The sequence below is a fragment of the Haemaphysalis longicornis genome, unplaced genomic scaffold (genome assembly GCF_048455015.1).
Source record: "Haemaphysalis longicornis isolate Haplotype H1 unplaced genomic scaffold, Haemaphysalis longicornis Haplotype H1 scaffold_1, whole genome shotgun sequence".
Lineage (NCBI taxonomy): Eukaryota > Metazoa > Arthropoda > Arachnida > Ixodida > Ixodidae > Haemaphysalis > Haemaphysalis longicornis.
Window position 1 is genome coordinate 421,061,396 of NW_027526203.1, and position 56,586 is coordinate 421,117,981.

The 56,586-nt window shown below is 49.3% G+C and overlaps 1 non-coding gene and 4 pseudogenes across 1 annotated transcript; 4 read left to right on the forward strand and 1 right to left on the reverse strand.

The window, feature by feature from the left end:
* Positions 1–18,627: 18,627 nt before the first annotated feature.
* Positions 18,628–29,721, forward strand: LOC144161709 (ras-like GTP-binding protein Rho1 pseudogene; annotated as a pseudogene).
* Positions 20,827–20,905, reverse strand: Trnat-cgu (transfer RNA threonine (anticodon CGU)). The gene has a single exon. It is a non-coding gene; the product is annotated as a tRNA-Thr (tRNA).
* A 5,140-nt stretch (positions 29,722–34,861) lies between the features above and the next one.
* On the forward strand, positions 34,862–37,830 carry LOC144161719 (ras-like GTP-binding protein Rho1 pseudogene; annotated as a pseudogene).
* A 5,248-nt stretch (positions 37,831–43,078) lies between these two features.
* LOC144161728 (ras-like GTP-binding protein Rho1 pseudogene) lies at positions 43,079–46,041 on the forward strand (annotated as a pseudogene).
* Positions 46,042–47,208: 1,167 nt separating this feature from the next.
* Positions 47,209–50,734, forward strand: LOC144161737 (ras-like GTP-binding protein RHO pseudogene; annotated as a pseudogene).
* The last annotated feature ends 5,852 nt before the right edge of the window (positions 50,735–56,586 follow it).

Sequence of the window (56,586 nt, forward strand, 5' to 3'; positions counted from 1 at the left end):
GGTCGCACGTCGTCTCGACGGTTCCCAGGAATCTCCTGGGCGCCAATACCTCTTGGCCCAATACGTGCATGATCACGGGCTGCTCACTTCTCCTGAACTCGAACACCTCAGGTTCTGCTGGAAAAAAAGTCTCTCAAAGTCGCTAGTGCGAAGTTTCGCTGACCGCTTTTCGCTGTGCAACTTGTGAAACTTTTGCCAAGAAATTGAATCTGAAGAACATTTCTTCCTTTTTTTTTTTTTTTTTGCCGCCGATATTCTAGTCATCGAAGAAGCTTGCTGGAGGCTCCCCTGCGGCGCCTTAGACTGCCATTGACTCTTCCAGTGCTTTTAAGTGCGAATGCACTTCTTAAGCGAGCCTGAATCGTCCGCCGCCGTAGTCCGCATAGCAACAGCTGCGGGTGCGCGCGCTCCTCGTCTTCCTTGGCAATGGGGGGAGATGGGCGCGCGCTGCCTGGCCGCTGACATGGCACATACCCACGTGGGGGATTGGCCAGGAATCTCCTCGTCTTCCTTGGCAACGGGGGGAGATGGGCGCGCGCTGCCTGGCCGCTGACATGGCACATACCCACGTGGGGGATTGGCCAAGAATCGGGCGTGAGAAGGGCTAATGCACCCGCTTAAAGGAGTACTGACACGAAATTTCAAAGCTGAGATCCGCTCTAGCAATCACGTACAACGACAACACAAATAGGTGTCTGTGAATAAATGCATCTTTCTTTCTTTGTAGTTGTGTGTGTGTGTGTGTTCTCTCTTTCGCGAACATTACCGAACCGCGCAAATTCAACTCGTGCATTCGCACTTTCACATTCTTCCCCTCGGGGAAATGCGGGGAATTTTTTAAGTGCGAATGCACTTTATAAGCGACCCTGAATTCCGGCGACCGCCGTCCGTCCACATAGCAACAGCTGCGGGTGCGCGCGCTCCTCGTCTTCCTTGGCAACGGGGGGAGATGGGCGCGCGCTGCCTGGCCGCTGACATGGCACATACCCACGTGGGGGATTGGCCAAGAATCGGGCGTGAGAAGGGCTAATGCACCTGCTTAAAGGAGTACTGACACGAAATTTCAAAGCTGAGATCCGCTCTAGCAATCAAGTACAACGACAACACAAATAGGTGACTGTGAATAAATGCATCTTTCTTTCTTTGTAGTTGTGTGTGTGTGTGTGATCTCTCTTTCGCGAACATTACCGAACCGCGCAAATTCAACTCGTGCATTCGCACTTTCACATTCTTCCCCTCGGGGAAATGCGGGGAAATTTTTATATTTCGGGGGCCCGAAGCTATAGGACACTGCCATGGGGATGTTTGCCACGTCATCCATTCATTCAATTCGGAGACGGTTCGTCTGCCGTGCAAAACTATTCCGACCAGATTGATCGATTGATTGATTGATTGATTGATTGATTGATTGATTGATTGATTGATTGATTGATTGATTGTACAGTTTAACGCGCCGACGCAACACAGGCGATGAGGCGTGCCGTAGTGGAGGGCTCCGGATTAATTTTGACCAACTGGGCATCTTTAACATGCGCCGAAATCTCGAACACACGGGCGTTTTTGCTTTTCGCCTCCATCAGAAAAGCGACCGCCACGGCCAGCAATCGAACCCGCGATCAGGCTGACTTTGATTTTGCTTTCTCGTTCCTCTTTCTTTCTTTTCCCCCTATCTCTCTTGAATCTACATACTAAATCCCTTTCTTCTGTCTACTATTTTGCATTAGCTGATTCATTTTTATGAGGAAAAAAAAACTCTTCTTGGCCAATCCCAGTAAATAAATATGCGCCATTTTTCTGCCCCCTCCTCCCCTCCGCCACGCGGTGGTTTGGAACGCAACGCAGCTGCGCTGGCACCACTGCCGGCCAGGCCACTCTTCTAAGGTGCCAGCGGCAACACCCTTTCCTGCGATTACCCAGTCGAGCCAACCGCCCGACGTAGAAACACGGCGCCGAGCGCTGGGGCCTCACCGGTCCCGCTTGCACCCCCCCCCCCCTTTCCCTCGGTACATCACAGGAGGGCGGCCTGGACGACAAGGTAAGTATAAGCCTCTTGGTCTCGGCGTGTCCTTCCAGCCTGACTGCCGCACTCCGTTCTTTCTCCGTTGCTGCTGACCTCAGCTGCCCTCTTTCCCACCATTCGTCCTAGTTTCTCTGTAAACCGTTTATTCCACATATTCTTCCGCCCTCCCGCTAAGCGTTCTTTGGGTACCATGAGTACGAACAATGTCAGCCATGTGATTTCCCCCTTTCCCCTCTCCTCGCTCCATAGAAGCCTCTCCGCATGAAGTCCCACCTAAATGTGAATACTGGGTTTTAATTAGGCTTTGCAATTATTCAACTTCCGGAATAACCCTCTCGCATCGAGGATGGAACTGCCGCGCATCCGGCCGCAGTTGAAGTGGTCGCATTTCTTTCGAGCCTGATGCTCTGGAGAATTTAGCGTTTTTCGTTGATGCTCATAGAGTTTCTAATAGAGTCACTTTCAACCTCACTGGCTGCGACATTGTGCCTGTAGTACTACCGACAGCGGAGAAACTGGATAGGTGGGGAGTAGTGTAAGGGGAGGGAGGAGGGGGAGGTAAGCAGGGCCCTTCCCCGAGTCAATGCTTGTTAAAGACCACCTCTGCTAAGCCTCGACTGTTTATTTTCTTGTTTGGTTTCACGCAACCTGCCTGGTTGGACAGTGAATAGTACTGCATTTCGGGGTCGCTTTGCTTTAATTATCTTGTTTATTATCCATAGGTCGGCAAAACAGAAAGAACTCACTCAAACTCAATCACAATTTTTTTCATTCGTGCGGTACTCAATCAAACTCATACTCAAAAAGTTCATCTGTTCACAAAATCACTCGTACTCACTCATCAAATACTCATTTGTAATCGTACTCACTTGTACTCAAACTCATTTGTCCTCACGAGTATTCGTACTCAATCTGTACTCATGAGTACTGAATCTGTACTCATGAGTACTCAATCTGTACTCATGAGTACTACTCATTCTGCACTCATGAGTACTACTCATTCTGCACTCATGAGTACTCAATCTGTACTCATGAGTACTCAATTTGTATTACTCACGAATAATCAACTTATCTGCACTGTTAGCTAGGTCGTAGCTCGAATGAAAAACTAAGTAGAAAAAATAATTTGTTTAATTGATTAGAAAAACACAGGTTACATATAAATCAGGACAGAGGAAGAAAACGTCTGACGCGGTGCACTGTCGTTGGGCGACTTACTGCGCGAAGGCAAGTACATGTGAGAAAGCGAAACGGAACGTAAGCACTCGCGTTGCGTCTGGCGTCTCCTCTTGTTCTAAGGCCGGGTCGGGCTCAGGGGAGCTCGGGGCTTAACGGTGCAGCCGTGGCCGTAAACTGCGTTTTTCTGCGTGTCTTCGGGTGGCAGCTTTTGTCGTCCGTTTTCTTGTTTGCACTACTGTTTGCACTACTGTATTCAGGAGTGCATATACTCAAGAGTGCAAGCACTCGCAAAAACAGTATTCATGAGTATTGTACTCATGAGTGCTGTGTACTCATGAGTACTGTATACTCATGAGTACTGTGTACTCATGAGTACTCATACTCATAGGCGTGCGCACAGGGGGGGCAGGGGGGGCGGCCGCCCCCCCTAATCATCTGAAGGGGGCGCCAAATTTGCCCCATGCCTTGCCGATGTAACACATGAAAGTAAAATTTCTGCTCAGAAATATTTTGTGTGTGTTGCAATTCCATCACATTGAAATAAAAATTTTATAACCATCCCTCTTTGCACTGCGTTCGCACCGCAAGGCCTTCAGTGAGAAGAGGTCGGGAGTTGCTCTGGGGGGGGGGGGGGGGGGGCGCAGCGGTAAGACTTTGCCCCCCCAAATTGAGAACTCTGCGCACGCCTATGCTCATACTCATGAATACTGTACTCATGAGTACTCATACTCATGAGTACTGTACTCATGAGTACTGTCCTCACGAGTACTGTCCTCACGAGTAGTGGACTTACCCCTGTACTAACTCGTCATCGTACTCACTGTTTTTTTCTGGGTGTGTGATCACTCATCATCGTACTCACTCATGAGTTTGAGTACAAATGAGTACAAATGAGTGTACTCACGAGTGAGTACGCCGACCTATTTTATTATCTGAACGGAGCCTATGATTCTGTCCTTGTAATGTCTGCGACTACATCTTTATTCTGAAAAGTTTTACTCCACTGTGTAGGGAGTTTCATTCAGATGTTTTTGAGGGACATCAGTGTCTCCCTCCGGCTAAAGACAAAAGCTATAGGCCAACATTGAGTCTATTTGTTGGCGATGTGTTCTTTATAGTACGCTTTGTTTTTCCAAATTAGCGAGAGACGTGCAGTTTTTTTTTTCGTTCCTGTGACGCGGTGCGAATAAACCGAGTGGTACAGGTGCAAGATATGGGCGAACCGTTCGGCGGTGGGCAAGCAGTTGCAGCACAAGTGAAGTGGGAGGGCATAATTGTTACCTAGTACTGCGGACTGGTTTTTGTTTGCGCAACAATGTAAAATGTAAAAAGGACCGAAAAAAATTACGTGGCAATGATAGACATCGCAGGAGGATGCTTGTGACGACATTCAGTATCTTTTAGTAAACAATCTGTATCTTCTCATTCTCACTCAACGGGGTTCCTAGGTCGGTAGTTTCACCCTGGTAACAGTTGCTGCTTTCACCGCAGCATGGGCGTAGTTGTGGTGGAGCACTCTTGTAAGGCGACCTCAATGCGTACGCTAATAGCAGGGTTGGGATGAACAGCCGAAGCTGCGAAATATAAGCGCACCCACGCACCTCACGGTTAACTATGGAGTCGAAGGGGGAACAGATCAAGATATTTGTCGTCACAGCCGCAGGCCGTTCCACCCGTCACCTTGGCGAGAATAATAACAAGGAGCGCGCTTGATTGATTGATTGATTGATTGTAGGGTTTAGCGCGCCGACGCAACGCAGGCGATGAGGCGCGCCGTAGGGGACGGCTTCGGATTAATTTTGACCACCTGGGAATCTTTAACGTGCGCCGAAATCTCGTATGCACGGGCGTTTATGCTTTTCGCCTCCATCAAGAAAGCTGCCGCCGCGACCGGGAATCGAACCCGCGTCCTCGTGCTCAGCAGCGCAACGCCTTCGCCACTGAGCCACCGCGGCGGGTTGAGCGCGCTTCACTTGGGAGAGTACATTGAATTATCCGTCTTGAGGTGCATGTGTCTTGTATGTTTGTATGAGCCTACAATGTGTTACCGGTCAATACATGTTCCAGTTATGCGAAAGAGGAATAATGTCTCAATTTTGTTATGTCCTCTTTGCTTGCAGGACGAAGACCTCGGTGCGTATCGTCGCCGAGAACGTGCCAGCCTGGTGGAGCAGCTTTCCCTCCACTCGGAGAGGCTGGACATCCCGGCAGCCGAGAGGAAGGACCAGAGCCGCTGGCACCCTGGCCTGCACGTTGCCATGATTGCAGCGGTATGCATTGCCTCCGGCTTTTTCTTGAGTTGAAACGATGTTACCTTGAGCGTAAGGCAACCGCTCTACATTTGAGGTGTGCGTAACGTCATTCGGTAAAAATGGGTTTGAGCTTTAGGTTTTACCACCACTTTATAGACCATTTCGTTCGCTTTGAAAAAAAAAACACACATACTTCAGTACTGGTGATTTCTGGATGTGCACAGTCACTTGCAGTCGAATCCAACAAAAAGTTGCGTTCTCGACGCGGCTTTGTGCTTTGATGAATTTGCAGGCTTAGTGGCACACGATGCGTTTGGTTTAGCCAAAAGTTTGGCTTAGAGGAGGAGGTAAGGAGGCACAAAAGAAAAAGGAATAAAGGTGGGTGGCGTCCTCGGTTCAGGAAGCCGCGCACTTCCGCAGCCCGGGTGGCCCGGTTGATCAGGCGTTGCTGGTCGTCCGGGTGCAAGCGGGTCCGTGAGCATTCTTACCGCTTAGGAAATTGGAAGGGGGTGGAGTCGGGATGTAGTGGGCAGAACCATACAAGACGGGCTGAAGGTGGCGGGGAGATTGCAGGAGTGGCAAAGTTAGTGGGGAGATGCGCGGTGGTATGGTGGAGTTGAAATACGTGCCGATTTTGCACCACGTTCGGGCCTCTGCCGTAGTGTAGTTAGCGACGGGTGGGGAGGCGGGTAAGGAAAGCGAATGTGGCAGTAGTGATTAAGGAGGTGAGTATACCTGAGCAGTATTGTGTGAGGGGTGGTGAGCGCGGATGCCAAGTCGTCTGTCCCCGGGCGGAAAGCCCGGAATTGGAGTTCAGTGGCAGCGGCATGTGCTGCCTCACGCCGTGAGAGGGAGGCGTATATATATATATATTTTTGTTCGGGGTGTTTCTTGCTGTCACTAGAGTTGACAGTACAGCAGCTAACGGACAGGAGAGGGATTGTGAAAAAAAAAAACAATTCGATAACAATGTTAAAAAGCTTTATATTCTGGCCCCAGTCGCTTTTCCAGGCTTGAGTGCACTCCGGTTAGGGGAAACCCAGAATGAGACAGACAACCGATTTTTGTGGAGTGTATGTCCTCCAGCTCACATGAAAGCCAGCGCTTTATATACTACGGTGATAGCAAGGAATTTCTAAACAAACTTTCGGAAATAATTTTAATTTTGCCCTAAAATTTCTGAAGTCGAAAGGTGGCAACATGTAGTGTCTAATCGCAACACTATTTGAAGTGCCCAAGCAATTCCGTCGATTTACACGCGTGATTCAAAAACCGCATGGAGGAATAGGAAAGGTTTAACGTTATTGTTGTATTAGCCGGGGGCAAGTTTTCAAGCACCTCTTCAGTTTCGCGTGCAGTTAAAAGTGTGTTGCACCACGGCTCGCTTTCATGGTGGCCAGCATTCCTACTGGCGGGACACGTATGGCGGGCATATCTTAAAAAAATTGCGACCTGAAAATCTGTTAGTGCGACTTTCTCAAGACGGATAGACGGCGCATAGACGGCGAGGAGCTCGAGTGGAAGACCAGGGTGAGCTACCTGGGGCTCACCCTGGACCACAGGGTGGACTTCCGCCAGGCCGCCAAGGAGCTACGTGCCAGGGCACAGCTGGCCACCTCGGCCGTGCGGAAGATGGTCGCCCGGGACAAAGGCTGCTCCCAGCAGACAGCCCTGCGGCTGTACAGCGCCTCGGCCGTGGGGCTACTGATGTACGCGCTGCCGCTGGTCATGCGGAGACCCAACTGGCGGCAGCTGGAGGGCGACCATCGAAAGGGCGTCCGCGCCTGCCTGGGCCTGCCCCGAAACTCGCAGTGCGACAGGACTGGCTGCGACAGGACAGGACGCTGGCTGAGGCAGGGGTGTGGACGCTGGAGATGACGGCCGAGCAGAGGGCCCTGGGCCACATTGACCGGCTGCGCCGAGCCGAGGGGGGCGGCCCCCTGCTGCAGCGGCTGCGCACCCACCGGCACTCGCGCATGGGGCGCATGCTGGCCCGGTACGAGCAGGTGGTGGGCACCACAGACTTGGGGCCCTCCAGCCGCCCTCCGGACCTGGCGGCCGAGCTGCACCTGGAGATTCCGGGCCGGCGCAGCAAGCGGCGAACGCCCCACTGCGGGTTGCTGCAGCTGACCCGGGCCGTCGTCTGGAAAGAACTGGAGGGCCACACCCTGGCGTACTCGGATGGCTCTGTGCGGCGGCGGCAGGGCTCCGCTACAGCGGCCGCCGTGCTGGGGGAGGCCACCCGGCAGGCCCGGCTGCACTACGCCGCATCCTCGGCCACGGCAGAGCTTGTGGGGGTCCAGCTGGGCCTGGACCTGCTGCTGGAGCTGGAGCCCGCACCCGAGCGCTGCGCCCTGCTGGGCGACTCCCGGGTGGCTCTGCTGCGCATCCGGGAGGGCGACCCGCACTCCCCTCTGGTTCGAGGAGTGCGCGAGAAGGCGGAGCGGCTGGCAGGCAGGGGTGCCCGGCTGCGGCTGCAGTGGGTGCCCGGCCACATCGGGCTCGAGGGCAACGAGCGGGCGGACGAGCTGGCCGCTGAGGCCCACGAGCTGACGCCCGCGGCCACGGATGCCCAGGCAGCGGCGGACGACTCCCGCCTGCTTATACAGCGGCACGTACGGGCACAGCACCCGGACCCACGGCTGGCTGCTGGAGAGGCCCCACCACCTGTGAGGGCTGCACGGCTGCCCCGACAGCAGCGTTCGGCAATCCTGCGCCTCCGCGTGGGGGCGGTGTGGACGGCGGAACGAAAGCACCGCCTGGGGCTGGCAGACAGCCCTGCCTGCCGGCACTGCCGCGCACCTGTCCAGTCCCTGCCGCACCTGCTCTTCGAGTGCCCCGAGTATGCGGCAGGGAGGCCGGAACTGCTGGCCGCCCTGGGAGGAAGGACTCTGCCGCTAGACGAGCTACTATGGCCGCCGGGCAGCACCAGGGAGAGGGACAGCGTTCACGAGGCGCTGGGCGGCTACCTGGATGCCTCAGGGCTCCGCCTGGCACTTGACTCTCTGGCACAGTGACTGTGTGAACTTTTACGAGACTGTGCGAACTTTTTTTTTTTTTCTCTCTCTCTTTTTTTTTTTTGCTCCAGACTTTGTGTGGGTGTGGGAGTGAGTGTTAACTTGTAAATATGCCCCTCTCTCTCTTGTGTTCTGTAAACATGTCACCTCTATCATCTGTCTCTCCTCTCTATGAATCTGTCATCCTCTGCCCCAATCCCCACACCAGCAGGCGTTCCGGTGTCCACCCCTAGGTGTGACAATTTACGCCTGCTGGTGGTCTTTCCTTTCCTTTTTCTTGACAATAAATTCATTCATTCATTCATTCTCAAGATCCGTTTAAACCCTGCCTCCTTCGTTGTTTCTTGAACACTGCCGCAGGCATTCTATGCGGTTGTCGCAATTGTTTTAACACGCGTTGTTGTGTTACTTACTGAGCAACGTTAGTGTAGGCTCTTCAAATATTTTTGGAATTGAACTACAGTAAAAATCTAGTACGGGAGAGAAGCCATTCACTGATGGGCACTGAAGGATCTGGAAAAATGACGCCTTGATCAAAGCTACATGGCAGAAATCGGGAAAGTTCATATATGTGCGTAAAACCATGAATAAACGCGTTGACGTGGTCAAGAATGTGCGGCTGGCACTATATATGCATTGAGACTCTTTCCTGTGTGTGGTTGCGGAAGCTTCGTTTCCGGTTCGATGCTCTGAGTCTGGATAGGACTTACCGAAAAACCATTTCACTCAAGATGACGTTGATTAAAACCTCACCATTAGCTTCGTCGAATAAGAGTGCAGTCCTTAAACGAGCATTGCAGAAAAACTGCTGGTCGGTTTTGTCGGGGCACCGCCATCTCGAGAGAGAGAGAGTTGCTTTATTAGAAGAGAAACGAAAGTCGACTCAGCCGATAACTGCCTCTCGGGTTGAGGGCACCTCAATCAAGAATGAGTCTAGGAGGGGGATAGACAGGAAAGAGGGTGGACAGAAAAAAAATAGAAAGGGAGAATAAGATAACAGTTCACAAGCCGCGCAGCATGGACAGTACAGGCGGCATCATAGCCGGTCCGAGAGTGCCGTGTCCTTTAAAAAGTCCAGCAGGGCTCGGAACGCTTTTTCGCGATTTGATTTGTAAGAATCCGGGAACAACAGGTTTGATGAGGTGCATGAAGGCAGTTCCAGTTTCGCATACGACGCTCTCAGCGCTGATCGAGCCTGCGAATGATGTGGACACTCGCACAGTGCATGCGCGAGTGTCTCTATTGCAGGACAGTGTGGGCAGGCGGGTGAACTGGCGATGCCAAGCCTATGACTTCTTTCCGCGCAGCGGTGAGAGCCGATTCGCAGACGAAGAAGGAGAGCACGGTCAGCTCGGGTCAGTTCCCTCGAAGGAAGCGCGTGCGGTGGCTTGCCGGATGCAACTCGGGAGTCAGGATGCATGGCTTGGAGGTCCCTTCGGATAGAGTACCGCGCGACGTCCAGGGGCCTGATTGCCTCACTCATCGAAGTGGATGGATGATGCGCTTCTTTTGCCAGGCGATCAGCCTCCTCATTTCTCTTGATGCCTACGTGAGCAGGTAGCCATTGCAGATGAATGCTAAGGCCTCTGGTGCTGAGGCTGTGCATTTTGCTGGCAAGATTTTGTACAGCGAGACAGCTGAGGTGGGCCCTGTCGAGCCTCAGGAGAGCAGCCTTCGAATCTGAGAGGATGGCTACTTTCCGGTTGGTGAGGTTCTGCTCGCACTCATTAATGATGTCCGCAGCCAAGTGAAGGCCCGCGATTTCTGCCGTTGTGGAGCTGCTGGCCACTAGCAGGCGGCATTGCCTGGCTGAGCGAAGGCAGGCGCGATGGATGCTGCAGCCGCCGCCCCCTTGTCTGGAAGCACGGACCCATCGGGGAATATCAGCAGGTGCCCCTCAAGGTTCTCCAAGCAGGCCGCTGCTTCGTGCCTTAATTCACAAAGTGGAGTTATCCTTTTTGAGGTCACGTGCGGTAAAGTTGCACTTATGGTGATCTCACTCGTCACGTGGGGTGGAGGAGGTATGATGTGATCCGTCGGGGGCTGGCCGATCACCGTTTCGAAGGTACGGACAATCATACCCATTCGAGAGTGAGGTCGTTTTCGTAGCCGTGCGAGTAGGGCGCCTCCGTCTGGAGTTCCATGGAGCCGCTCGACGGGATTGAGAGCTCGCTGTAGGGCGCGGAGTGCGAGGGGCCAGGCACCGCCTTCAGCAAGAGTGCCCGCGCATTGCGACGATCGGGGCAAGCCTAGAGCGGTCCGAAGTGCATTTCTGTGCTCGATCTCGAGTTTCCTCCACCGCGTTGGCTTGACGGTGATAGCGTAGAGGGCATAGCGCAGAGGACTGCGGAGCACACCATAGCATCGTAAATTCGTAGTGCCCAAGTGTGTGAGCACCCACGACCCTTGCCAAGAGTTGACGAATGGCTTTTAGGACACGACTGGACTGGCCGAGTGGCTGTTTGATTGCCGGGCCCCACGTCAGGCGATGGTCAATAGTATGTCCCAGATATCTGACCTGGGTCATCCACTATTCGTACACTATCCGTACCACTATCCGTATAAAACCGAGGGGGCCTCCTTTTCACCTCCATGGGAAGAACAGTGGCCAGATTGGGAGGAGGGCAGTCAAGTTAAAAGGGTTTATGGCTACCTGCTTGCAAGGACGCAAATGCACGGAAAGCCTACTGCTTGATGCTCATATTTTGAGGAACAATGACTCGATATGTATTCGATATGACCTAATGTATTCGATAGGAAAGCGGGCACAAGGGTTAGGATCATCGGAGGCGACACCTTGTTACACAAGTTGTTAAGCCACCGTGGGAGTTTGTGGACACTCATACGAACGCCAGTCGGTGGGAAGACAGCTCTGGGTCTGGGAAATAGCGTATTGGGCGCAACAGGTACTCCAAACGGGGAACCTCATTTAAGCAATCTTGGTTACAGAATATCGCGGTCGAGTGCGGTGGTTTTATTTCCTCTAACGAAGCTTTGATGCCTGGTGTCAATATTCAAATTTTCTAATTGGCAAAGACATTTTATTTTATACGCCATCGGGTTCACTTCGTTACACGTACACCAATTCCTTCAGGGGGTGAAGTAGTAGCTGCTGCCGCACTGGTAGCGAGGCCCGCTTTCAGAATCCGCAAAACGGAAAAGCCGTTTTGTGTACTTCATAGCAACAATAATGTCAGGTTTCGTTGCTGGATACGCAAATTAAGGATCCGGGTGCACTGAAAGCTTCCGATGCAAGATACTGCCCGAATAATGTGGATACCTCATCTCGGTCGTCCTTGTACGGCCTTGTCGTGTTTGTTTCTGGGAAGCATCCCGCACGAGAGCAAGACATTGTATTAAAGCGAAACAGGGTGGAACATCTTTGGAAAGCGCTGCTGCAAACCAGGATCTCTGCATGCATTTTTTTCCCTTCTCTATTTGATGAGAAGGAGGACTGAAGAGGGCGAGGCGCTGAAGGTGGGGAGCATGAAGGTGCTCACCAACCGGGCCCAAGACGAGCTGATGACGTGGATCGCAGTTTGCAGCGTCGCAGAACTTAAGACAGAGTTGGAAGAGGACTAGGACGTTGCCGTTTACTAGTCCCTCTTTTATCTTCCTATGCGCGTGTGGTTAGTGTTCCAGATACCAACGATCGAACTGAGAAGCTTGCCCGAAATCCGAAATTATTTTAAACTGTTTTCACCGCGGCTTTCTGTGCGATTTGTTTTTTCTCTCTCCGAGCTAAAAATATTCGCTAAAAGTCTGCGTGTATTTCATTTGCTCCTCCGGTGGGAAGTGGGCTTAACGTTCTTTTGACCAGTGGAAACATGTGCATGCTATGGATGGCGGGAATTTAACGGAATCGTTCAATGTCAACACATATTTGAATGTTTTCTTGCTCACGATTTGCTTTCCACATTTCCTCTTCATTTAATTTGGCTACTCTGTTCTCATTCGAGCTAACTTCTTGGGCGCATCCACCGGTTCGGCCTAGTCTGACTTTTGATTTCTGCTCCCTATGAAATAAAATTAGCACAACGCGCTAGGTATAACCAGAGTCCCTTAATACCGTTCAAAGCATTGAAGGACTCTGGTATAACTTACCAGGTTTCCCAGAAGTTTAAATTTCTATTCTAATAAATCGTGAATCGCACTTTGCACGACCCAGTAGTGACTCAGCAGTAAATCAGAAAGGTCAGAATCGGGTTTTAATGGGTCGCAACAATAATGCGAATGACGTATTGCCAGTCTCTGACCTCCCCCCCCCCCTATTTTTTCCCCCCTCCCCGCAGGTAAGGAAACTTGCCGGTCACCCTGGGGAGTCTCACTGAGGGGTCACAACTAAGGTTCTTAAATAAGACGATAGTCACAACTGATAAGTAAATAATGACCGATTAACCACAAGCGAGTGAGTGACCCTTTATGGGAAAAATACCAACCAGAGCTTTTTTTTTTTTGGGGGGGGGGTGATTTAGGTGAAAGAATGTTATAGAGAAAGAAAGGTTTATGTTTACCTAGCCTAATACAATCTATCCTCTGTTCATAACCGTTTCTCAATATGCTGGGTGCACGTTGAAAATGTCCTTGTCCGCAGTGACTCCCAATGATGACGCAAACAGTAGCGCTGTGGAATGTCGTTAAGGGGAAGTCAGGTTACTTGGGGGAAGGGGGGGGGGGGGTTCCCGAAAGATTGAATAGCTTCTTTTGTACTTGTTTCCCCCATCTGCAATCCCTTGCCGCTTTATTAGAAGTACGCATCAGTGGTGTCAAGCCCGTCAGGCATGGTGGCAAATCATTTGAGGAGAGATGCCCGTTGCCGTGGCGACGGAAACCGCGAGAGTTTCCAGTCGATCCGTCTCGTGTAACCAGCATGCTACATGCTGTTGATATATATCAAGTAATCATGAATCCCGGGAAAGTAAAGTTTCCTCATAAATATTTCTGCTCTACAACTTAGCCACACTTGAGAAAGTGAAATGTCCGCTAATTTATACAATCGTGTCCCTAGTTAAAACTATGGGATCACAATCTGATGCCAACTTCGAGCTGTCCGAATGGAATTACCATGCAGTGAAAGAAGCAACGCTTCAGAAGATCTGGCCCGCGCTGGCGATTTACGGAAATACTCAGATTGGCTTGCTTTCTATCCGCATCTGATGTCCGCTGTCATTTTATTCATTTTATCCTGTACAGGAAACACCGAGGACGACTCTGGGGACAGAGTTGAAATCGTCGAAGATTCGAGTGCAGAGGGCCTGGTCAACGAGGTGCAGCCGGTACAGGAAGAAAAACATGTAGAACCGCAACAACCAATAATTACGTAATATAAAGGATATTTTTTTCGAGCAATACGAGTCGGTTGCATTATTTGAAATTGAAGTTTACTGACGTTTCAGTAAGAGGAAGTCCTCTTGCTGAAACGTCAGTAAACTTTTATTTTTTAATGTTTTCCCGTGTCTCTATGTCTCTACTTATTATATATATACATATATATATATATATATATATATATATATATATATATATATATATATATATATATATATATATATATATATATATATATATATATATATATATATATATATATATAATAGGTTTGGAAATGAGGGGCTCGTTAGGAAATACAGAAAGAAATGCCGGCAGTCTACAAGGCCAAAGAAGGCATAGGGGAATGGTTAGACAATTTTTTACCGTTAGTGACGTTACATTATTATTATTTTTTTATTAATACGTGAGAAAGAAAGAAAAACACGCGCCCAGAGTGGGGACCGAACCCACGCCTTTCGATTAGATCTCCAATGCCTTACCAATTCGGCTATCTGGGCGACTGTGTTCTCCTTCACTTTCTGGGGTATTTATATTTACCACAACTGTATCTGACGCTCGAGGGTGGTAGCCAGCGCCACTCAGACTACACGGGGAGAAGGGGAGCTTCTTTTCAACCCCCGGGGCGTGACTCAAACGTCTACAGCCTGTCATGAGCGGGTCAACTGGCGGGGAACCCTCTTATGCTACCTTGGCATCAATGCTGCCAGAACCGAGGCCCTCGCTAAGCTTTCGCACGATAATAAGGTTTGGAAATGAGGGGCTCGTTAGGAAATACAGAAAGAAATGCCGGCAGTCTACAACGCCAAAGAAGGCATAGGGGAATGGTTAGACAATTTTTTACCGTTAGTGACGTTACATTATTATTATTTTTTTTATTAATACGTGAGAAAGAAAGAAAGAAAAACACGCGCCCAGAGTGGGGACCGAACCCACGCCTTTCGATTAGATCTCGAATGCCTTACCAATTCGGCTATCTGGGCGACTGTGTTCTCCTTCACTTTCTGGGGTATTTATATTTACCACAACTGTATCTGACGCTCGAGGGTGGTAGCCAGCGCCACTCAGACTACACGGGGAGAAGGGGAGCTTCTTTTCAACCCCCGGGGCGTGACTCAAACGTCTACAGCCTGTCATGAGCGGGTCAACTGGCGGGGAACCCTCTTATGCTACCTTGGCATCAATGCTGCCAGAACCGAGGCCCTCGCTAAGCTTTCGCACGATAATAAGGTTTGGAAATGAGGGTCTCGTTAGGAAATACAGAAAGAAATGCCGGCAGTCTACAAGGCCAAAGAAGGCATAGGGGAATGGTTAGACAATTTTTTACCGTTAGTGACGTTACATTATTATTATTTTTTTTATTAATACGTGAGAAAGAACGAAAGAAAAACACGCGCCCAGAGTGGGGACCGAACCCACGCCTTTCGATTAGATCTCGAATGCCTTACCAATTCGGCTATCTGGGCGACTGTGTTCTCCTTCACTTTCTGGGGTATTTATATTTACCACAACTGTATCTGACGCTCGAGGGTGGTAGCCAGCGCCACTCAGACTACACGGAGAGTTGTCTGAGTTGTCCCCGCCAGTTGACCCGCTCATGACAGGCTGTAGACGTTTGAGTCACGCCCCGGGGGTTGAAAAGAAGGTCCCCTTCTCCCCGTGTAGTCTGAGTGGCGCTGGCTACCACCCTCGAGCGTCAGATACAGTGTACAGGGTGTTCCATATATGTACAGGGTGTCCCAGCTATCATGCACCAAGATTTAAAAAAAGAGAAATTGCGTAACTCGAAGAAAACCTAGTGCATAATGTTTGCAGTACTGTGAAGAAGCGGAGAGTAATTTTTTTGTTAATGAGACTTAATTAATTGTAATTAATTATCTAACTCGAGAAATACTGTCCAAATCACTAAAGTGTCCATGAGGCACTTGTAGGTAGCTTACCAGGTCGTAGGAAGTAGGAACGGCAACGTTGCATCCCTCTAGGTAGTTGATTATGACGCGTAAGTCGGGGTCGGCACGCTGCTGGGCGGCTAGGTCGCTCTCCGTCACGATTCCGAAGAACGCGCTGTCTTCATCAGAGTCTTGTGGTGGTGGGTCGACGGTGGCGCGGGACAGGCAGTCGGCGTCGGAGTGTCTCCTGCCGGATTAATAGACGACTGTAACGTCGAACTCCTGCAGGCGCAAGCTCCACCGCCCAAGACGGCCAGAGGGGTGCTTCAAATTGGCGAGCCAACACAGCGCATGGTGGTCTGTCACAACCTTGACTGGTCTTCCATACACGTATGGGCGAAATTTTGAAACCGCCCATATAATAGCCAGGCACTCTTTCTCAGAGGCAGAGTAGTTTTTCTCCTTCTTCGACAGACCACGGCTGGCATGGGCGATGACCTTTTCGCAACCGCTTTGCTTTTGGACAAGGACGGCACCCAAGCCTATATAACTGGCGTCCGTGTGCATTTCCGTTTCGGCGTTTTCGTCGAAATGAGCGAGCACGGGCGGGCTTTGCAGGCGTTTTTGCAGCTCGCAGAATGCTTTTTCTTGGTCGTTTTCCCAGCTGAAAGGGGTGCTATCTTTTGTCAAGCGCGTGAGTGGCTCTGCAATGCGTGCGAAGTTTGCGACGAAGCGCCGGTAGTATGCGCACAACCCGAGAAATCTTCGCACGCCCTTCTTGTATTTCGGCCTTAGGAAGTTCGCAATGGCAGAGGTTTTTGCCGGGTCAGGTAGGACTCCAGCGGCGTTGATGACGTGGCCCAAGAACTTGAGTTCCTCGTATGCGAAGCGGCACTTTTCAGGCCTCAGCGTTAACCCAGACGTACGAATGGCCTCGAGTACAGACTCCAACCTTGCAAGGTGTTCGTCGAAAGTCCGGGCGAATACCACAACATCGTCGAGGTATACGAGGCAGGTGTGCCACTTAAGGCCAGCTAGCACAGTGTCCATGACTCTTTGAAACGTCGCTGGTGCTGTGCACAGCCCAAATGGCATCACCTTGAACTCGTATAGGCCGTCCGGGGTTATAAATGCGGTCTTCTCTCGGTCTCTCTCGTCCACTTCAATTTGCCAGTAGCCGGTCTTCAGGTCCATCGATGATAAGTACTTCGCATGGCAGAGGTGGTCGAGGGCGTCGTCGATTCGTGGCAGGGGGTACACGTCCTTTTTGGTGATTTTGTTCAGTCGCTGGTAGTCAACGCAAAATCTTAATGTGCCGTCTTTTTTCTTCACCAGTACGACCGGCGCAGCCCAGGGGCTTTCGATGGCTGTATAATGTCGTCGCTGAGCATGTCGTCGACTTGAGTGCTGATGACTTCCCGCTCGTGTGAAGAGACGCGGTACGGTGACTGACGGGTAGGTCGGGCTCCATCTTCGGTTATTATCCGGTGCTTCGCTAGAGGTGTCTGACGTAGTTTTGCGATCGACGAAAAACATTCGCTATAGCGACGCAGCAAAGCCAATAATTTGTTCCGTTGTTCTTGCTGTAGCGCCGGATCCACGTCGAAGGGCTGCGGAAGCTTGAAGGTTTCTACGGGTGTGCTTTCAAAGTCGGCGACCGCGATCGCGTCACTTGCTTCTTGCGTTTCTTCGAGGAATGCAATTGCCGCGCCCTTGTTTAAATGCTGGTACTCCTCGGTGAAATTAGTAACCAAAACGTGGATTGGTGTTCCCTGAAGCGCGCAATGCCTCTTGCGACAGAGACACCACGGTCGAGAAGCAACCTTTGATCACTGTCTACGATAGCGTCGACGTCAGCAGCAGCATCTTCACAGTAGACTGCGATCATCAAGCTTGCGCGGGGTGGCGGGGTGACATGATCATCGGCAATCCTTACAGCAGCACGGTGTTCGGGATTCGGTTCCGGCGTCATGGAGTGATGGGGGGAAAAGTGATTGACTTGGTCTGCAGATCGATTATTGCACCGTTGTTCATCAAAAAGTCCATTCCAAGAATTACGTTGCGGGAGCAGTTAGGCAGAACGACGCACGCCGCAGGGTACGTTGTGCCGTCTATGGTGACGCGCGATGTGCACGTTCCACTTGGCGTCACGAGGTGGCCTCCTGCTGTGCGTATGTGCGGACCGTCCCATCTGGTCATAACTTTTTTCTGATTAGACGCAAATGGCCCGCTCATTACTGAGTAGTCGGCTCCCGTGTCTATGAGAGCGACTACGTCAAAGCCGTCGATGGACAGCTGAACGTCGGACGCTGCCTTCCTCGAGTTCCGGGTGCGTCGTGGCGTCGTATCTCTGCTTGTACGTGTTGACGGTCGGGCACTATGCGTCGTCGTCTTCGTCGTATTCTCAGCGGCAGGTTCGGTCATGTCGGGTACGCGTCGCGCCGTTTTGCTGTCGTCGTGTTCGGAAGTCACGGCAGGGTTAGATCGGGTCGTCGGGCTGACGGCATGTCGTGAATCATGGTCTTGAGCGAGTCGCTGCGTCGTTGGAGGGTTTTCATTTTTCCGCGGTCCTGCAACTTTACCTCCAGAAGTTGCTGTTTTTAGTTTCCCCCGCGTGGGCTGTGGGACCTTCCACGTGAGAAGTCAGCAGTGCTGCGGCGGTTTGGCGACTGGTACGGGTAGGGCGACGGTGAACGGTTGAATGGGGCTGGTCCTCGGTTGGTGTTGGACAGGTAGTCTTCGATCTCAGTAGGGCGCTGGCCGGGTCGGGGGCGTGGTGCGTCGACGGGGAAGCCTCGCAAACCGAGCCTCTTGTAGGGGCAGCGACGGTAGATGAGGTCGGCCTCTCCGCAGTGATAGCACAGCGGACGATTATGGGCGTTCGCCACACTTCGGTCTTCCTTGGGGCGGGGGGTTGTACCGCAGGCGGTCGGGCCGGCGACATGGGGGCGACGGTACGGAGTTTCGTGACGGTAGGGCGCAGGTGGGCGAGGCCGGCGAACAGCAGCCGCGTAGGACATGGCTTGCGGCTCGCGGGGTGCTTCTGACGTCGTTGAGGTTCCCAGCGCTTGCTGCACTTCTTCCCTAATCACATCGGTAAGGGAAGCGACTTGCGGCTGCAACGGCGTGGGGAGAAGTTTCCGCAGCTACTCCCTCACTATTGCGCGGCTAGTCTCACGTAGGCTGCCTGCCGGAATCGGCATGCTGTCGACGTAGTTCGCATTGGCCGCACCAACAAAGTTGCGGTCATACAGCCTAGCACGCATTTCGATAGCCTTCTTAATCGTGCTGGCTTCGGTCACGAATTCGGCGATGGTTTTGGGCGGGTTGCGGTCAAGCCCAGCAAACAGTTCCTGCTTCACACCGCGCATCAAGAAGCGTAACTTCGTTTATTCCGTCATTTCGGGGTCTGCGCGGCGAAATAGTTGCTGCATCTCCTCAACGAAGATCGCAACCCCTTCGTTGGGGTGTTGCGTGCGGGTTTCCAACAAAAGGACGGCTCGTTCTTTCCGCACCACGGTGGCGAATGTTTTGAGGAACTCCCTCTTAAAGAGAGTCCAGTTGGTTAGTGAGCTTTCATGGTTTTCAAACCACGTTCGGGCCGTATCTTCTAAGTAGAAGAAAACATGACGGAAAGTTTCTTCGTCATCCCACCTGTTAAAGATGCGGACGTGCTCCACTTTCTCCAACCAGTCATCAGTGTCTTCTCCAGGGGATCCGCGGAACGATGGTGGTTCCCGGGGCTGTTGAAGAACAAGGGTAGTGCTGGTCATGGTGCCTGCGTTGATCATGGTGGTAGTCACGACGTCTTCTTTCTTCACTTTATCCGTAAGGAGCCCAAACTCCGGCTGAAGACCTTGCTGTCGGTGGCTGGCACGAGTGGGACTTTCTTGTCGGCTTGACGAGGGCTTGACGAGCACCTTCACCAGATGTCACGTGGCCAAAGACGATGCAGTTGTCTTCAAGGAAAACAAGTTTATTGGAGCGAACTTGTGCTTCCCTAACAACTCAAAAGAATACAGAGGCGACGAAGCAGCGGTCAACGAATTGACTTGCGCAGGCGAGTGTCGTCGAAAGGAATGCCGCGGCGTCTCCTCCGCAGGCTTTTATCTTTCGGCGCGAGTGTTTCTGGAACCGTCGATTCACATCCAGAACATTGTAGACCAGAGAAGATTATTCTGGGCTAGTGACGTTAAGATGAAACAATCTGCTTATCTGAATGAGATAGCCCTTGCGGCATAAAAAATAAAGAATGAAAGACGCGCTTCGCTTGGGACACAGATAATAGAGCCGGGCGCGGCCGGACATTAAAAACAAACAAGAAATAAACAAACCCGTACATGGTTCGCGACAATATATATATATATATATATATATACAGTCGAGTCCACATATAACGATACCGTTTATAACAATATATTGGATATAACGATGAACAGCTATGGCACCGTCAGCTTTTTATAATGTGCACCAAAAGTGCAGCAGTGACGACTCCAATGACGTGGTTGTGCAGCCTACTCAGGTAGTGTCTTTGTAGAAGGCCCAATGAGTCCCTCGGGGACTTTGTTTCCGCCAACGACATTTACCTCAGCTGGGTGAAGCACCTATAGATGCTGTAGGAAAATATCTGCGCTAGCTTCACACGCGGCAAACAAAGGTGACCGACCGTGGCTTCTTTTCCGCAAATTAGTAGTAGTACGACCTTGCTGGCATGCGAATAAAACGTTTTGAGCTCTGTTCCGTCTTTTTATTCCGCAACCCGCTTATAACAATTATCGGTTATAATGACACGGGATTTCCTTGGCTCTTGGATATTGTTTTAAGTGGACTAGTCTGTATGTATGTATATATATATATATATATATATATATATATATATATATATATATATATATATAATATATATATATATATATATATATATATATATATATATATATATATATATATATATATATATATATATATATATTAGTGCAGAATCGAAATATATGGAACGAGGGATTCCGTAAGAACACACATCAAAGATGCAGTCCTTATTGCCAGTGCTACTCGGCTACTTTAAAGTGCTTTGTAGCGCCGAATGCCGTGATTGTCATGTTTGTAGGATACAATAAAGAAATCAAAGTCGTGGAGACATCCGCCATGATAGGAAGCGGGAATCGAACCCACGACCTCCGCATAACGCGTGCGGTGCGCTACCAACTGCGCTATCCCGGCGGCGCATTTCCTCTCGACTTCAGCGGGGGCTTATATTTAGGGAGGTTCAGAGACCGGTCAACTACAGGGGCGGATCCAGCCACTCATTTTAGGGGGGGGGGGGGGGGGGGGGGGGGGCGGTCACTTGAAGGAGAAACGAAGAGTGGAAGGGTCACTTTTGTTTTTAGTAGTTACTATTATCAAAAGAACCCCATCAGAGTATAAATACTGTTAATTTGTGCTCACAGTGGTTCAACTCATTTCTTCTAATCAGTTTTCTAATTGTAATGAATTTCAAGAAATACTACAAATATCAGGCTACCATACTTCAGATGTAGGCACATTTTGCTGTGCTAAGCCTTTGTTAGGAATGGGGTTGCGTGGCCGGTGCGAACACGGGTTGGTGTCGTGCCGGGCAGTCATCAGGACAAGTTGATGTGAGAAATAAAGCTTTATACAAGTATTTACATTATCCGGATCACAGTGAACAGGCACGGTGCTATCCGGTGCACCGGCACCATATTAAATTAGCCGATTGACGTTCAATCATTTTCCCTCTTTGGACGTGGTCACCAGAATTCTACTAATTATGGGATATTGCCGGGGTCATAATGAGGAGTACATACCTGCACTTCAATCTTGAATGTCCCATTGATAACGAAGCATTACTGCAGATACAATGGGCGTTCATCTACTATACTGCAGAAACAATGCCACAGAAATACGTACAGCTAGAGCACCACGACGCCTGGTTGGTAGACTTAAGAACTTCTTTTTGGTAGATTTGGGAACTTCTACTGACAGTTCCTATGTGGAGAGTAGCAATCCAATGCTACAACACAAATTCCAACCTCTGTCGTCCACGATTTCCGTTGGCGAAGCGATCAATAACTTTTTCACAGTCAACAGGGATGTCTCTGTGCGTGTGTAGCAAGGCGAGGCCGGTCAGGCGTGTTTTACTCATCTGTGATCGCAGCCATGTCTTTAAGCGGCGGAGCGTAGAGAAGGATCTTTCGGCGCTGGCGACGCTGACAGGGAGGGCGGCCAGTATTTGTAGTAGTGCTTTGATCGAAGGAAAGATGTCGACCTCGCACATGCAGAATGCTTCAACAGCAGTCGCAGGGATGTCCGCTCCTTGTTCTCTTTCACGCTTCCACTTTTTCCGCCATAGCCGCAGTTCTGCTGCAATAACACGTGTGGTGCGCTACCAACTGCGCTACCCGGCGTGGGTTCGGTTCCCGCTTTCGATCACGGCGGATGTTTTCTCGACTTTGATTTCTTTATTCCTGTATCCTACAAAAATGAAAATCACCGCATTCGGTGCTACTATAAAGCTCTTTAAATTAGCTGAATAGCCCTGGCAATAAGGGCTGCATCTCTGATTATATATATATATATATATATATATATATATATATATATATATATATATATATATATATATATATATATATATATATATATATATATATATATAACATAAGGTTTAGCAGTCAAGAAAACCTCGGAAAGCAAAGGGGAGGTTGTGGTGGGTCATAGAAACAGATGAAGAATTTTTTGAGTCAGAAAGAAAGTGGTGAAAAAATGCCCGCCGGGTGGGATCCGAACCCACGACCTCCAGAAGGTCGTGGGTTCGGAGCAATCAGTTTGCAGGAGTGCGCACTTAATCTCTTGACAAGAAACTGCAGACCTCGACCTTCTCTTGGAAGCAGAAACAGTAATAAAGCAGATGACACGTGCTGAAAGACAGACCAGTACCTCACACTGTCCCATTCGCCCAGCGACCATCTTTTCTGCTTGTTCTGCAGTTTGTCTCTTTCAAATCTGCTTTTTTTCGAAGGTGCACTTCTACTGACTGCCCAACTTGCTACATTACTTCTACTGCTACTCTTTCTTGAGGGGAGTGCTGCCGTGGACGAATTACCCAAAAAGGTCACATCTCATGCTCCGCGCGTCAAATTTCTCTTTCATTTTGTAACAGCATAATCTGTTATAAGATTCCACAATGTAGCACACGGAACGATGGCCGGGGGTCAGGCGGTGCGATGACATGCTGATTGTAATGCACACATCCGGTATAGCTACGGCAAAAGGAATTGCAGTGGTCAGAGCAATTAATAATGCAGTGACAGAGTTAACTAAAGATTACTTTTAACAAAATTGTGGCTAACACATTCAGGGTGACCAAATAATCTAATTCATTGGTAGTATTTATGTGCCTGTTGTAGGATTTTTCTGTTTTGTTACAAATATAAAAACTGTGCGCCATTGGTATTAAGCGCTGGTATTTGAACGCGCCAGTACGCGACATAAATTTCAGGCTTCAAAGTTAGCGTGATGGGCGATTCCATACCGACGATTGCGATTTCAAAAAAAGAAAAAAAAAGAAAGGTCAGAAAATATATCCTACCGTCATATCTCTTGGCGGTGGCTTTATGAATAGTCGCTAGGACAACATAAAGTCTGCGAGAAAAAGTAGGTGGTAAATCGCCTCGTAATTGTTTAAAGTTTGCTTTGCAATTGCGCCACTGCCTTGGCGAACAGCAGCATTCTGAATTTTTGTTTGTATTTTGATTTGACTGTCGTTTTAAACTACTAAATGTTTTTTTCTAATTTCAGTGATAATTCAATCAATCGATCAATCAATCAATCAATCAATCAATCAATCAATCAATCAATCAATCAATCAATCAATCAACCAATTTTTTATTCGAAGAAATTAAAATAAATAGTGTGCTACAGGGACAGAGACTAAAGGCTAAATCGCCTGACGAGGACTCTGTCCCTCTGCAGTTCAACAGCGTTGCGTGTATACATTTTACGCAAAAGATATAGCCAGTTTGAGTACAAAGCAAGTACACAGCAACAGTGCAGAGCAACAGTACAGAGCAAGTACTGTCAACTCATCGAACCGGTTCGCGAACCGGTTCGGTACGTGTGTATACAGTCAAACCCGTTTATAGCGAACTGCAATATGCACTGCGATTAATTCGATATATCCAATAGTTCGATATAGCCGAACCCGCTTATGACGAACCTATTGTTACGAGTTCGCAATCTGCGGGAGCCACCCCCCCTCCCAACTCCGCCTTCCCCGCATGCAGACACGAACACAGTAAATTAGCAATTACCATACACAAAATAACCCATTTATTGCAAATAATAAAGCTACTTTCCGCCTTAACTGCCTACTTTGCAAAAAAGCGGTGATTTTTGTTTTCACTTTCATTTTGGCGGCTTCAACTAGCATATCATTCTCTACACGAAACATTGTTTGTACCAGTTCGAGTCCGCGTCCTCCAAAATCTAAAAAAGCATTGGCGGAGCACATCGACTGCCGAAAGCGCTTCATTGTAAGCGTCGGACGGCTTTCACTCGCGACATCATCGGGAACGCTGGCGAGCTCTTCCCACAGTTCACCGATGCTACTGTCTTGGTCCGGACTCGCGGAATTTGCGGGTTCCATTGTGAGTCCAGGGCGTCGGAAGCAGTTACGGAAAGTGTCGGGCTTCACGTCACTCCATGCGTGGCGCAATGTCTCAGTCGCGGCTCTTGCTCCGTGGTCGTGGCCAATCCACATCTCAATCGCCGCTTCGAGACCATGCATTTCGGCAGCCTTTCTAGGCGCGCAGAGTTCGATATATCGGATGTGAACTTCGTTATAGCCGGGTTTGACTGTATATATATATATATATATATATATATATATATATAGATATATATATATATATATATATAGATACGGGACGAGGGACTCTGTAAGGACATATATCAAGGTTGCAGTCGTCATTGCCAGTGCTATTCGGCTGTTTCCGAAATATTTAATAGTGCCGAATAACGTGTGTTTGTCATGTTTCTTTGATACAGTAATAAATAGGCGAAAATATAAGTCGAGAAAAAATCCGCCGTTTTTCCGGGAGCGGGAGTCGAACCCACATCTCCGCATAACGCGTGCGGTGCGTTAACCAATTACGCTACCCCGCAGCGGCTCCTCTCTCGACTTTACAGGGGGGGTTTATATTTACAAGTGCTCTGAGGCCGGCCAACTAGCGCCGCCCCTCGACCACCGCGGGAGACGTAGAACGTCTTTTTTCCCAGCGGCCGCCACGTAAGACGTGGTCGGAGGTCGGGGTTAGCAATTGGCATATCCGAACTGCTGGAGCCAGAGCCCTCGTAATGCATGTAGCAGAACAGAAAGATACGGGACGAGGGACTCTGTAAGGACATATATAAAGGTTGCAGTCGTCATTGCCAGTGCTATTCGGCTGTTTCCGAAATATTTAATAGTGCCGAATAACGTGTGTTTGTCATGTTTCTTTGATACAGTAATAAATAGGCGAAAATATAAGTCGAGAAAAAATCCGCCGTTTCGGCACTATTAAATATTTCGGAAACAGCCGAATAGCACTGGCAATGACGACTGCAACCTTGATATATATATATATATATATATATATATATATATATATATATATATATATATATATATATATATATATATCAGTGTGCCGAACCGAAACAAATACCGGTTCACGAACCGGTTCGATGAGTTGACAGCACTTGCTCTGTACTGTTGTTCTTCACTGTTGCTCTGTACTTGCTCTGTACTCAAACTGTCTATATCTTTTGCGTAAAATGTACACGCAACGCTGTTGAACCGCAGAGGGACAGAGTCCTCGTCAGTCGATTTAGACTTTAGTCTCTGTCCCTGTAGCACACTATTTATTTTAATTTCTTCGAATAAAGGATTGATTGATTGAATTATCACTGAAATTAGAAAAACACACACACATATATATACAGTCGAATCCACTTATAACGATACCGCTTATAACAATATATCGGATATAGCGATGGACAACGATTGCACCGTCCAATTTTGTATGCTTTCTATGGTAAAATAACCCGCTTATTACGATGCTCCCGAGCCGCGATATCGGATATAGCGATTGAATCCGCTTACCGCGCGCGCCGAAAATGGGAGCTGCCGCCGGCGCTGGCGCCGGCACTCGGCGCCGACAGCACGCGACGCGCCTTGCATCCCGTCCACCCCTCAGAAAACGAGTCGACTGCGCCAAGCGAGAGGAGGAGCAGCTTTTCTTCCCGACTCCCCTCCCGGAGCCGCTGCTTTGGCCTCGTCCGCGCGTCCGGCCGAACCAACGTTCGGCTGGTTCGGCCAGTTCGGCTCGCACTGCTCGCAGCTCGGAAGTTTCCCTCACCTTTTCTGCGCGCCGAACTGAGTGCTTTTTTTTCTCCGCATCTGCCTCCGTTCAACGTTTCACCAGTTTCACTGTTTCAGCGGACAGCGGTGAGAGCGACGACGACGACGACGCGGCTGAGCATCCTACCCAGGTACCGTCATCGCACGAGGCCCAACGAATGATACATTCCCTACGGGACTTCATTTTCGCGAAGGACCTCCCGCTCAGCTATGTGGAGCAATTAGAGGCTCTCGAAAAAGATGTGCTTCAGCTTCGCGTGAAGCAGTCAAAGCTGACTGACTATGGCTTTTCTGCAAACGAGTAGTGGCACTATCTCACTTGCGTGCTAATAAAATGTTTTGATCTCTCTTGTGGCTTTTTTTTTCCCGACCCGCTTATAACGATTATCGGTTATAACGATGGGATTTTCTTGGCACTTGGATATTGTTATAAGTGGACTAGACTGTATATATATATATATATATATATATATATATATATATATATATATATATATATATATATATATATATATATATATATATATATATATATATATATTCGTCGGGCACCGGTTTATTAAGCGAATCTCGCAGAGAGCGACAGGCTAGCGAGCTCAGGTCGAGCGCAGAGATCCCAGAGCACACCGATGATGATAGCGTGGACGACGATGTGCGCGGCGAGCGAGGCCACTGAGGAAAATGTCCCTGCCTTGGTCAGTGCTTAATATATATATATATATATATATATATATATATATATATATATATAAATCTAGAGAAAGATAAACTCACAAAGCGCGCAGAAATAGTATAAGTAAAGAGTCGGATACACAGCAAGAACAATAACAAACAATGTTTACTTACGTAGCGGCAATGGGACTTGCCTTCATCAGAGTAAAGTTACATGATTATGGTGTCGCAAACATTGAACACATTTCTTATATAGGTTTGCATAAAACTGTAAGAAGGAATGGAAAATGTTTCGCAAATGGAGAGTGTGCATACAGTCAGGCTACGCCTACGTTACAACATCAACAAACAAACAACAACAAAAAAAAGGGGGGGGGAAGCATGCACAATCTCCATTTGCGAAACATTTTCCATTCCTTCTTACAGTTTTATGCAAACCTATATAAGAAATGTGTTCAATGTTTGCGACACCATAATCATGTAACTTTACTCTGATGAAGGCAAGTCCCATTGCCGCTACGTAAGTAAACATTGTTTGTTATTGTTCTTGCTGTGTATCCGACTCTTTACTTATACTATATATATATATATATATATATATATATTAGAACAATGAGCAAGGTTCTAATGCCCGGTTGTTCTAACCACTAACCATAGGGTTTCTTAGTAAGTATATCAGAGAGTAAACTGCGCCTGGTAAGCCACGTCGTCGTGGGGGTTCATGGCAAGACCCCCCTTTTTTCCTTGGGCTCGGCATGATAATTGGGTACTTCATCAGCGGTTTTTGGGATTTGCTTTCTTCACTATGCATTAACACGTTTGCGAGCTACAAGGAACCCGAAATTCTGTCTGTTCTGCGGCAGCCGTGTACGGTGAAACAGCAGGCAGTACGTGATCGCACCTGACGTTGCTCATGCCGCAGTCGAAGGACGTATGACTGAGCGGGTAATATGGCGCCGCGAAATTTGTAGCCGACGAAAAGAAGAAACAAAACGTACTTCGACGCAGACAAGATACAACAGATACGGGTGCTTGTATGCGTTTTATCTTGTCATCGTCCACGACTGTTTAACGCCACGTTTTCTTTTTTCTTGTTAAACTAGCTGACGGTCGGTGCATCGGTTCACCACGAAGGCAAAGTTTTCATAGGCACGCTCAAAAAACTTTACAAACTCTTCAAACAACTTATTATTTGAAATAATGGTAAAATTAATAAAATCAGAGTCTCTGATGAGTTTCCCCCCCAAATATTAAGATTGTTCGTAACTACAACCTTGGCGTGCGGAATAGCAAGCACAACCGTTCCGCAAAAATACGCTTTACTTTCTTTTTCCTTCGTTTAAAAGAGCCTGTTTTTATTTTCCACATAGATAATTGCGCACTACTCTTCGCGTTTTTGTGGCACTTTGTTTAAATTTGCGGTCACTAAAACGTTTCAATCCAAGCCAATGATGAAACTAAGGCGAGCGCAATGTATAATGGCGGTCCATGACGACTTAGACGGCCTTGACGTGAGCCGCATAGACTCTAGCGCCAGATTCCTCTCTAGTGTATATTGTAAGAAACGCTATGGTTCTAACGACAATCAAGAAAAAAATTGGCTGGTTGGTGCCAGGAGATTGGCTTATACCCACTCAGAGAGATTGGCCAGGAAATTCGCACTAAGGGACAGACAGAAAGTGGGCTCGGTATTAAAAGAAAAGAAAAAGGAAAGAAAATTTCGGACAGCGTGCTGGCTGGGCGGTGTGAAGACGGCGTCAGGTGATTGCTTTTCCCTCGTGGCTAATTTCCATGAAGAAAACAAATTCATCTTGGTCAATCCCCCAAGTAAGTGTGCTACATTGTTATCGACCACCATCATCACCACCACCCTCGTGACGTTGCGTGCCGCGCGTTGGATTGGAACCCGAGACAGCAGCCCGAGTCCGCTGCCAGCCACTGTACCTACGAACCGAGCCAACCGCCCGGATAACGAGAACTGTAATGACCGCTGAGACCCTACCGGCCCCGGTTTATGTGACGACTGCTCGAGAACTACGTCGCCGACATTGAGGTTGACGGGAAACAGGTGGAGCTGGCACTGTGGGACACGGCGAGGCAAGAGGACTACGACCGGTTGCGGCCCCTGTCGTACCCGGACAGGGACGTCATTTTGATGTGTTTCAGTATTGGCGCTCCAGACTCCCTCCAGAGCATCACCGAGAAGTTGACGCCCGAGGTCCGCCACTTCTGCCCCAACGTGCCCATCATCCTGGTGGGGAGCAAGGAGGACCTGCGAAATGACCCGCACACGTTGTGTGAGATGGCCAATGTGATGCAGAAGCCCGTTGCGCCCGAGGAAGGCCGCACCATGGCGGAGAAGATCAACGCCTATGGGCACCTCGAGTGGTCGGCCAAGACCAAGGACGGAGTGTGCGAGTTGTTTAAGACTGGAACGAGGGCTGCCCTCCACGTCAAGAGGCCAAAAAAAACCGAAATGCGTCCTTCTCTGTAGTTTAAGAACGAGCGAGCGAAGCAACTTTATTGAAAATGCCTGCAGAACGATTAGCCCTCCCATGTAAGGAAGGCGTCACCGTGACGCGGCCATGACGTCTTCCCGGCTGTTGGCGCCTCTACTCCGGCCGCGGCCTCACTACTCCCTTTGGTCGACTGCGCCTGCCCCTGTTTTGGGGTGGCAGCCTCCCTCCGGTTTCGCTCGGTCGTTGCCTTTCGAGGGCCGCCGAGATCTGCTGGACGGCCTGGGCTTGGACTTCTTGATCGTAGCAACGCATTGCGGCCTCGAGAAGCGGTGGGATCGTTGTCATCGTTGTGTTTAAGAACACTTTTTTTCTTTCCGTTCCCGGTTCGAAAAGCCAAGGGTGTTAGGACCATCCCTCGCCGCATCGTGCGCGCTGTACCGCACCTCCCCTCCCTCTCCCCCAACTCCCCAGCAGCCCCCACTTAGGCCGAGTCGCCATAATATCATTATGTCAATGAAGTTTCTTTATTCATTCATTAATTGTTTATTTATTGATACCGCGATCATTTACAAGATCACGGAGCCTTATTCCTGTTGTGCCTACACTGTATGTATAGCTGCTCTCAAACTGTTTGTATGGGTACGCCCTTCGTGTGAGGGGGCACATATTGAAGACCGTACGTATTGGCCGTGTTATTTTTTTTTTTTCGTTACTCGGTTCTCTCACTTCCTCTCCCCTCCCTCCCTTTACATCTCTCCTAATTTATTCCAATAAAGCTTCACCGTTCAGGTAGTTTTGAGTCTGTATAAAGAAAAATAATCCCAGATTCAACAGGCTGAAGCAGCTTTTTTGCCTCCGTAGGACTTAGAAAAGCACCTTGTGTAATCTAGCTCCGCTTTGCTCCTACAAGCTCCTTGGCTTATGCATTGATATGCACTGATTCAATTGCGGGAAAAACAAAGGATGGGACGGCGTGTGGTTCCCCTGCAGCTACACCTCCAACTGAAGCTTATTGGGGGAAAACACGTGCCAGTGCCGTAAAAAAAACTTCACAGGTGCACTCGTGTAGAGCTAACCAACCAAGGGACAAGCGCCTAAATAATAACATAGCCATCGATAGTGGATGGCAGCTAGCCCTTCGCTTTGCTGTGTGCTTCTATCAATAAAACCTCAACGTGTGTCTTTCCTCTATTCTTGCTCTACCTAAAGAACGAAGCTGCACTATGAAATCAGCCAGCTTATCACACGCTGCTTGCGGGGCACAGGTTTAGCATATAACATAAGGTTTAGCAGTCAAGAAAACCTCGGAAAGCAAAGGGGAGGTTGTGGTGGGTCATAGAAACAGATGAAGAATTTTTTGAGTCAGAAAGAAAGTGGTGAAAAAATGCCCGCCGGGTGGGATCCGAACCCACGACCTCCAGAAGGTCGTGGGTTCGGAGCAATCAGTTTGCAGGAGTGCGCACTTAATCTCTTGACAAGAAACTGCAGACCTCGACCTTCTCTTGGAAGCAGAAACAGTAATAAAGCAGATGACACGTGCTGAAAGACAGACCAGTACCTCACACTGTCCCATTCGCCCAGCGACCATCTTTTCTGCTTGTTCTGCAGTTTGTCTCTTTCAAATCTGCTTTTTTTCGAAGGTGCACTTCTACTGACTGCCCAACTTGCTACATTACTTCTACTGCTACTCTTTCTTGAGGGGAGTGCTGCCGTGGACGAATTACCCAAAAAGGTCACATCTCATGCTCCGCGCGTCAAATTTCTCTTTCATTTTGTAACAGCATAATCTGTTATAAGATTCCACAATGTAGCACACGGAACGATGGCCGGGGGTCAGGCGGTGCGATGACATGCTGATTGTAATGCACACATCCGGTATAGCTACGGCAAAAGGAATTGCAGTGGTCAGAGCAATTAATAATGCAGTGACAGAGTTAACTAAAGATTACTTTTAACAAAATTGTGGCTAACACATTCAGGGTGACCAAATAATCTAATTCATTGGTAGTATTTATGTGCCTGTTGTAGGATTTTTCTGTTTTGTTACAAATATAAAAACTGTGCGCCATTGGTATTAAGCGCTGGTATTTGAACGCGCCAGTACGCGACATAAATTTCAGGCTTCAAAGTTAGCGTGATGGGCGATTCCATACCGACGATTGCGATTTCAAAAAAAGAAAAAAAAAGAAAGGTCAGAAAATATATCCTACCGTCATATCTCTTGGCGGTGGCTTTATGAATAGTCGCTAGGACAACATAAAGTCTGCGAGAAAAAGTAGGTGGTAAATCGCCTCGTAATTGTTTAAAGTTTGCTTTGCAATTGCGCCACTGCCTTGGCGAACAGCAGCATTCTGAATTTTTGTTTGTATTTTGATTTGACTGTCGTTTTAAACTACTAAATGTTTTTTTCTAATTTCAGTGATAATTCAATCAATCAATCAATCAATCAATCAATCAATCAATCAATCAATCAATCAATCAATCAACCAATTTTTTATTCGAAGAAATTAAAATAAATAGTGTGCTACAGGGACAGAGACTAAAGGCTAAATCGCCTGACGAGGACTCTGTCCCTCTGCAGTTCAACAGCGTTGCGTGTATACATTTTACGCAAAAGATATAGCCAGTTTGAGTACAAAGCAAGTACACAGCAACAGTGCAGAGCAACAGTACAGAGCAAGTACTGTCAACTCATCGAACCGGTTCGCGAACCGGTTCGGTACGTGTGTATACAGTCAAACCCGTTTATAGCGAACTGCAATATGCACTGCGATTAATTCGATATATCCAATAGTTCGATATAGCCGAACCCGCTTATGACGAACCTATTGTTACGAGTTCGCAATCTGCGGGAGCCACCCCCCCTCCCAACTCCGCCTTCCCCGCATGCAGACACGAACACAGTAAATTAGCAATTACCATACACAAAATAACCCATTTATTGCAAATAATAAAGCTACTTTCCGCCTTAACTGCCTACTTTGCAAAAAAGCGGTGATTTTTGTTTTCACTTTCATTTTGGCGGCTTCAACTAGCATATCATTCTCTACACGAAACATTGTTTGTACCAGTTCGAGTCCGCGTCCTCCAAAATCTAAAAAAGCATTGGCGGAGCACATCGACTGCCGAAAGCGCTTCATTGTAAGCGTCGGACGGCTTTCACTCGCGACATCATCGGGAACGCTGGCGAGCTCTTCCCACAGTTCACCGATGCTACTGTCTTGGTCCGGACTCGCGGAATTTGCGGGTTCCATTGTGAGTCCAGGGCGTCGGAAGCAGTTACGGAAAGTGTCGGGCTTCACGTCACTCCATGCGTGGCGCAATGTCTCAGTCGCGGCTCTTGCTCCGTGGTCGTGGCCAATCCACATCTCAATCGCCGCTTCGAGACCATGCATTTCGGCAGCCTTTCTAGGCGCGCAGAGTTCGATATATCGGATGTGAACTTCGTTATAGCCGGGTTTGACTGTATATATATATATATATATATATATATATATATATATATATATATATATAGATACGGGACGAGGGACTCTGTAAGGACATATATCAAGGTTGCAGTCGTCATTGCCAGTGCTATTCGGCTGTTTCCGAAATATTTAATAGTGCCGAATAACGTGTGTTTGTCATGTTTCTTTGATACAGTAATAAATAGGCGAAAATATAAGTCGAGAAAAAATCCGCCGTTTTTCCGGGAGCGGGAGTCGAACCCACATCTCCGCATAACGCGTGCGGTGCGTTAACCAATTACGCTACCCCGCAGCGGCTCCTCTCTCGACTTTACAGGGGGGGTTTATATTTACAAGTGCTCTGAGGCCGGCCAACTAGCGCCGCCCCTCGACCACCGCGGGAGACGTAGAACGTCTTTTTTCCCAGCGGCCGCCACGTAAGACGTGGTCGGAGGTCGGGGTTAGCAATTGGCATATCCGAACTGCTGGAGCCAGAGCCCTCGTAATGCATGTAGCAGAACAGAAAGATACGGGACGAGGGACTCTGTAAGGACATATATCAAGGTTGCAGTCGTCATTGCCAGTGCTATTCGGCTGTTTCCGAAATATTTAATAGTGCCGAATAACGTGTGTTTGTCATGTTTCTTTGATACAGTAATAAATAGGCGAAAATATAAGTCGAGAAAAAATCCGCCGTTTCGGCACTATTAAATATTTCGGAAACAGCCGAATAGCACTGGCAATGACGACTGCAACCTTGATATATATATATATATATATATATATATATATATATATATATATATATATATATATATATATATATATATATATATATATATCAGTGTGCCGAACCGAAACAAATACCGGTTCACGAACCGGTTCGATGAGTTGACAGCACTTGCTCTGTACTGTTGTTCTTCACTGTTGCTCTGTACTTGCTCTGTACTCAAACTGTCTATATCTTTTGCGTAAAATGTACACGCAACGCTGTTGAACCGCAGAGGGACAGAGTCCTCGTCAGTCGATTTAGACTTTAGTCTCTGTCCCTGTAGCACACTATTTATTTTAATTTCTTCGAATAAAGGATTGATTGATTGAATTATCACTGAAATTAGAAAAACACACACACATATATATACAGTCGAATCCACTTATAACGATACCGCTTATAACAATATATCGGATATAGCGATGGACAACGATTGCACCGTCCAATTTTGTATGCTTTCTATGGTAAAATAACCCGCTTATTACGATGCTCCCGAGCCGCGATATCGGATATAGCGATTGAATCCGCTTACCGCGCGCGCCGAAAATGGGAGCTGCCGCCGGCGCTGGCGCCGGCACTCGGCGCCGACAGCACGCGACGCGCCTTGCATCCCGTCCACCCCTCAGAAAACGAGTCGACTGCGCCAAGCGAGAGGAGGAGCAGCTTTTCTTCCCGACTCCCCTCCCGGAGCCGCTGCTTTGGCCTCGTCCGCGCGTCCGGCCGAACCAACGTTCGGCTGGTTCGGCCAGTTCGGCTCGCACTGCTCGCAGCTCGGAAGTTTCCCTCACCTTTTCTGCGCGCCGAACTGAGTGCTTTTTTTTCTCCGCATCTGCCTCCGTTCAACGTTTCACCAGTTTCACTGTTTCAGCGGACAGCGGTGAGAGCGACGACGACGACGACGCGGCTGAGCATCCTACCCAGGTACCGTCATCGCACGAGGCCCAACGAATGATACATTCCCTACGGGACTTCATTTTCGCGAAGGACCTCCCGCTCAGCTATGTGGAGCAATTAGAGGCTCTCGAAAAAGATGTGCTTCAGCTTCGCGTGAAGCAGTCAAAGCTGACTGACTATGGCTTTTCTGCAAACGAGTAGTGGCACTATCTCACTTGCGTGCTAATAAAATGTTTTGATCTCTCTTGTGGCTTTTTTTTTCCCGACCCGCTTATAACGATTATCGGTTATAACGATGGGATTTTCTTGGCACTTGGATATTGTTATAAGTGGACTAGACTGTATATATATATATATATATATATATATATATATATATATATATATATATATATATATATTCGTCGGGCACCGGTTTATTAAGCGAATCTCGCAGAGAGCGACAGGCTAGCGAGCTCAGGTCGAGCGCAGAGATCCCAGAGCACACCGATGATGATAGCGTGGACGACGATGTGCGCGGCGAGCGAGGCCACTGAGGAAAATGTCCCTGCCTTGGTCAGTGCTTAATATATATATATATATATATATATATATATATATATATATATATAAATCTAGAGAAAGATAAACTCACAAAGCGCGCAGAAATAGTATAAGTAAAGAGTCGGATACACAGCAAGAACAATAACAAACAATGTTTACTTACGTAGCGGCAATGGGACTTGCCTTCATCAGAGTAAAGTTACATGATTATGGTGTCGCAAACATTGAACACATTTCTTATATAGGTTTGCATAAAACTGTAAGAAGGAATGGAAAATGTTTCGCAAATGGAGAGTGTGCATACAGTCAGGCTACGCCTACGTTACAACATCAACAAACAAACAACAACAAAAAAAAAAGGGGGGGGAAGCATGCACAATCTCCATTTGCGAAACATTTTCCATTCCTTCTTACAGTTTTATGCAAACCTATATAAGAAATGTGTTCAATGTTTGCGACACCATAATCATGTAACTTTACTCTGATGAAGGCAAGTCCCATTGCCGCTACGTAAGTAAACATTGTTTGTTATTGTTCTTGCTGTGTATCCGACTCTTTACTTATACTATATATATATATATATATATATATATATATTAGAACAATGAGCAAGGTTCTAATGCCCGGTTGTTCTAACCACTAACCATAGGGTTTCTTAGTAAGTATATCAGAGAGTAAACTGCGCCTGGTAAGCCACGTCGTCGTGGGGGTTCATGGCAAGACCCCCCTTTTTTCCTTGGGCTCGGCATGATAATTGGGTACTTCATCAGCGGTTTTTGGGATTTGCTTTCTTCACTATGCATTAACACGTTTGCGAGCTACAAGGAACCCGAAATTCTGTCTGTTCTGCGGCAGCCGTGTACGGTGAAACAGCAGGCAGTACGTGATCGCACCTGACGTTGCTCATGCCGCAGTCGAAGGACGTATGACTGAGCGGGTAATATGGTGCCGCGAAATTTGTAGCCGACGAAAAGAAGAAACAAAACGTACTTCGACGCAGACAAGATACAACAGATACGGGTGCTTGTATGCGTTTTATCTTGTCATCGTCCACGACTGTTTAACGCCACGTTTTCTTTTTTCTTGTTAAACTAGCTGACGGTCGGTGCATCGGTTCACCACGAAGGCAAAGTTTTCATAGGCACGCTCAAAAAACTTTACAAACTCTTCAAACAACTTATTATTTGAAATAATGGTAAAATTAATAAAATCAGAGTCTCTGATGAGTTTCCCCCCCAAATATTAAGATTGTTCGTAACTACAACCTTGGCGTGCGGAATAGCAAGCACAACCGTTCCGCAAAAATACGCTTTACTTTCTTTTTCCTTCGTTTAAAAGAGCCTGTTTTTATTTTCCACATAGATAATTGCGCACTACTCTTCGCGTTTTTGTGGCACTTTGTTTAAATTTGCGGTCACTAAAACGTTTCAATCCAAGCCAATGATGAAACTAAGGCGAGCGCAATGTATAATGGCGGTCCATGACGACTTAGACGGCCTTGACGTGAGCCGCATAGACTCTAGCGCCAGATTCCTCTCTAGTGTATATTGTAAGAAACGCTATGGTTCTAACGACAATCAAGAAAAAAATTGGCTGGTTGGTGCCAGGAGATTGGCTTATACCCACTCAGAGAGATTGGCCAGGAAATTCGCACTAAGGGACAGACAGAAAGTGGGCTCGGTATTAAAAGAAAAGAAAAAGGAAAGAAAATTTCGGACAGCGTGCTGGCTGGGCGGTGTGAAGACGGCGTCAGGTGATTGCTTTTCCCTCGTGGCTAATTTCCATGAAGAAAACAAATTCATCTTGGTCAATCCCCCAAGTAAGTGTGCTACATTGTTATCGACCACCATCATCACCACCACCCTCGTGACGTTGCGTGCCGCGCGTTGGATTGGAACCCGAGACAGCAGCCCGAGTCCGCTGCCAGCCACTGTACCTACGAACCGAGCCAACCGCCCGGATAACGAGAACTGTAATGACCGCTGAGACCCTACCGGCCCCGGTTTATGTGACGACTGCTCGAGAACTACGTCGCCGACATTGAGGTTGACGGGAAACAGGTGGAGCTGGCACTGTGGGACACGGCGAGGCAAGAGGACTACGACCGGTTGCGGCCCCTGTCGTACCCGGACAGGGACGTCATTTTGATGTGTTTCAGTATTGGCGCTCCAGACTCCCTCCAGAGCATCACCGAGAAGTTGACGCCCGAGGTCCGCCACTTCTGCCCCAACGTGCCCATCATCCTGGTGGGGAGCAAGGAGGACCTGCGAAATGACCCGCACACGTTGTGTGAGATGGCCAATGTGATGCAGAAGCCCGTTGCGCCCGAGGAAGGCCGCACCATGGCGGAGAAGATCAACGCCTATGGGCACCTCGAGTGGTCGGCCAAGACCAAGGACGGAGTGTGCGAGTTGTTTAAGACTGGAACGAGGGCTGCCCTCCACGTCAAGAGGCCAAAAAAAACCGAAATGCGTCCTTCTCTGTAGTTTAAGAACGAGCGAGCGAAGCAACTTTATTGAAAATGCCTGCAGAACGATTAGCCCTCCCATGTAAGGAAGGCGTCACCGTGACGCGGCCATGACGTCTTCCCGGCTGTTGGCGCCTCTACTCCGGCCGCGGCCTCACTACTCCCTTTGGTCGACTGCGCCTGCCCCTGTTTTGGGGTGGCAGCCTCCCTCCGGTTTCGCTCGGTCGTTGCCTTTCGAGGGCCGCCGAGATCTGCTGGACGGCCTGGGCTTGGACTTCTTGATCGTAGCAACGCATTGCGGCCTCGAGAAGCGGTGGGATCGTTGTCATCGTTGTGTTTAAGAACACTTTTTTTCTTTCCGTTCCCGGTTCGAAAAGCCAAGGGTGTTAGGACCATCCCTCGCCGCATCGTGCGCGCTGTACCGCACCTCCCCTCCCTCTCCCCCAACTCCCCAGCAGCCCCCACTTAGGCCGAGTCGCCATAATATCATTATGTCAATGAAGTTTCTTTATTCATTCATTAATTGTTTATTTATTGATACCGCGATCATTTACAAGATCACGGAGCCTTATTCCTGTTGTGCCTACACTGTATGTATAGCTGCTCTCAAACTGTTTGTATGGGTACGCCCTTCGTGTGAGGGGGCACATATTGAAGACCGTACGTATTGGCCGTGTTATTTTTTTTTTTTCGTTACTCGGTTCTCTCACTTCCTCTCCCCTCCCTCCCTTTACATCTCTCCTAATTTATTCCAATAAAGCTTCACCGTTCAGGTAGTTTTGAGTCTGTATAAAGAAAAATAATCCCAGATTCAACAGGCTGAAGCAGCTTTTTTGCCTCCGTAGGACTTAGAAAAGCACCTTGTGTAATCTAGCTCCGCTTTGCTCCTACAAGCTCCTTGGCTTATGCATTGATATGCACTGATTCAATTGCGGGAAAAACAAAGGATGGGACGGCGTGTGGTTCCCCTGCAGCTACACCTCCAACTGAAGCTTATTGGGGGAAAACACGTGCCAGTGCCGTAAAAAAAACTTCACAGGTGCACTCGTGTAGAGCTAACCAACCAAGGGACAAGCGCCTAAATAATAACATAGCCATCGATAGTGGATGGCAGCTAGCCCTTCGCTTTGCTGTGTGCTTCTATCAATAAAACCTCAACGTGTGTCTTTCCTCTATTCTTGCTCTACCTAAAGAACGAAGCTGCACTATGAAATCAGCCAGCTTATCACACGCTGCTTGCGGGGCACAGGTTTAGCATATAACATAAGGTTTAGCAGTCAAGAAAACCTCGGAAAGCAAAGGGGAGGTTGTGGTGGGTCATAGAAACAGATGAAGAATTTTTTGAGTCAGAAAGAAAGTGGTGAAAAAATGCCCGCCGGGTGGGATCCGAACCCACGACCTCCAGAAGGTCGTGGGTTCGGAGCAATCAGTTTGCAGGAGTGCGCACTTAATCTCTTGACAAGAAACTGCAGACCTCGACCTTCTCTTGGAAGCAGAAACAGTAATAAAGCAGATGACACGTGCTGAAAGACAGACCAGTACCTCACACTGTCCCATTCGCCCAGCGACCATCTTTTCTGCTTGTTCTGCAGTTTGTCTCTTTCAAATCTGCTTTTTTTCGAAGGTGCACTTCTACTGACTGCCCAACTTGCTACATTACTTCTACTGCTACTCTTTCTTGAGGGGAGTGCTGCCGTGGACGAATTACCCAAAAAGGTCACATCTCATGCTCCGCGCGTCAAATTTCTCTTTCATTTTGTAACAGCATAATCTGTTATAAGATTCCACAATGTAGCACACGGAACGATGGCCGGGGGTCAGGCGGTGCGATGACATGCTGATTGTAATGCACACATCCGGTATAGCTACGGCAAAAGGAATTGCAGTGGTCAGAGCAATTAATAATGCAGTGACAGAGTTAACTAAAGATTACTTTTAACAAAATTGTGGCTAACACATTCAGGGTGACCAAATAATCTAATTCATTGGTAGTATTTATGTGCCTGTTGTAGGATTTTTCTGTTTTGTTACAAATATAAAAACTGTGCGCCATTGGTATTAAGCGCTGGTATTTGAACGCGCCAGTACGCGACATAAATTTCAGGCTTCAAAGTTAGCGTGATGGGCGATTCCATACCGACGATTGCGATTTCAAAAAAAGAAAAAAAAAGAAAGGTCAGAAAATATATCCTACCGTCATATCTCTTGGCGGTGGCTTTATGAATAGTCGCTAGGACAACATAAAGTCTGCGAGAAAAAGTAGGTGGTAAATCGCCTCGTAATTGTTTAAAGTTTGCTTTGCAATTGCGCCACTGCCTTGGCGAACAGCAGCATTCTGAATTTTTGTTTGTATTTTGATTTGACTGTCGTTTTAAACTACTAAATGTTTTTTTCTAATTTCAGTGATAATTCAATCAATCAATCAATCAATCAATCAATCAATCAATCAATCAATCAATCAATCAATCAATCAATCAATCAATCAATCAATCAATCAATCAATCAACCAATTTTTTATTCGAAGAAATTAAAATAAATAGTGTGCTACAGGGACAGAGACTAAAGGCTAAATCGCCTGACGAGGACTCTGTCCCTCTGCAGTTCAACAGCGTTGCGTGTATACATTTTACGCAAAAGATATAGCCAGTTTGAGTACAAAGCAAGTACACAGCAACAGTGCAGAGCAACAGTACAGAGCAAGTACTGTCAACTCATCGAACCGGTTCGCGAACCGGTTCGGTACGTGTGTATACAGTCAAACCCGTTTATAGCGAACTGCAATATGCACTGCGATTAATTCGATATATCCAATAGTTCGATATAGCCGAACCCGCTTATGACGAACCTATTGTTACGAGTTCGCAATCTGCGGGAGCCACCCCCCCTCCCAACTCCGCCTTCCCCGCATGCAGACACGAACACAGTAAATTAGCAATTACCATACACAAAATAACCCATTTATTGCAAATAATAAAGCTACTTTCCGCCTTAACTGCCTACTTTGCAAAAAAGCGGTGATTTTTGTTTTCACTTTCATTTTGGCGGCTTCAACTAGCATATCATTCTCTACACGAAACATTGTTTGTACCAGTTCGAGTCCGCGTCCTCCAAAATCTAAAAAAGCATTGGCGGAGCACATCGACTGCCGAAAGCGCTTCATTGTAAGCGTCGGACGGCTTTCACTCGCGACATCATCGGGAACGCTGGCGAGCTCTTCCCACAGTTCACCGATGCTACTGTCTTGGTCCGGACTCGCGGAATTTGCGGGTTCCATTGTGAGTCCAGGGCGTCGGAAGCAGTTACGGAAAGTGTCGGGCTTCACGTCACTCCATGCGTGGCGCAATGTCTCAGTCGCGGCTCTTGCTCCGTGGTCGTGGCCAATCCACATCTCAATCGCCGCTTCGAGACCATGCATTTCGGCAGCCTTTCTAGGCGCGCAGAGTTCGATATATCGGATGTGAACTTCGTTATAGCCGGGTTTGACTGTATATATATATATATATATATATATATATATATATATATATATATATATATATATATATATATATATATATATAGATACGGGACGAGGGACTCTGTAAGGACATATATCAAGGTTGCAGTCGTCATTGCCAGTGCTATTCGGCTGTTTCCGAAATATTTAATAGTGCCGAATAACGTGTGTTTGTCATGTTTCTTTGATACAGTAATAAATAGGCGAAAATATAAGTCGAGAAAAAATCCGCCGTTTTTCCGGGAGCGGGAGTCGAACCCACATCTCCGCATAACGCGTGCGGTGCGTTAACCAATTACGCTACCCCGCAGCGGCTCCTCTCTCGACTTTACAGGGGGGGTTTATATTTACAAGTGCTCTGAGGCCGGCCAACTAGCGCCGCCTCTCGACCACCGCGGGAGACGTAGAACGTCTTTTTTCCCAGCGGCCGCCACGTAAGACGTGGTCGGAGGTCGGGGTTAGCAATTGGCATATCCGAACTGCTGGAGCCAGAGCCCTCGTAATGCATGTAGCAGAACAGAAAGATACGGGACGAGGGACTCTGTAAGGACATATATCAAGGTTGCAGTCGTCATTGCCAGTGCTATTCGGCTGTTTCCGAAATATTTAATAGTGCCGAATAACGTGTGTTTGTCATGTTTCTTTGATACAGTAATAAATAGGCGAAAATATAAGCCGAGAAAAAATCCGCCGTTTCGGCACTATTAAATATTTCGGAAACAGCCGAATAGCACTGGCAATGACGACTGCAACCTTGATATATATATATATATATATATATATATATATATATATATATATATATATATATATATATATATATATATATATATATATATATATATATATATATATATATATATATATATATATATATATATATCAGTGTGCCGAACCGAAACAAATACCGGTTCACGAACCGGTTCGATGAGTTGACAGCACTTGCTCTGTACTGTTGTTCTTCACTGTTTCTCTGTACTTGCTCTGTACTCAAACTGTCTATATCTTTTGCGTAAAATGTACACGCAACGCTGTTGAACCGCAGAGGGACAGAGTCCTCGTCAGTCGATTTAGACTTTAGTCTCTGTCCCTGTAGCACACTATTTATTTTAATTTCTTCGAATAAAGGATTGATTGATTGAATTATCACTGAAATTAGAAAAACACACACACATATATATACAGTCGAATCCACTTATAACGATACCGCTTATAACAATATATCGGATATAGCGATGGACAACGATTGCACCGTCCAATTTTGTATGCTTTCTATGGTAAAATAACCCGCTTATTACGATGCTCCCGAGCCGCGATATCGGATATAGCGATTGAATCCGCTTACCGCGCGCGCCGAAAATGGGAGCTGCCGCCGGCGCTGGCGCCGGCACTCGGCGCCGACAGCACGCGACGCGCCTTGCATCCCGTCCACCCCTCAGAAAACGAGTCGACTGCGCCAAGCGAGAGGAGGAGCAGCTTTTCTTCCCGACTCCCCTCCCGGAGCCGCTGCTTTGGCCTCGTCCGCGCGTCCGGCCGAACCAACGTTCGGCTGGTTCGGCCAGTTCGGCTCGCACTGCTCGCAGCTCGGAAGTTTCCCTCACCTTTTCTGCGCGCCGAACTGAGTGCTTTTTTTTCTCCGCATCTGCCTCCGTTCAACGTTTCACCAGTTTCACTGTTTCAGCGGACAGCGGTGAGAGCGACGACGACGACGACGCGGCTGAGCATCCTACCCAGGTACCGTCATCGCACGAGGCCCAACGAATGATACATTCCCTACGGGACTTCATTTTCGCGAAGGACCTCCCGCTCAGCTATGTGGAGCAATTAGAGGCTCTCGAAAAAGATGTGCTTCAGCTTCGCGTGAAGCAGTCAAAGCTGACTGACTATGGCTTTTCTGCAAACGAGTAGTGGCACTATCTCACTTGCGTGCTAATAAAATGTTTTGATCTCTCTTGTGGCTTTTTTTTTCCCGACCCGCTTATAACGATTATCGGTTATAACGATGGGATTTTCTTGGCACTTGGATATTGTTATAAGTGGACTAGACTGTATATATATATATATATATATATATATATATATATATATATATATATATATATATATATATATTCGTCGGGCACCGGTTTATTAAGCGAATCTCGCAGAGAGCGACAGGCTAGCGAGCTCAGGTCGAGCGCAGAGATCCCAGAGCACACCGATGATGATAGCGTGGACGACGATGTGCGCGGCGAGCGAGGCCACTGAGGAAAATGTCCCTGCCTTGGTCAGTGCTTAATATATATATATATATATATATATATATATATATATATAAATCTAGAGAAAGATAAACTCACAAAGCGCGCAGAAATAGTATAAGTAAAGAGTCGGATACACAGCAAGAACAATAACAAACAATGTTTACTTACGTAGCGGCAATGGGACTTGCCTTCATCAGAGTAAAGTTACATGATTATGGTGTCGCAAACATTGAACACATTTCTTATATAGGTTTGCATAAAACTGTAAGAAGGAATGGAAAATGTTTCGCAAATGGAGAGTGTGCATACAGTCAGGCTACGCCTACGTTACAACATCAACAAACAAACAACAACAAAAAAAAAGGGGGGGGGAAGCATGCACAATCTCCATTTGCGAAACATTTTCCATTCCTTCTTACAGTTTTATGCAAACCTATATAAGAAATGTGTTCAATGTTTGCGACACCATAATCATGTAACTTTACTCTGATGAAGGCAAGTCCCATTGCCGCTACGTAAGTAAACATTGTTTGTTATTGTTCTTGCTGTGTATCCGACTCTTTACTTATACTATATATATATATATATATATATATATATATTAGAACAATGAGCAAGGTTCTAATGCCCGGTTGTTCTAACCACTAACCATAGGGTTTCTTAGTAAGTATATCAGAGAGTAAACTGCGCCTGGTAAGCCACGTCGTCGTGGGGGTTCATGGCAAGACCCCCCTTTTTTCCTTGGGCTCGGCATGATAATTGGGTACTTCATCAGCGGTTTTTGGGATTTGCTTTCTTCACTATGCATTAACACGTTTGCGAGCTACAAGGAACCCGAAATTCTGTCTGTTCTGCGGCAGCCGTGTACGGTGAAACAGCAGGCAGTACGTGATCGCACCTGACGTTGCTCATGCCGCAGTCGAAGGACGTATGACTGAGCGGGTAATATGGCGCCGCGAAATTTGTAGCCGACGAAAAGAAGAAACAAAACGTACTTCGACGCAGACAAGATACAACAGATACGGGTGCTTGTATGCGTTTTATCTTGTCATCGTCCACGACTGTTTAACGCCACGTTTTCTTTTTTCTTGTTAAACTAGCTGACGGTCGGTGCATCGGTTCACCACGAAGGCAAAGTTTTCATAGGCACGCTCAAAAAACTTTACAAACTCTTCAAACAACTTATTATTTGAAATAATGGTAAAATTAATAAAATCAGAGTCTCTGATGAGTTTCCCCCCCAAATATTAAGATTGTTCGTAACTACAACCTTGGCGTGCGGAATAGCAAGCACAACCGTTCCGCAAAAATACGCTTTACTTTCTTTTTCCTTCGTTTAAAAGAGCCTGTTTTTATTTTCCACATAGATAATTGCGCACTACTCTTCGCGTTTTTGTGGCACTTTGTTTAAATTTGCGGTCACTAAAACGTTTCAATCCAAGCCAATGATGAAACTAAGGCGAGCGCAATGTATAATGGCGGTCCATGACGACTTAGACGGCCTTGACGTGAGCCGCATAGACTCTAGCGCCAGATTCCTCTCTAGTGTATATTGTAAGAAACGCTATGGTTCTAACGACAATCAAGAAAAAAATTGGCTGGTTGGTGCCAGGAGATTGGCTTATACCCACTCAGAGAGATTGGCCAGGAAATTCGCACTAAGGGACAGACAGAAAGTGGGCTCGGTATTAAAAGAAAAGAAAAAGGAAAGAAAATTTCGGACAGCGTGCTGGCTGGGCGGTGTGAAGACGGCGTCAGGTGATTGCTTTTCCCTCGTGGCTAATTTCCATGAAGAAAACAAATTCATCTTGGTCAATCCCCCAAGTAAGTGTGCTACATTGTTATCGACCACCATCATCACCACCACCCTCGTGACGTTGCGTGCCGCGCGTTGGATTGGAACCCGAGACAGCAGCCCGAGTCCGCTGCCAGCCACTGTACCTACGAACCGAGCCAACCGCCCGGATAACGAGAACTGTAATGACCGCTGAGACCCTACCGGCCCCGGTTTATGTGACGACTGCTCGAGAACTACGTCGCCGACATTGAGGTTGACGGGAAACAGGTGGAGCTGGCACTGTGGGACACGGCGAGGCAAGAGGACTACGACCGGTTGCGGCCCCTGTCGTACCCGGACAGGGACGTCATTTTGATGTGTTTCAGTATTGGCGCTCCAGACTCCCTCCAGAGCATCACCGAGAAGTTGACGCCCGAGGTCCGCCACTTCTGCCCCAACGTGCCCATCATCCTGGTGGGGAGCAAGGAGGACCTGCGAAATGACCCGCACACGTTGTGTGAGATGGCCAATGTGATGCAGAAGCCCGTTGCGCCCGAGGAAGGCCGCACCATGGCGGAGAAGATCAACGCCTATGGGCACCTCGAGTGGTCGGCCAAGACCAAGGACGGAGTGTGCGAGTTGTTTAAGACTGGAACGAGGGCTGCCCTCCACGTCAAGAGGCCAAAAAAAACCGAAATGCGTCCTTCTCTGTAGTTTAAGAACGAGCGAGCGAAGCAACTTTATTGAAAATGCCTGCAGAACGATTAGCCCTCCCATGTAAGGAAGGCGTCACCGTGACGCGGCCATGACGTCTTCCCGGCTGTTGGCGCCTCTACTCCGGCCGCGGCCTCACTACTCCCTTTGGTCGACTGCGCCTGCCCCTGTTTTGGGGTGGCAGCCTCCCTCCGGTTTCGCTCGGTCGTTGCCTTTCGAGGGCCGCCGAGATCTGCTGGACGGCCTGGGCTTGGACTTCTTGATCGTAGCAACGCATTGCGGCCTCGAGAAGCGGTGGGATCGTTGTCATCGTTGTGTTTAAGAACACTTTTTTTCTTTCCGTTCCCGGTTCGAAAAGCCAAGGGTGTTAGGACCATCCCTCGCCGCATCGTGCGCGCTGTACCGCACCTCCCCTCCCTCTCCCCCAACTCCCCAGCAGCCCCCACTTAGGCCGAGTCGCCATAATATCATTATGTCAATGAAGTTTCTTTATTCATTCATTAATTGTTTATTTATTGATACCGCGATCATTTACAAGATCACGGAGCCTTATTCCTGTTGTGCCTACACTGTATGTATAGCTGCTCTCAAACTGTTTGTATGGGTACGCCCTTCGTGTGAGGGGGCACATATTGAAGACCGTACGTATTGGCCGTGTTATTTTTTTTTTTTCGTTACTCGGTTCTCTCACTTCCTCTCCCCTCCCTCCCTTTACATCTCTCCTAATTTATTCCAATAAAGCTTCACCGTTCAGGTAGTTTTGAGTCTGTATAAAGAAAAATAATCCCAGATTCAACAGGCTGAAGCAGCTTTTTTGCCTCCGTAGGACTTAGAAAAGCACCTTGTGTAATCTAGCTCCGCTTTGCTCCTACAAGCTCCTTGGCTTATGCATTGATATGCACTGATTCAATTGCGGGAAAAACAAAGGATGGGACGGCGTGTGGTTCCCCTGCAGCTACACCTCCAACTGAAGCTTATTGGGGGAAAACACGTGCCAGTGCCGTAAAAAAAACTTCACAGGTGCACTCGTGTAGAGCTAACCAACCAAGGGACAAGCGCCTAAATAATAACATAGCCATCGATAGTGGATGGCAGCTAGCCCTTCGCTTTGCTGTGTGCTTCTATCAATAAAACCTCAACGTGTGTCTTTCCTCTATTCTTGCTCTACCTAAAGAACGAAGCTGCACTATGAAATCAGCCAGCTTATCACACGCTGCTTGCGGGGCACAGGTAGGGGTTGGACCGATCAATCACGCAGCCTTATTCGTTCCGCCTCAGACTCAGTGCATCGCGTGCCAGGTATTTTATATGCGGGTTTATAAACCTTATACGACACATTAAAAAAAAAAAAAAGCCGGCGTACGGCGCACTTAGAAATGGCTCTTTAGCAAGCGTTCCATGATACGAGGCATTCCATACCACAAGTTCCTCCAGCGTGAACTCAAACTCGGCTGAAAGGAGGTGGCTCTTTCGGAAGTTCGGAAGCATATTATAACATAACGTGCCCATGCCAGGAGCCTAAAGTAGGCAGAGGTGGTCGCCCTCGCCAAGTACATCTAGATGGAGAGATCGGAAGAACGCACCGAATGAGCGAATAAAGAAGGCGATAAATTCTCCATGGCCATCAACTTCCATTATGTGGTAAAGAGTAGCTACGGCTTGACTGCGATTGTGTTTTAGAAATGGGCTAAACGAAATCCCTATTCAGCTTTTTCCGTTGATATAATCCTTACTTAACCACTGTGTTGTCTCTATAGCCGGGTTTTTTGTGGCTAAAAATGATCGCAAATTTTAGATGTTTCCACAGCCTTCCGTTGTATAAATTAATTTCTTGTGGGAACATTTCATTTAACGTGTTGAAACATTTGTGGCGCTCAAAATGTTCGCAATGTTTACTGGAAGTATTCCCAATGACAGGAACATGTCGCACCGGTTGGTGGCTCACAGAAAAGAGCGCACAGAGGCCCATGTTTGCACATAAGCCACACAACCGCACGATTGGCGCGGTGGACAGTCCTGGTCACAGTATCTGCAGTGGTGGTGGTGGTGGTGGTGGTGGTGGCAAAAGAGATGGCTCATACCCACTTAGGGGGATTGGCCAGGAAAGGGGCGCTCACAGAGAGAAATTACAAAGTAATTAAAGAAACACATTTAAGGAATTAAATAAAATATTAGGGAAATATATACAGAAAAAAAAAACTGCTCTGAGACGTAGCATCAGGAAGTGTTGAAACCAACATAAAATGAAATAAAAAATAAAGGAAAGAAAACATGAAAAGTATGTAGAGAAATAAAACAAGAAGGGAAGCTGGCGATGGAGATGCAGTGGGGGGGAAGGCACTGATAGCAGCGATCATACACGCTGGGATCTTTTTGAGGGAAGCCCGGCATGGCCTGGGGCTCGCACGGGAGACGGCCAGATTCCGAAATGAACAAGTGCACGGCGGAGCAAAGATCTGCGCTGCTAAAACCCAGTGCCTTCGCCCCGAACGATAAGATCAGAGGAACAGACAGTGGGAAGGCCAATTTGTTAAAGCTGTTTTCTAAGTATCTTTTTCGTATGGAGGAGTACCGTCGGCAGGAGAGGAAAAACTGTTCAGCTGTTTCTAATTCGTTACAAAATGCACAGAGTGGTGAAGGGGCCAGATTGCAGCGATACAAGTAATAATTTAAATTTGGGACACCACACCGGAAGCTGGTGAGGGTAACTTCACAAGCTCGTGACTGACTAATCCGGCACTTCCATGAGTGCCGAAGGTGCTCGAGGTCAGAACTTGCGTACGCAGATTCCGCCATGCTTTGTAGCAGTCCTAATCTTCGAAAGCGTGCCGAGGTGACAAAATTTATGGGTTGTAGAACCTCCATCACCGGGCCAACCAATGCAATGCCCGCCAGAGTGTCAGCCGCTTCGTTGAGCCAGATGCCTGCGTGTCCAGGCACTGCACTGGTTATCGCTCGTTGTTGTTGTTGTTTCTTTTTTTTTGTGGCGCATACCCACTTGGGGGATTGGCCAGGATCGGGAGATATATTGGGGCTAATGTGCCCGATTTAGGAGACTAAATTTCGGAGAAAAAAATTGTTGATCAGAATAATTGCACAACAAATGCAGGATTTTGTAGAAGAAAAGTGGGCACTATGCAGGAATTTGCAAGAAAAGGCTATGCGGGAATTTGCAATAGGCTCTTATTTCGTCTGTGTACAAGAAGAGCGGCTAACAGGGTAGGCGCCTAGTCTCTGAGACGTAGGTGTGGACGGCTGTAACCAAATTCCTGTGGGGAAACCCAAGCGAAATGGCACCAAACGACAGTAAGACCGGCATTGAAAGGGTAAGTCCAAGGCGGTGAATTGGCTTCACGAGGTATTTTCTTCTCATTGAAGAGAAGCCGCGGCAATGTAAGAAAAAATGCTCCAGGGTTTCGGGTTCATCACAAAGAGCACAATGATGAGAGGAGGTGAGCCCAGCGCGGAGCATATAGAAGTTGAGCTGCGGAACTCTACAACGTAAGCTAGTTAAAGTAACCTCGCATTGGCGAGATTCGCAACATCGGGAGTCCCACGCATATGCCAAATGGGCGTAATCATCGAGGGAGGTGATGGCATCCTCCTGCCTCCTCGCCAGATGTAGATGCCGACGGATCCGTGCTCCGGCCAGTATGGAGGGAAATGGACAGACGTTGATCGGAGGGCCGTCTAGTGATGACCTCGCTAAAGAGTCTGCTTCTTCATTCAGACATAAACCCTTATGCCCAGGCACCCATATCAAGCGGATTTCTCTTAAGTGGGAAGGTACTACAACCCGCCGCGGTGGCTCAGTGGCTAAGGCGTTGCGCTGCTGAGCACGAGGTCGCGGGTTCGATTCCCGGCTGCGGCGGCCGCTTTTCTGATGGAGGCGAAAAGCAAAAACGCCCGTGTGTACGAGATTTCGGCGCACGATAAAGATCCCCAGGTGTTGTCAAAATTAATCCGGAGCCCTCCACTACGGCGCGCCTCATCGCCTGCGTTGCGTCGGCGCGTTAAACCCCACAATCAATCAATCTAGGACCTACAAAACCAAATGTGCGAAGAGCAGAATTTTGGGGATATCAAAGCGGAGCAAACAGCTAATGAATCAGACACAATTACGACATTTAATATCTGGGGAGGTAAGTTTTTTAATGTTATGACTATTGCCATAAACTCTGCATAGAAGATTGGGGTGAAGTCCGGTAGGCGAATCGAAACATTGCTGGTGGTGCACCCGATGACAAAAACGGCCATTCGCAGGCGAAAGTCGCCAGAGAGCCGAGAGCGGAATGCCCGGCCATTGTAACAGCGATCAAAAAAAATTTTGAATTTTGGTGAGCGCGTTCTCTGGGCTGTGTGAAGACGCCGTCAAGCGATTGCGTTTTCCTCGTGGCTCATTTACACGAAGAAAACAAACTCTTCTTGGCCAATCCGCCAGGTGAACGTGCGTCATTTTTATGGACCACCATCATCCCCTCCAGCCGCGTGGCGTTGTGTATGTACCACGCGTTGGATTGGAACGCGATACAGCAACTCGAGACCGCTGCTGGCCACTCTGCCTGCCAACCGAGCCATCCGCCCGGCTAACGAAAATTGTATTGAAAGCTGAGACCCCACCGGCTCAGGTTTACGTGCCTACTGTGTCGAGAACTACGGCGCCGACATTGAGGTTGACGGTAAGCAGGTGGAGCTGGCACTGTGGGACACGGCGGAGCAAGAAGACTACGACAGGTTGCGGCCCCTGTCGTACGCGGACACGGACGTCATCTGGATGAGTTTCAACTCTCCAGACTCCCTCGAGAACATCCCCGAGGAGTGGACGCCCGAGGTCGGCCACTTCTTCCCTAACGTGCCCATCATCCTGGTGGGGAACAAGGATGCCCTGCGGAACGACCCGCACACGCTGCGCGAGCTGGCCAAGATGGAACAGAAGCCCGTGGCACCCGAGGAAGACCGCACCATGGCGAGGAAGATCAACACCTACGGGCCCCTCGAGTGCTGGGCCAAGACCAATCACGGAGTGCGAGAGGTTCTTGAGACTGCAACGACGGCTGCCCTTGAAGTCGAGGCCAAAAAAGTCGGAGTGTGTCCATCTCTGGAGTTTAAGAACACTTTTTTTTTGTTTCCGTTCCCGGTGTAAAAAGACAAGGGGGTTAGAGGACAATCTCTCACAGCAGTGTTTTCGCCGCTTCGTGCGCGGGGGCCCGCACATTTGTCCCTCACCCCCTCTCCCCAGCCTCCCCCACATGGGGCGAGTCGCCACTCTTATGCCCATAAAGTTTCTTTATTAATTCATTAATTGTTTGCTTCTTGATATTGGCCCTCAGCTTCCCTCTCTCCCACTGTTTCTAGATTGTCTCGAAAAATTTTAACGCACATATACTCTCCCCCTCCAGCTACGATGCATATCCGCCATGTCATTTTCATTCTCCATTTTACCAGTTAACTCGCTTTTGTCCTCTTGCTCTATTGAGATCCCTTCAAATGTGTTACTCCCTAAACGTGAACACTGCGCTTTAATTAGGCTTTGCCGCTTATTCAACTTGTGCTATATCCCACTCGCATCGAGGGCAGAATTGTCGCGCATCCGGCAGCAGTTCAAGTTGTCGGATTTCTTTCGAGCCTTATGGTCTGCAACAGTTAGCGTTTTTCGTTGATGGTGATAACGCTTCTCGCGTCACGGTCAACCCCACTGGCTGCAACATAGTGCCTGTAGTATACTACTGCCAGCGGAGAAACTGGAGGTGGCGGGGAGTAGTATAAGGTGGGTAAGCACTTCCCTTCCCCGAGTCAATGCGTGTTATTATAGACTTCCTCTGCTAACACTACATCGTTTGTCTTCTTTCTACGGTGAACTAAAGCTGCCTGGTTGGACAGAGAAAGCTAACGCATTTCGGGATGGCATTGCTGACATTTTCGTTCTCATTATCTAAACGGAGCTTATGATTCTGTATTGTAATGCGTGCGACTACCTGTTTAGTGCTGCCACGTTTCGGTCAGCTGTAGAAAGTTTCATTTGCATGTTTTTGAAGGACATCAGTTGCTCTTTCCGAGTGAAGGCAAAAACTAGGTCCACATTGAGTCTATTTGTTGGCGATGTGTTCTATATCGCACGTTTCGTTTTGCCAACTTAGCGAGAGAAGTGCGGTTTTTTTTTTTCGTTCCTCTTGCCTCGTACGAGTAAACCGAGGCGTACAGATGCAAAAGTGGGTGAACAGGGAGGCAGTGGGCAAGTAGTTGATGGACAATTATACTGGGTGTGGGATTCGTGTGCAGTAGCACTAATCATTGGCTGTGCCGAAGTCAGTATTGTTTCCCTATGACTTGCCTTTTTCTTCACAAGCGTGCATGACTCTTTCCCCGCTTGTTACCTTTCCCCCCTGACCTCAGCCGCCGTCTCTGTCCTGAAGAGGGCGCTTCATGGGCATGGACGAGCGCAGTCTTATCAAGACAGCGCGGAAGGAGAACATCGACCGGCTCCTCGCAATGCGCATGCGCGCACAGATAAGCGCAGCCCACTGCCCATCGCCCACTGCCCATCGATTTTGTTGTAATTCCCGTTATTGACTTCGAATTAGTGTTAAGGCGCAATGCTGCTACCAGTAAGGAAGCATCTGGTCTGTTTTTAATTAACTTTTGCCATGGTTATCTCGTTAATAATGCGACATAATTTTAAATTAGGCTGGTTCTAGTGCGTTCGTCATGACGGCAGTTACGAATCACCGCGAATCACCTCGAATTCCTGCCGAACGGTGTGTTTGTCTGCTGTCAAAACAGGTGATCTTTACCCGCTTTAAATTAGCATAGTGGCCCCCAGTTGCAGATACACAGGGGGTATGACATTGTAGCGCTTGTCAAGACGAGATGGGACGGGACACATCGGGATGCTACCACGCCGTGCATTCCAAAATTTCATCATTAGCATCAACGGCCTACTAGTATACACTGCAGGAGAGAGAGAGAAAAGACTTTATTGTCACACGTCCGGCATGCGGGATCCCCACCGGCCGCGCAGGGCGCGGGGGTCACCCTACCTTACGCTACTCTTATAGTCCTAAGAGTTCACGTCGGGCCTAGGACCCAAGGCTTTGGTGCGCCCCTACCCCGCTCGGACTACTCGGGCGGTCGCCCTTTCGTCTCTGCAGGGCCAGGGCAGCCTCGAGCTGCTGGACGGCCCTCCTTTGGTCACTCGGGTCCGCGGACCCCACGCACTGTCTCACTCGCGGCGGTAACGTCTGACCGTCCGCGCACACTGCGTCACAACCCCACATCAGGTGGGCCAGGGTGGCCGTCGCTCGCGCACAAACACTGCACACTTCGCTCGCAAAGAGCTCGGGGCACACGTGGCGCGCGAGCGCCGGGGTTAGCACCGTCTCGGTCTGGAGTTGGCGCAGTCCCACCGCCTCTCGCCGGGTCAGGTCCCGGTGCGGGGGCGGAAAGTCGCGCCTCTGTTCCCGATGCCATGCGAGGATACCGCCGTAGTCTGTCAGCGGCGTCTCGTCGTCTTCACTCGTGGTCGTCGTCGCCTCTTCGGGGGCGGGAGCGGCCGCGGTCCGGCACGTGGCGAGACCACGGGCCGCGGCGTCCGCCTCCTCGTTGCGATTCGGGGAGTTCGGCACTAAGTCCCTGCCCGCGTGGGCCGGGAACCACTTTAGCACTAACTGTGTCGTGAGTTTGTCCTCACGCAGCACTCGCGCAGCCGCACCGCACACGGCTCCGCGCGCAAAGTTACGGATCGCTGCCTTACTGTCACTCAGTACTGTTCGCACGCCCGGGGAGCACGCGGCCAGGGCTATCGCCGTCTCCTCGGCCTGGCACGCGCTTCGGGCGCGCACGCTACACGCGGTTCTCACTTCACCCGTGGTCGCGGACACTGCCACCGCCACGTAGGTGTTCGGTCTGTTCCTGTTACGGGCGGCGTCCACGTACACGGCGCCGTCGTCGTTCTCGTACTGGCGGAGCAGCGCCCTGGCGCGCGCCGCTCGTCTCTCCACGTTCTCCGTCGGGCTCACGTTCCTCGGCAGCGGATACACCACCAGTCTCCTGGTCGTCACCTCGCTCAGCGGCGTCAACTCGGGGCTCGGTTCCTCCGGGGACGTCAGGCCCACTCGTTCCAGGAGGCGCTTCCCGACCGCGGAGCGGCCCAGGCGCGTCAGCTGTGCAGTCCTCTGGGCCTCGCTGATCTCCGAGAGCGTGTTGTGTGCTCCCAGAGACAGCAAGGCCGACGTCCGGGTCCCGTTCAGCAGGCCCAGGGCTCCCGCGTATGCCTTGCGGATAGCCGCGTCTATGCGTTGCCGTTCCGCCTCGGTCCACCGGTGGAACGCTCCCGCGTACGCTGCGTGGCTGACTGCAAAGGCCTGCAGCATACGCAGGAGGCTCGCCTCTCGAACTCCGCGCGACCGCGACGCCACGCGCTTGATCAGGCGTGTCGCTATCCCGATCTTGGTCGCGATGTGACGGGCCGCTGTCCCGTTGGTGCGGTGAGCGTCCACGTACATACCCAGGACCCGAAGGCCCTGGACGTGCGGGACGGGCGTGCCGTCGCCGGCCCTGACAATGATGTTACGCTCAGCTTCCTCTGCCGCTCGTTTCCTCCAGCGTCCCGGCGGGGGCAGGACCAGCAGCTGGGACTTTTGCGGCGAACACCGGAGGCCCGTGCCCTCGAGCGCGGCCTCGACGGCGTCCACCGCCGCCTGGAGACCGGCCTCGATGTCCCCGTCGCTGCCGCCGGTCGCCCAGATGGTCACGTCGTCCGCGTATATGCAAAATTTTATCCGCGGTCCCAGCGTCTCCAGGCGCCGGGCCACCTCGATCATGACCAGGTTGAAGAGGAGCGGAGAGATCACGGACCCCTGGGGGGTGCCCACGCTTCCCAGCACTCTTTCTTCCAGTCGGTCTCCGCCCACCTCCAACCTGGCCGTGCGTCGGGTCAGGAACGATCGTATGTAATCGTAGGTGCGTCTTCCCATGTTGAGCTTCACCACCTGGGCCAGGACCGCCGAGTGCTTCACTTTATCGAAGGCGCTCTGCAAGTCCAGGCCCAGGACGGCGCGGTTGTCTTTCTGCGGGACTCCTCCGGGGGGCTCCAGCACTTCGTGTTGCAGCAACAGCATCGCGTCCTGCGTTCCCAGGCGCGAGCGGAAGCCCAGCATGGAGTCGCTGTAGTGGCCGTTGTCTTCCAGGTAGCGCTGCCACCGGGTGTTGAGGACGTGCTCCAGCACCTTGCCCACGCAGGACGTGAGCGAGATGGGGCGCAGGCCCTCTATCCCCGGCGGCTTGTTCGGCTTGGGCAGCAGTATCGTTTTGGCCGTCTTCCACTGCGGCGGGAGGCGGCCGCTGGCCCAGCAGGCGTTGAAGTATTTCGTCAGGGCCGACACCGCGGCGTCGCTGATGTTACGCAGCGCCTTGTTCGTCACCCTATCGGGTCCTGCGGCCGATCGGCAGTTCAAAGCCTGTGTCGCCTGGCGCACCTCCCATTCTTCGATCTCGCGATCTAGGGCCGGGTTGGGGGCGCCGTCGTACTCGGGGTGGTCTTCGTGCGGGGTGGCCGGCCGGTAGCGGTCGTTGAGTCGCCGGTGCATCTCCTCCTCGCCGAGCTGGGTGGCCGCGGCATGAAGGATCTGCGCCATGCGATGCCGTTGGTGTTCTTTACTCTTCGTCTCGTCCATGAGGTGGCGCAGGAGCGTCCACGTTCCACCTCGATGGAGTTGACCGTCGGCTTCGCTGCACAGCGCGTACCACTGCTGCGCGCACAGTTGGCGGCTGTAACGCTCGATCTCGCGACCGAGAGCCGCCACCCGCTTGCGCAGCGCGCGGTTGTGGCGCTGGCGCTTCCACCGCCGTTGCAGCGATCTTCGCGCTTCCACGAGGTGCGCCAGGCGCGGATCCACTCGGTCTGTTTCTTCCGGTACTTCCACTTCGGTCGTGGCTTCCTTGGCGGCGGCGACCAGGCTCGCCGTCCATCGGTCCACGTCGTCCACTTCACCCAGGTCGGCCTCCCGAAATTTGTGCCAGTCGGTGAGCTGTTGACGCAGACACTTGGTTGTCCCGTCGTCCGCCCGTGCGTGACCGAGCGGGATCGTCACTTCGACAATGTAGTGGTCGCTGCCCAGGTTCCATCCCGTGTTGCGCCACCGCGCGGTCCCGCCGCGGGGCAGGAGCGCGAAGGCAAGATCGGGGGTGGTGTCCCGGGCAGTCGACGTGCCGATGCGCGTCGGTTGCTTGGGGTCGGTGAGCAGCTCAAAGTCAGCGTCGCCGGCGTCTTCGAGCAAACGTCTACCCTTTACCGTCGTGCGAGTGTAGCCTAATTCTTCGTGCGGTGCATTAAAGTCTCCGCAGATCACCGCCGCGGCGTCGCGGACCTTGTGCAATAGTGCCTTGAAACGCTGATTCCCGTGTTGCGGATTACTATATACATTGGCTATGTACAACGTGGTCGAGCTCTTCTTCCTCTTGTTTCGTCCTTTCTTCCCCGCGATTACCAGCTCCGTCACGCACGCTTCGACGGCGGAGTCCTTGTAATTCAGGATCTTGTCTTGATCGACGCTCGTAATGCCCTTTCGGACGAACGTGCACACGCCCTGGGCCGCGCCCTTCCCGCAGGTCCGGGCGCTGGGCGGCCGGGCGTATGCACGGTAGCCCGGCAGGGTCGTGATCTTGGGATCTTCTGCGTGCGTCTCCTGGACCGCTATAACGTCGGGTAAGTCCTTCGGCTCTAGCGATCGCATGTGTTGCTGCAGCACTGCCTTGCGGCACCGGTAGCCGTTGGCATTCCAGTGCCACACGATCAATCTGTCACCTTGGGGTCGCTTATCCATGTTTGGGCTTGGCTCCCTGCTGCTGTTGTTGGACTCCCTGGCCTGCGAATTTGGCTTGGCCCATGATGAATTGTTTCCATTCTTCAAATGATTGTTTCATTTCGGACATTTCTTGGCGGAGCTCGGCAAAGCCCTTCTCCATTCTGACCTCGAGGCGGCCGACCCTCTCGTCGAG